General features: G+C 40.0%; 1 protein-coding gene across 2 annotated transcripts; it reads left to right on the top strand.

Annotated features, from left to right (window-relative positions):
• Positions 1 to 8,393: 8,393 nt before the first annotated feature.
• Positions 8,394 to 36,474, top strand: ATG4C (autophagy related 4C cysteine peptidase). Of its 2 annotated transcripts, none has more exons than XM_075759243.1 (11): positions 8,394 to 8,564; positions 11,539 to 11,669; positions 12,954 to 13,037; positions 13,694 to 13,927; positions 17,093 to 17,423; positions 19,340 to 19,410; positions 20,904 to 21,040; positions 24,717 to 24,795; positions 25,464 to 25,540; positions 29,834 to 29,953; positions 33,730 to 36,474. In XM_075759243.1, exons 2-11 carry the CDS (start codon positions 11,594 to 11,596, stop codon positions 33,898 to 33,900), a joined length of 1,380 nt encoding a protein of 459 aa, XP_075615358.1. In that variant the 5' UTR covers positions 8,394 to 8,564; positions 11,539 to 11,593; the 3' UTR covers positions 33,901 to 36,474. The 2 variants fall into 2 exon arrangements, with proteins under 2 accessions (XP_075615358.1, XP_075615359.1); XM_075759244.1 differs by having other exon boundaries at positions 8,394 to 8,733.
• The last annotated feature ends 15,845 nt before the right edge of the window (positions 36,475 to 52,319 follow it).

Genomic DNA, 52,319 nt, shown 5'->3' with positions numbered 1-52,319 from the left:
TGCAATAATGATGATCAGCTCGTGGTTAGGGAAGATGGCTCTTCAACCGGCTCACACCACCCAGCATCTCAGCCCGGTGTCAGACGAGACCCGCAGAGTTCAACTGGAAGGTGTGGGCAGCGGTGGCCTCAGCTCAAATCTGCTGCCAGGGTCTGGGTGTGCTAACCCTTGGGAGCACCTCGCTGAGGCTGCCGCGCAGCTCCCGGCTGTCGTGGTCTGCATGGCATGGCCAGGGGCCTTGGCCACCCCTTCCCCACCCAGCATGGCCCCGAGGATGCCGCTGATTGCCAAGCTCCCAATCGCGTATGTGCCCGCAGGGACGGGACTGGGCTCTTGGTCTATTGTACCCTGTACGCTACCAACTTTTCCTTCAGAAAGGCCAAGAATCCTAACTGTGATTTAGAAGATGGCTGGAATAGTGTAACAGCCATCTTTCCATCCAAAGAGGTTGTCACTACCAGTCCCTCCATAAATGTGTTGTATTTGAGGTGGTCATCCTAATGGGAAGAGGAGGTAGAGGGTGGGGAGTTTAAAAACTATTTTGGGACTTCAAAAAAAGATTGAGCCTGGGACGCATGCTAGCAGATAATTCAAAGTCAATGCTACATGACATATGCTGTGCATTAATCTAAACCAGAGAACTATTAATAGTAATCCGGGAAGTGTCCAAAAGTAGCGAGTGTTAATTCATCCGATTCCATCTGTTTGCATTGTGTGAATGTTTCCAGCACATTGCGACTGCAATCTGAGTATACCAATTTTTCCACTAGCAGAAGCCACTGATTTCCAGCTGCATATAATTATTCTGCTCTTCTGTTTGTATGTGTTTACACAGGGAACGTCAGGCCCCGAAATCTGCAAATATATACATATGTGAGTAATCTCACTGGAGTTAATCAGACTCTGTGCATATATAAAGTGAATCCCATGTGGATAAGACTCTGGCCCGCTACAGAAATGTGCTGTCATGCGTTACACAGTTGCACGCACGCACAGGCACACAGATGAAGATGCTGCAAAGCAAAGACCTATTGTATGCCACTGAGAGAGGGTTGCTCTTCTCCCAGGGGGAGGGGAGAAACTATCCCACAGACCTCTGCCACGACAAAGACTTTTGCTCTTGAATTACCACCCGCATGTAGACTCAGACACAGGGTAAGTCTATCACAGAGTGGAGAGGACAAGCCAATGAGCTATTTACCTTCACGCATCCACAGAAGCTGTGGCTGCCCCATTCCTGGAAGCGTTCAAGGCCAGGTTGGATGGGGCTTTCGTCAACCTGGTCTAGTAGTAGATGTCGCTGCCCCCGGCAGGGAGTTGGACTGGATGATCTTTAAAAGGTCCCTTCCAACCCAAACCATTCTATGTTTCTATGAATAAATTCTCATACGCAGTGTGTGTGCTTACAAGAACAGACCTAAGCATGAGTGACCACCAGAAACGTTTCCTCTTTCCCATCCCCCATGGAATTTCCTTTCCAAAACGGCATCAGTCTGAGATACAGGAGGGCTAATTTAGTCCTGCCTTAAGGGAGAAGGTCACTAACTCTTTTATACCGAAACTGGGAATACTGTGTTTCTGAAAAGGGAGATTCTTATCGTTGCCAGAAGGTGCAAAGAGCAGTCCAGCCCCAGCAGCCCTGACCATACAGCGCACACAGTACCCAAGGTCGACCAAGGGACTTCTTGGATTTTAGGTTTCATTTTCCCCTCCTGTCAGTTACTACCACAGACAGAACTTGCGAGACACGTAAAGTCGCCTCAGTATTACCCCCAAAATCTATGTATAGCTTATTTAATAGCCACCTACACCTGGCTGTAGCCTGTTTAAACAGTGCAGGCTGTTTAAAGACCAAGGGTACAGTTCAAAATGCAGTAATGACATAGGCGGCTTCAGGGGTCTGTGATGAGCCGGAATGGCTCAGCTTGAAACAGCCACCTGCCTCACCCTGCACAGGTGTCTGAGCTGTAGGTCAGCTGCTTCCTACGTCTCCAAAGCCTATAGCAGAAGGGCTTGAGGTAACTAGTGCTGAGATTTGATGTCACCTTTGCTCTTCACGGACTTTTTCTGCAACTTAGAGCTTGGCCAGATGAGCTCTGGCAGACTAGATTCCAGCCGTCCACCCACCTTGGTGCAGGAGGCGACCGACGGAAGGGCAGTCGGATGAGACATGCCTGCACCTCAACTGTGCCTGACAGATGTGTTCTGACATCTGAAACTGCCAGGAAGTGCCTGGATACCAGAGTTTGAAACTGCTGGCTGAGGTGGGGACACACATCCTGCTCTGCCACCCTTGCCAGAGAGGCCACAGCCTTGCTAGAAGAGCAGGACAACAACTGAGAGCAATCGCGCTTTAAACTACCACAATCGTCTCTCCTTGCCAGTGAAGGGCCCTAGCACTACTTGTAGATCATCACTGCAGTAGGCTACAGAGATAAAATGGAGCAGGGGACAGAAGCCCACCTCTTTATGAATGATTTGTTATTCATCTTGAAGCACATAAATGTACAGAAGTATCAACAGAAATGAAAAAACCCCTAACTCCACCCTACCCTACCTAATGTGGAATGTTACTATTAGAAAAAGTACACATATGTCCAATTCAAAGACACAAAATGGATATAAAATAGATCTCTATCAAATACAGTGTGTATTACGTGCTCCCAATGGGAGGGTATTGCTTTGCAGATCAATAGGCTTTCTCCATATAGTTGGTCTAAACGTGAACAAAAATCCCTCAACTCATTTAAGAGTAAACAACAACAAGCGAATTTCAGAAAAATAACAGAAAGATTCCTCATCACTTTTCATGTCGTAACAGCCCAGCAAAAGTCTGTAAAGTCAGTGCCAAAGACCTTAACTAGTAAGAGATCACTGAGGGTGGTAGAAATGTACACGTGACCTTGTAAAGAGATCCAAGAGCTTCTGCAGATTGGCTCTAAATTTTGCTGTGCATGCAGCATTAACCAAGTCAAGGAAAAAGTGAAGAAATGTGAGGAAAAAAAATAATGCAGTTTTACCATACATATCCAGTAACGCCAAACACTAAAATTCATTCTATCAACAAATCCTGCCTCTGTATCACCGGCAAGTCAGCGTGATTGATGTTGTAGGGTCACTGTATTATTTCAAGTACTAAAATGAGTGCTGCCACTGACAGGCACCGAGTCACATAACCTTTCTGCCTCTTGTTTTCTCATCTTAAAAGTGAAGAGAATTAATTGAAGGAAACGTTTTGTCTGAAGAAACAAACTCATGCTTTACAAAGAGGAGAATGTGACCAATTGGACACAAAGACTTGTTACATGGAATTTCAGTCTGCAAAAACAATTTCTCCAGGCATTTCTTTAGGAGCTAGCAGCTTCCTCTGATTCAAAAAGAACTGTTGTGTGGCAAATTTTACCTGCAGTAGAAAATGGAACTAATTTCTTTTAAATTAGGATGAAATTGTATTCACTGGTATCTCAGAATAAGGGTGAAGACAAATCAAGATGAACTTCAGTGGAGGGAGTGTGTACACTGCAATTAATACCTCCATACAGCCCAACTTAATTTAAATTAATGTTTGAATAGAGGCTACGTATTTCTGATAACCAATTTAAAACCTGGAACTTTATCAGCATTATGAGGATACTGAATAGTTACTCTGCCTTAACACATTTTAATTCATCATGTTTTAGAAAGCAAAGAAGGAACCTGGCTTCTACACCAGATTCCAACCATGGAATGCATCAACCTTTGATAGACACCTCCAAAAAGGAGTTAGCCCATTTATGCAGCCATCATCAATAAGCATCTGCTGCTCTGGGTACGTGGTCTCTCAGAAGCTGAACCTTTTAGTCTTCTCTGATAAACCATGCAACAAAAAGGTGAGGAATGAACAATTGAGTCTACATCTGCGAGCTGCATTTGGGCTAAGCACCTATCTAAAGCTCATGGCTCGGACACGGTGCTCTATTAACACACGTGTATCCGTGAAATAACATCTCTCACACTGGAAGGGTGTGAATGAAGAAGCATTTCAATCAATTCACTAGGGTACCTGTCCATAAACCACATGCATCCTTTAAAATACGTGACTAAAATGCTTTTTTATTGAGAATTAATTTTATTCAGTTATAATCAAATTTGCTAAATGCATCCTGTGAACACAGATGTAATTCACTGAGCCTGATAGTTATAAAATTAAGTCCTGCACAAGAAAAATCTTTTGGATTGTAGCCACAAAACATTTTGCAAAAAGTGAACTAATCCCATGTCTTGTTTGTTAGCAGTCTATTTACTCAGTTCATTGCTTCCTTGTTCTTCTTACGTCAACTTCCTCAAAGCAAACACACTGGAAACATTTTCCACTGAAAATGTGGGCAACATAATTCAATAAACAATGTAGTAAATAAGGGACTGCAAATTCAGAGAGCCATCTACTGGCAGCTAAGTGAAATGAATTACATTCACTAAGGGCCAAATCTTCCCTGCCTCTCTTTGCAAATAATTTCTTTAAATATTTAAGGAACTACACATGGGTAATGTAAACTGTATAAGCATAATTATCTTCTCAAGACATGTATGGCAAGAGTGAAGATGCTGGTGTTCTCAGAGGAAGAAGGAGCAGCCTCGTTTGCCCAGTGCTCAGATTCTGCTGGGCAAATGAGAAACTAGGAGAGTAAAGAAGGAGTAAGGACTCTCTGAGCACCTGCAGCCTTCACTACATCCCTCATATCCATGTTATTTCTGTTATAGATGGCTCAAGCCAGGCATAGCAAAAGCTCATGACAGCAGAGCTGGAAGCAGAGCCAAGGTGCCCTGAGTACAGCGTTTCAAAGACCAGTTTTAGAGGGAATTGTGTTCTTCATCCCAGACACCAGATCACAAGCAAGGAAGGGAGATATGTTGTAGTTCTGGATACCAAATCAGATCATATCAACCACTGCACAAAGCAAACCAGCTGTGCATAAAACATTCTGCTGAGAGCACAATCTCCCAGCCTGTGAGCCTGACCCACAGGAGGATCGTGCTTCCTCTCCCAGGAGAAGCAGGGCAGTCCCAGGCACTGGTGCTCTGTGAAGATGGGGGAAGCAGCAGTGGTGTCTGGTTCCTCCCTTTCTCCTAGACTCACCTCCACTATTTTAGGTGGAGCAGCTGGGTAGACCAGCAGACACCACGGCAGGAATGGCAGCCGGACTCACCTCTATAGCAGGAAAAGTTCCTTTTGAGGGAAAAATGGAAATCTGTATCCTCAACTGCACTAGCCTCTCTGCAGTCTTCTTCATATGGCAGTATTTGATGTCTGTTTCACTTTTGCTTTTATTCTTCGTCTCCTGGCATTATTACTTTCAGGCATTGCTTTACAGCGTGCATGCATTGACTATTAACCTTGAAGATCTGGACTTCTTTGTGAAACCCATGACGTTCTGGAGTAATGGGTTTGCTTCAGGGACAAAATAGTTGTCATAGCTTTTAGTTTTTAATCAATAATGTTTCTTATCTTTATAAAGCTCTGTATCATTTATCTAACCATTCTATTTCCAGTAGTGTTGCTAAGCGCAAGCAACAAGCAACCCTTCCACAAGCACGCCTGAGGTTTTCTGTTCCTAAATGGGTTGGAGCAACCTTGCTGTAATTTATTTTAACAAGTAGTTCTGTGAGCAGCAGAATTAACAGAGCCCCAGTTCCTGGATTCCCCCTTTTTTTCCAGGGTCTCTTTTTACCTAAGCAGCTATTTCCACAAAAAAATGGAGGTACTTAGTACATCTGAGGCTCTGCAAACCTGATTAAATTGCAGAGCGGTTTCAAAACTTTCCAGAGGGAAACAGATCGCAGATGGCTTACTTCCCTAGGAAATGAAACTAAAAATAAATGAGGAAAAATCCCCTTCTCTATAGCTCCTTGACCCAAGGTCTGCTCTGTTTAGACAACAGACAAACGGGTGTTTTGGAAAGCACATACTGTCGGCCAAATGTTTAATGGGCTTTTCTAAATATATTGCTGATTATTGATGAATGCTTAAGATGACTTCCCAGAGGCAATCTAGTAAGCTAGTGGCAGATACAGGAGTAGAAGCTTCACTCCCCTGCCCAGCAATTCAGTGTTATCTTACCATTCTGCAGTATTTGGTGGGTAAATGTTGTGTAACCATGGTATCTCTAAGATCCATAAAGCAGAGAGTATCTTCTCTAATTTTTAGTCTTCTTGACATTGCCTTTTGGCGTTACCCGCTTGCTTTACCTATTAAAGAAAGAAAAGACAAATTATATTTTCCACAATGATAGATTTTAAATATTTCCTTATTAGTACTATATTAATTTAGCACAAATAGAGCTCAAAGATGATTTGCATGGCCTTTACGCCATTAAAATGTCGGAAGTGTAAACTCTGTGACATTTTTTAGAAGTTTGTTGAATGCAATATGTTCCCTCCCACTCCCTCTGCAAATCTTTCCTACAGAAATAGGAATTAGTGAAGAAAACGTGAAGAAAACTCTCTCTTTACAGATAGTTATTTATGGTTGCCTAAGTAATTATTTTGCAATCAAAGCTTTGTTTTGCATGATCTGACTGATGCAAAAAGCTGAAAATAAGTATCTTCATTCTCATAACCTGATTGCCTGAGGGATTTACAATGTATATCCAGATGGCATATTGTATGGCCTATCAAATCAGGGCATGGTTATTAAATTTCAGAGCAGGAAGGTGCAGGCAACTAATTTTAGGCAAGGGAATAGTCGTTTCATTTGATCAACTGAATAATTCTTTGTTCAACATTTAGCCAAATCCAAGCCACGTTAGCTACTCAGTTCTCAATATTCGAGACCATACGCAAACAGACAAGCACATTCATCTTTGTCTTTGAGAATAAAAGCAAAGATGAAACTTTAAAGAACTATTATTCCTAAAGCAGGTCATAAAATTCTGAAGGCAGGAGGCCCATTTCCTTCTGCACTGACAGATTACCCACTGTTGTGGGGCCACAGTCTTTCATGAGTTTAGCACAAACAGTAGATGTTTTTTATTTTAAAGTCTTTATCTTTGCTTGGAATATAAAGACATATATGGTGTGTGTGCCACTTTCTGTGTATTACTTCTTCTTTCCTGGTTTGAAAAGGAACAGTAACTATATGTGACCATTCCTCAGGATTTTTAAAATATTATCATGTTATTCCTATTACTCTGCTATACAGAGATGCTTGCTGCCAGAGTTTGAAGGATTCCTAAAAGAGATCAGAACTGTGATCACTAATTTATAGGAACACAGAAATGAAATGCTGTTAGGAAGGGCAAGCAGTGAGCTGAAAGGCAGGGGAAGGATTAGAAAGGTGATCTCCTACATCCCCACTTCAAGCCAATAGCTAGACCTTTGAAACAAGGTGTCATCTGCTTTGCACATTAATACCTAGGATCCTCTTTACTGATCCACTCTACTACAGGAAATATATTATATCCATGAAATTACGTAACAAAAACAAATACATGAAACATCTATTGTTGGTATTTGGAGTGAAGCTTAATTTTAGATCATGTGCTATAATCATGTGCTGATTATAAAAAAATTAAACTCAGTCTGATCATCTTTGACCAGCAGAAGGCAGTAAAATCACAAAATGGAAAAAAACACCTAACCTTCTTCATGAACCCAAACTTGTGCTTGAGTCTGGAGTACACAGAGAACGCAAGGACATCAACTTTCTATAGGATGCTTAGCGGTAATGCCAGTTCCAAACATTCAACAAATTCAAGTCACATCCTTCCCAAATCCTGCACTTTTTTTTTTTTTTAAAAACCCTTGGCTCCTGATACAGTCAATGATTATTTTTAAGGCGCTTAAGACAAACAGATCAATGAATAATCTACTTTATAAAAAGACTAAAAAACTCAAAAAACCCTCCGCGTGCCTAGCCTAGGAGAGTGAGAGGAGCTGCAGTTACTCTGTTGTGTTTTTAGAAAAGAAATAAAGCAGCAAATTGAACTAGAGAACAGTGTTGGCATGTGAGCAAACACCTATCTGTTTAGGCTGGAGATTTAACTATTACCGGCCTCGGAGAATCTGGCGATTTTGGAACCATTTTGCTGTAGGGAAGTCAAAAGATACAAATTTAAAACAAAACAAACAAAAAGCCCCGAACACCTTGAAACGACAGCTGGAGACTCCGTGAGGGGCACAGCGGCGCAGCCGCCACTGATAGCGGGGCCGGGACCCGACGGCGGAGCTGCCCTTCCCGCGCAAAGCCTCCGGCCTCCCGCCCTCCGCCCGCCTTTCCGGGGGCTCGTCCCCAGCCGCAGCCCGTCCCACCCGGGGCAGCAGCCTCAGCCCGACCCTCGTCCTCCTGGGCCCGCCCCACCGCCTCCCGCTGCGGCCCTTCCTCCCTCCTCCACAGGCGGCGGCTGACAACCAACCGCCCTCCCGCCGGGACTACAGCTCCCAGCATGCCCCGCGCGGGCCTGCCACCGCACTCGGCTCGCTCCCGCAATAGCGCCCGCCGGGACCTGTAGTTCCGCGCAGTTCCCTCACGGCTGAAGCCCCGGGGAGGCCGCTCCCCGGTCGGCTGCGCCACGGAGCTCACCGGGCGGGTAAGCGGCGACCTCACCACCTTCCGGCTGCGAGCGGCGGGTTCGCAGCGGGTCGCCGTGCGAGCGGCTCCTTCGTCCTCTTCACGGCGGCCGTGGAAGGCCGCGACGGTGGCGCGAGCGGGGAAGCCTTAACCGCCCGCCGCCCCCCACCGGCGGCGGCTCCGTGAGGGTGAGCGGCTCGCGCCGGTCGCGGCCGGCGGAGGGACGCGGGGGGGAGGGAGAAGCGCTGGCCGGTAGCGCGGCCTATAGCGCCGGGCGAGCGGCCGGGACGGGGATGAAAGGTCTCAGTGGTGGCGGCGAAGAGGCGGCCGCTGCCGGGCGTAACCGCAGGCGGCGTTCCGGTCTCGGGGCTGCGCTCCCGGCCAGCCCGTTTGTGTGCGTCTTCTAGGGGCAAGAGCGGGCTCGGGGCCCCTTCCCGCCGGGGGTGGGGGTCTGTGTGCGTGTCGGCCGTTCTCGTACCGCCGGCGGGCGGCTGTGGTAACCGCGCTGCGGCCGGCCGCTCGGTTGCGGCTCGGGGAGCCACCGGGGCCGCGGGGCAGCTGTTGCCGTTTTCGCTTCCCGCCGGGAGGCGGTTCGGGATCCCCCCCGGCCGGGCCGTCAGCTGACAAAGCCCGCAGGAGTCGGTGTGAGGATACAAAGACCTGCCTCTCCCGGCGGTGGGGAGCCGGAGTAGTAACGAGCGAGTAGAGAAGCGGCTTCTCTGCGAACAGCTCTTGTTTGGCTTTAAATGCAGGATGGGTAAAGTGTTCGGTCTTTGCTACAGTCTTTTTTTTTTTTTTAAAAAAAAAAAGCTGGTTTTCTTCACCTGCTGTTTACAAAGTATTATTTCTAACCGTCTTAATACGTGTTTACAGCTAGAAAGGGGTAACTCCTTAAAAATTACCTCTTGGCATTATTCACTGTCACGGACCTCTGTGTGGGTTGTGCTGTCATTGCTGCTAGTTCAGTTTCTTTCCAGATAGAAAGAAGTGAAGGGTGTCTTCGTTTGTAAATCAGTTAATAAATATAGTCACATTTAGACTTCATTCGTCCTGTTTGGTGTGATTGCATCCACAGGTTAGGTTGCTTTTAAACAAAATCTTTTTAGGGAGAGGCAGGTTTTTCCATCACTATTAACAAACAGCCACCTTGCTGCAGTCATCCCCCCTCAGAGATTGGGAAATGGGGGCTCTGAGAAGACAGGACTTAATGAAAAATGAAGAGGTGTGTCCTGCGTAACATTGTCCTAGTAATGTACGTTCTAGATAACTTCTTAAATGATACATCTTTGGTATAAAACCATTAGCTTTAGGTTTCATAATGGGGGTTGCGTTGTGCCCGTTGGGCTTGAATCTGTATTCCCTGTGACCTTCTCCTGATGCTGTTCCATTAATTTCGGTGGAACTATATGCCTTCTTACATTGATGGGAAGAGCCTGCATTTTTCCAGTGGAATAAATGTGCCTGTTTTGCATTAGCCTTCTTTTTAGAAGTCCTTTTCACACCTTTAGCATAATGCTAGGGAAGAAATGTAACTGGATGAAAGAAAAATGCACTGTGATGACCATTGTTTTTTTAAAGGAAAATGAGTTTCTTTCTCATTTCAATAATTTTTCCTTCGGGCCCTTTCAAAGCAGTAGAGTTTGTTTCATTTCTAATTTTAGCTAGAGGGAGCTTTTATAGGTATTGGCTTTTAAGGCAATCAGTGGCCTCTGCATAAATGACTGTTGCTGATTGATCATGGGAGGACGGTCTGGACCAAACATACCTCCTGAAGAAGCTCATCTTACCAGCTTTGCCAGCTAGAGTCAGTGATACAGTCAGTCCTTCCTTTTTTTTTTTCCCCTTCCCCTAAAGAAAAAAGAGGGGGGGAAAGGCAGGAAATTAAAACCCAGTCTTAAACTGTCTCTCTTCTTTCCCCTACAAAACCCTAGCTTAACACAAGGCTAATCATAGTAGGGTTGTAACCATTTATTATTTTTACTAGCAAAAAAGTCAGTCTTCCCCCATGTTTGTGAGCTTGCATTGCCTCTTGTTCCGTCAAAAAATTGTTGACAGATTTTTATGAAATAATACCATGGAATAGCAGAAAAAACACACTAGGGATGGCTTGGGCAGTAGACTGCTGCTTTCCTTGCCCTACCTATGGATTCCAGAAACTGCATTTGTGTGCATAGCCTTAGGCTCTGAAGACATTGGAACCCCAACATCTTCATTCTTTTCAATTACACTATCAGTGGTTAGGTTTTACTTACTTCTCTCCACTGGGAGCATATGTTAACACAGTTTAGTCTTTGTCTTGCTCTTGATCCCAATGCATGGATTTTATGACAATATTCTAATAATCTTTTGATCTTAGCTCTCTAGCAAGTTAATTCTAGGCAAAATTGTGCCACTGCTACTACACACGTTACCAGTACTATGCGTTTTCTGCCTTGACACGTACAGCAAAACATCTTGTGCTCTGTCTTTCAATTCCTCCAATGCCTGTAAACTTTGGCTTAGAAAATTCACGATTAGAAATCTGAAACTATTGCTGTTTTTAAAACCAAGATGTGTTTATTGGTGCTCAGAACCCCTGACATAGGGGGGGAAAAGTGTTTATTGTATTCTATTCAGCAGAAAAGAATAGCATCTATTCTATTTAGTCAAATGCATTGTAGCTCTTCATTTCGTTGCCAATTAGAACAAGCGTACTTGTATGCCAGCACAGGTTGTGCTCTACATCAGTTTGTTGTGCAATAGAGAGCTGTTGGAGAACATTATATTTTATTTAGCTTTGTGTAGTGGTTTTATTGGTGTATATTTGGAATTAAATGTTTTTATTACTTATTCATGGAACATGTGATTGCTTCTCAGTCCTTGGTAGTGGAGGATTCTGCAAGTTTATTACTGTTTCTGGTCATGTTATGTGTAAGTACCTAAGTGGGCTGGTTGTGATGCTATACCCTGTGTTCTCAGTGCCCATGGATATGTTTATATTTTTGTTTTTACAGTAGCAGAATTGAACGTCTTACAAGACAGCAATGGCTTTTTCTCTAGAATTTGAATATGGAGGCCACAGGGACAGATGAAGTAGAAAAGATAAAATCAAAGTTTATGTCGGCATGGCACAACATGAAATACAGTAAGTGAAACAGTGTATGGTAAGATCGTGTCTCCATTGAAATCAGTAGAATGTTTATTGTTGACATGAATGGGATCATGATTCAGAAATTTAACTACTATTAATAATAAAAATGCAATGTGGCACTTGAAACCATTTTTACCCTGACAGTATAAACAGCCTGAGTAAACAAATTCCTTGCTTTTAATTTTCCAAATAAATTTGCACAATTTCTTTTTAAGTGACTTATTCTAAAACCAGTAAATACATAAATGACATTCAATTTGCATAGACTTTTAAACAGGGATAATACATAATCATCTGTGCAGATTTTTTTTATTTTTGTATGTGCTTTTCCAGAAAAATTTTATGGTGAGTGAAATAAAACTCCACTGAAGAATCTACTTCAAGCAGTTGAGTAACATACTTTTCCACAGTTGAATTTCAGAAATTTGTTTATAAGCAAACAAATTCCTAAATGTCTGTCCTTAATCTTTCTACTTTCCCTCTAGGACTGAGGTTGCTCAGATTTACCACCAGGTTTCTGAAAATTTTGTTAATTCTCATAACTGAGCCTTGGAGATGTGTGCAAGATGAAAAGATACTTTTCTATTTTCTTTAAGGCTACCACATGGCTGCAGGGCAATAGTAGTCATTACACCCTATATGTGATAGGAAAAGTTCAAGAAACTCTATGGACTTAGGATATAAAAGTCCATGGGATTTAGATTTAAGTGATTTAGACTTAAGCTACTGTCTGGGGACACTGTCAAAACCTAAAAACTGAATTCTGGCCCTTGAATTCGTACAGTATATTATACTACCCTTTTTTGTGTCTGGAATCTGCAATTTGATTTTGTGATGAAGTATGTTTAATTAATCCTACAGGAAAAGCAATACTCTTCATGCATTTTCACTGGTCATTGTGAAGCTTATTGTATGTTGTTATAGGAGCTGGAAACCTCACAGAATCAAACTATGCAGTAATGAATTTACAATAGAGACAAAGCAACTTAAGCTCAGCTTTAGCATTTCTGTATCCTAACAATTTCTGTGCAGTAATACCATTGTATTAGCATTCAAACATTCATATATGGGTAACATCGTTACTTTAAAACTAGAATTCTAATCTGTTTTGTAGAACTATTAAACTTTTTGTTCTTTATGAAAGCAAAACACAATTTCAGTACATTTTCTCTATATTCCCCTTTCATAGATTACCTTGGGCTTAACCAGATGCTATTAGAAATTCCTTTTTGGAATACTTCAGTCACACATTTGTTATCTTTTTTTCATCTATTTTAGGTTGGGTGTTGAAAACAAAAACTTACTTCAGTAGAAACTCTCCAGTCTTTCTGCTGGGAAAATGTTACCACTTCAAAACCGATGGTATGTTTAACTTAACTTATTCCAACCTTATTTGGCAGGAGCTCTGTGGATGTATTTTTAATCTTCTAGAAAGATCCTCATTAACACTTCCCAAATTCAAAATGTAAATATGAAAAGCTTAGAAAGTACTCATGTAAATCTCCAACACCACCACTAATGAAACCCATCCTAACCTGCTTTATTCAGATTTTACACTGAAGTCTTATTCTTTCTGTAAATACTAGTGCTATAATTCGCACTTCATTTCATTTACGTATCAATTTGAGATTTTCTTTCTAAAAACTCCTGAACAAAATACTAACAATACCTGTACAAAAAGCCACTACACCAACACCTTTGTTACCATTTTCCAGTACGTAGTTTTCTAAGAACATCTCTATTTGACCATTTACATTAGGTGAATTAAGCAGTTGCTTACTTGCAAGTCAGCAATTCCATTGGCACAGTAACGTTGGCTGATTGCTCTTTTTTTTTTTTTTTTCCCCAGCTGGCACATTTCTATTGTGTTTGCCTTCCAATTTTCCTTTCTTATGTTTGAAGCAATTGTGCCTTTTTGCAAGTTTGCCCTGTTTTTGTAATACAATAGTTGTATGGTTTTATTTTCCTTCTAATAACAGAAGTGCCTTACAACTTAAAATTTGTGCTTTGCCTTACAGAATCTAGTGAACTCTCTTCAGATGGGTCCAATTTTGATAAAATCAACATGGAGATTTCAGGAAATGTTGAGGAGTTTCGTAAAGATTTTATTTCTAGAATATGGCTGACTTACAGAGAGGAATTTCCTCAGATAAAGGGGTCTGCATTAACAACAGACTGTGGCTGGGGTTGCACACTGAGAACTGGTCAAATGCTGCTGGCTCAAGGTCTTATGCTTCATTTTCTCGGTAGAGGTAAGTTATGAGAGAAGATCTCTGTGTTCGGCATGATAAGCATGGGGGTTCTGTAGAGAACGTGATGTCCTTTATGTAGCCCAAATCTGAAGTGCAAGCTGGTTTTGGTTCTGGACTCCTCATTAATATTGCATTTGTTACATTGTGTCGGCACAGTGATCTAGCTGTCCTACCCTTCAGTTTCTGAAAAAGGGAATACCAAACTGTGTCAGAGGAAGATACCACATAAGCTCACTGTGAAGTAAAATACCACAAAAATTCGTGATCCTCTACCTGGCTATTGTTATTATCCATGCAAGTGTCCAATTCTCTTGACTCTTGCTCATGTCTTGAACTCGAGGTGTGGAAATTAGTTCCACTGCCCATAGCTGTGGGCTATGGCAAAAGTGATGTTCTTTTATCAGTTTTAAAGCTGTACATTATTCAATTCTTCTAGTATTACTATATTGAGTTAATAGAAGGATTCTAATCTAACTTCAATACATCATTCTTTGTGTTGAAATTTGCACTATTTCATTTCCTCCCTTCCTCCCATCTACTTACAGAGGAACTTCCTTTTTTTTCCTATCATTGTCTATCTCAAAATACTCTCTGTCACAGCTGTTTCAAAGACATAGCTTTAGGAGATCTGGAGTGCTTTCTGCTTCCAAAGGCTAAGTGTGTATGTCCTCCCTAATTCCTCCAAGCTGAGCCATGTCCTGCGTAGAAGTATTTTTGGTTCTCATCGTTAACCACCTTTTCTTTCCATCCTCTTCTCAATTCTTTTCATAATCTACCACGTTGCTCCTTTAAAACCAGTGGTCCCATCCTCTGTTACTATTGCTTGTCAAAATCATCCAAGACACAGGCCTGAAGCCACCCAGGCACGTTAGTTAGAGAGAATACAGTGCATTGTTTACTTGGCCGTTTGTTGGATCCCAGCAATACTTCAGTAGAAGATAGTTCTGAAAGCCTATTCTGATAATACTTTGTACTTATTGTGCAAATATAGCGTAAGCTGTGAACATAGTCCCAAACAAGCTGCATCACAAAGTTGCCTTTCTTGGCAGTGTCATGACCGAACTGTCAGATTGGCTCACTGAATGTTCCTTTTGCTGTAGATATTTAAGTCTTAAAACGTGTATTATCCCTTTCAGCTGACTGCAGATATCAAAATGTATGAAAGTACTTCTGCTGAGAACACAAATTGCTTAAATATACCTTTTGTTATAAATACATCTAAAGAAATAAAAAAATCTGATCAGAAGATTGCCTGTGAGTAGGAACATGTAATGGCTCATTCTGGAGTAACCCAAAACAAAAAAGCCCCAGGTTTCTATCTTTAAAATCCACGGTTACAAAGAATTCCTTGCACTGTCCCCCATGCATCCTAATTTGGAAAATGATTTGGTGATTCCAGAGTGCTAGTGTTTCTGTGGCAATCCAAATGCACAGAAAAATGGAATCTGTATGGTCTTTCTGGGCTACTTTTCTCATCATCTAGTCTTCTGACAGCTGGTGAATTATCTTTTGAAAAGCTTTTTATGAGGTCTGGGTAGCTTTTGAAACATATTAAAGTGTTTACATGAAGTTTTTCATCGCTGTTTACTCTTTTCCCAGAGATGTTTTCATTATAGTTTAATGGTATTGTTGCTGTTACAAAGCAAAACTTGATTGCAGTTCCTAGCTGGAATACTTACACTTCTACTGCTATGTGGAATGTTCCAGATAAGTGCTGAATGATGTTGTAAATGAGTCTTTATTTTAAATATTAAGGTACTGGTAAGTTTTACTTTGAAATGCCTGTGTTTAAGACAGTGACTTAAATTTGAAAACTCGCAGTATGGGAATAGCAAGGCCTGTGATGTTGTTACATTGAGCTTAGACGTGCATCTGCCTGGGTCTGCAGTGAAAAATTAACACAAGTTTCACTGAGGGGTGCCGCTTGTGGTAAGAGGCATTGATATAGGGTGGTTGTCACACTAGTAAGAGTGGGTGACATGGATTAAGTACATTACCAGCAATACTTGTGATGCTACTGGAGCCCCAAGCTTATTTTAATTCTAAAATCTTGGTTGCCTCTGTGCTTCCTCTTTGTTTCTCAAAGACTTTTACAGAGATACTTCAGTAAGAATTACGAGGAAGGCTGCAGTTCTTGCTCTCTGGCAGTGTTAGTTTGAAAAGGTTCCTCTGCTGCTGTAACAGCAGCTTTCTGAACCTCCATGAGTTTACCCAAATCTGGCTCATGGGCAAAAGCACCCTATCCGTAGGGTTTGTAGGGTGTGTTCCTTGCTTGCACCTGGCAGCTTCCCCATTGCCGCCTGGGATGTTCATTGTAGACCTTCAGGATACGTTCTGATGTAACACTACGTTCTCTGTGTTTCGGAGGTTTTCTCACATGCTCTGTGTTGCAAGTAGTTCTCTGAACTTGTGGGAGAGACTTTCAGTCATCTGACGAGGGAAGCGTTACTCTTCTCTAGATGTGCTGAACCACCATTATGCTGTTAGAGGAACGCTGTGTATAGGATGCGTTGTCAGAGAAACCTTAGCTAGAAATGCAGACTGTAGTGACTGTGCTGAATAATATTGAAACATGTTTGTCTTGTAATCTAGATAAAGAATTCACAAGTTTAGTGAATAAAGAAATCTTGTCTATTTTTCTGCTGATCTGCTTTGACATTTTGCCAGGAAGAATTGTTTACTTTTACATGAACAATTCTTCAGGTTTGCCTATTTTTTTTTTTTTTAATAACTGACAAACCAGAAGAATGAAAAACAGCTTTCGAAATTTCTTGTTTGACTTGGATAAAACTTTTTAGATGGCACTGAATAGCTAACTTTCACACTTTCAATATGTAAGATAGTTCTAACCTGTGCCTTGTCATCAGGTGTGTCTTGTATATCTTAACTGACTGGGATCATGGAGTCTGACCTACTCTCTGAGATAGGTGAAATGAAATACTACCAACAGTACACTTGTTAGCAATTTATGCTATCATTCAGCAGAAAACAAAAGCAAATCATACTCTATTTAAATTCTTTGTTTACATTTTAACACTGATATTTGCATCTCAGAACATTAAGTACATATTACCGGTTTGAGGAACATGGAGGACAAAGGGATGTGCTTTGCGAATTATACTAAAATACTAAGCCTAATATGTATCTCAAAATTTCTTACTGCAGCCTGGGTCTGGCCAGATGCGTTGGATATTGACAATTCAGATTCTGAATCATGGACAGCCCATACAGTGAAAAAGCTGACAGCATCATTCGAAGCATCACTTACAGCAGAAAGAGAACCCAAGATGCTGTCAAATCATCATCAGGGAACAATAAAGAGGAACTGTGATGACAATGAAATGAGAAATGAAGTTTATCATAGAAAAATAATTTCTTGGTTTGGTGACTCTCCACTGGCAGCTTTTGGCTTGCACCAGCTAATAGAGTATGGAAAGAAGTCTGGAAAAATTGCTGGAGATTGGTATGGGCCTGCAGTTGTTGCACACATTTTAAGGTAAAAATACCTTTATTCTTTGTTGTTACTGTGCCTTACGCATTACAGGAGAAGCATTTCAGAGTGTCATGAGATTACTTCAGCTTAATTGAGCATCTAAGTGTTCATTATTGGCTTTGTAAAATGTCCGTATTAGTAGCAATTCTAGAGATTTTTCAGAGGCAGGAGAGGAAATAGCAGTAGGTGCAGGAACTGCACTCTGAGCTTTGGTTCAATCTTACCTCAGAACAAAAATGACATTCCTATTTTCCTGTACTTTGGGCAGTAGAAGTCCCAAGTATCTCTCCCAAAACTAGGCTTTTAAGTAGAGCTGCATTTAATGAAATGTTCTAAAAACTAACCACTCTTTCAACCTTGGAACATGCATAACATTATAGATTTTTTTTTTTATACTGTAACCTGGGGGCTGTAATGTACTGATAGTGTAATGAAATGTCAGAGCTAAAATTGATGTTTTCAGCATTTCTTTGCACACATCAAATTCTTGTGAAACTGTAAATGTATGGGACTATTAATATTATAATTATATCACAGTAAAAGTAAAGGGTCTGTGACATTCAGTGTGGTTAAAAAAAAAAAGTCGAAAGTCAAATTTCTCCATACTATGTGCCTTTATATGCTATTTCTTCGAATATTACCAATTTTTTGTTTTGGGGTGTTTTTTTTTTTAAAGCTTTATATGCTTATATTCTTAGTGGATTCCAGTTTACCTACAAACTGAATCACTAACAAGTCATTTAAGCACCAGAAGCCAAAGTTCATACATTTATCTAAATGTATGTGTGAATAGAAGACTGATATTTAGTATAAAACTATATTAATCTTATGTGAACCTGTACTGAAATAATCAGATTTACATATGTGCATATGTGAGAGGTTAGCATGATCTATGTGTGTTCTTCAGTTTTTTTTAGAAACTGATAGAAACTGTCAGAATTCTTTTTGCTTGCTTTAAATTGCTGTAGCCAGTTTACCTAATGGAAGGGGGGGGGGGGGGGCAATTTGGCCCAGAATTCCATTGAACACAAACCCACCAGTGATTTCCAACACTGCAAAAGTTTCCTTTCCTAGGTCTCCTTTCTCTTACAGCAATACTAACAATGTATAGCGCTCTCATAACTTGAGAACGACTGTATTAAACGATTCCTCGAAATACAGTGTGAGATAAAGGGATAGTGACCATTTAATGCAAGTGTGTATTGAAGTCAAAGGCTAATCTTCTATTTTGAACAGTTTAGTTTCTTTACAAATATTGTCCTTGATTGATGATCATGCTTCAGACTATCGACATATATTTTCTTACTAGTTTTTAGGTCCATTACTCATACTCTTTTGAGGATAGCCTAATATTGTAATTATCTTTTTGGAAGGTTTTGGTGAAACCTTACACCTTTTATGTGCTAGCCTTTATTTCCATAGACGTGAGGTGCTAATTTGTGGCTAGTTGTATGAACTGAGGTCAACTAAAGAGATCTATCGAGTTGAAAATAATACTTTTTGTCAGCAAATTTAGCCTTTATTATCCCACTATATGTGACAGAAAATTGTTATAAACACAAATAAATTAAGTAGTGGATATGAATTTCATTGTAAGTTAATGTGTTTCTTTAGGTTTTTTTGTGGTTTTCATTGTTTTCTAAATAGCCAGACATTGTCATCTTTGTGGAAAAACATGTTGCCATATACACTGGATCTTGGTATGCAGTGTTTAAAAACAAACAAAGAACCCCTATCCTCCCAGCTGTATTTTTCAGGAATGGAAGGTGTCTTTAATTAAAAAACAAAACAAACCCCAAAAGCCCCAACAACAACCAATTTAAACCAACCTGTTTCTAAAAATCAAGTAATTTATGTTTATTTACTGTTAATTTCTTTAAAATCAGAGATGAGTTAAATAGTTTTGTGTTTGTACTTAGAAAAGCTGTTGAAGAAGCAAGAGACCCTGAGCTACAAGGAGTAACAGTCTATGTTGCTCAGGATTGTACAGGTAAATGTTGTGATTATGTAGATTTTTGCAAATACTTTAGATGCTTTTTATGCCTTTCAGTAAGCACTTAACAATAGAGCTCTAAAGGAAAAAAATTAACTCAAAAATGGATCCACAAAATTGAGATTATGTAGTCAAAAGGGTTCTTGATATATACAGATGTTTGTTTTCTTTGAGGATCAGCTATCACAACTCAAAAGCTTTGTACATTGCTTGTTTGGTACCTTATAGTGGAAGAAAGTAGAATTCCAAATCTAGCAAGACAACTTTTTCTTATAGTCTGCCTATTGTAACTTTTTATTTTGGATTTAAATCAGTTAATAATCTGTTTTGTACTCACTTCAGTGTTGTTTTAGCAATAAGCTAGTAAGAACTTCCATATCTAATTAAAAAAAAACCCCAAAAAACAACCAAACATCTGAAAAATACTTCAGTTAGAGTAGATTTGTTAGTTACATTTTGTCTTGTGTATCAGAGGATTCTCTGTTAGCCATTCTTCTAGAGGAAAAAAAAAACAGAACGCAGCACCAGTTTTTTAGAATCGTAAGAAGTCATTTTCACTTGGAGTTCACAGATGTGAGCAGGATAGTGAACCAGAGCCAGTGGTAACCTTTCTTCTCCTCCAACATGGCATTTTAAATAATCGATAACAGGCAGAGCAGCTTAGAGTTCTGGATGTTCAGGAGCAGAAAATGATGACAAGATAAACTAATCGTGTGGTGAAACTTTACACTAATGACTATAGTCTTTCAAATCTAAGCACAATGTATTACTTCAGTAGCCACGTTTAGCTGCCAGAAATTTTAGTTATGTCATAACTGATCTTGGGATAGGACAGACAAGACCAACATCCCTGAGTAATCAATCAAACTGGTTTTAAAGAGATACTGTTTAATCATACACTACAAACCAGTTTCACCAGACTTACAATGATAGTGGAAACTCTTAAAATTCTATTGATTTTTTGCTTCTTTGTTCTGGTGATGACTTTTTGCATCTCTCTTAGTTTGGAGGGAATAAGCAATAATACTACATTAAGTTTTTTCACTCATTTTCAGTGACTGTGTTGTGCTAACTTTAGAAAGTGAACTTGAGTATTAAAATCAATTATTGTCATCTTTTTTTCCTTTAACATGTAGATGTTTCTGTTAGTTGTAGGCTTTCAAGTTTTAAACTATTCCTTTTAATAGTAGTTTGTATCAAGTGAATAAATATTTATTGGTTTTCTCCTAACCCACCCCTTCCGCGTTTTCCTGACAATGTATTTTATCTCAGCAGCAGCCCATTTCCATTCTACAAAATATTGCTGAAAATAAGGAGGCATAACACTGTTTTTCATCAGTCACTCAAGAGTTATATTTCAGGAGGACAATAATATTTTGAAGGACTGTAGTTTTAATTTGTCACACTAAATGATGACATGTTGTAGGTGTGTCTGCAAAAGCTAGCAGTTGTATTTTAAATATGAATATTTCCCCTCTGTCTCCTTTCAGTCTACAGTTCAGATGTTATTGACAGACAGTGTTCTTTTATGGACTCTGGAAAAGCAGACACAAAAGCTGTAATTATATTAGTTCCTGTGAGACTCGGTGGAGAGAGAACAAACATGGACTACTTAGAGTTTGTAAAGGTATGAAATGAGAGTTCAATCATTTTTCAAATAGTAGCACTAGGTGATATGAAAAGTGACTTCATGATGGTAATCTTCTACCTATTAAATGTGTGGTGGTGATTTTACAGTTGAAGGTTGTAAAGTTTGACTTTACAGATTTTAAATTTCCCTATTACAAGATCAGACATAATTGTAGAGCACATGATGTCCCTTGGTAAAGCAGTGATAACTGTCCTACTCCTCAAGTAGCTACCTGAAAAGACATTAATGCAGTGGCTCAAATTAGAAATGGTAATTTAGTTACATATGCTATTAGAGCTGTGCTGTATTAAGTATCAGTCAGTATTTGAAAATATAAACATACCAAATTCTGTGTTCTGTTTCTTATTTTCTTAAATGTTGAATGGTTTAAGGTTGTTGCTTGTCTGTTCTTCCTATTTTCTTTTGTCTTTTTCTTCCCCTTAAGAGACAGTTTAGAATTTTTTTATATCTTTAGTCACTCCTTCAAGTGTGTTTTCACTATCTGGACATTAGGATGAATATTTCTAAGGACAGTGATGCAGGAGTAGCAAGCAGTTACCACAAATAAAAGTGAACTGGAAAAAAGTAAAACTCAAGGAAAAAGCAGAGGGGAGAAAAGTCTATGCAGTCTTCTTTTTTAAAATATTTTTTTAATTTTTTAAAATATATTTTTAATTTTTTTTTTTATTATTTCTTTTTCCCCCAGCAGAGGTTCTGCTTATGGTGCTAACCCCTGAAGATGTACTGTAATCCTACCTCTTCACCACAAGAATACTTCTCTTAGGGAAGAAATTGTTCTCTGAGCCCTGCTGATTTATCATTTTCCATGCTGCTGTTTATCTGTCTTTATATTCTTGTTTTAAAGTACCACAATTTAGTAGCATTTACAAAATCTGAGAACCTGTTACATCTTTTTTTTTTTCTTTTTTGTGACTGTCTTCTCTGTAAAATTTCAGGAAACATGTTTGGTTTTTAATGGCATGGGAAGACACAGTGATGAAGCCTTTTATTTAAATGTTGAACTAATAAATTGTTTTTCTTTCCTGATTCTTTTCCTTGTATTTTCAGACAGTTGGTTTTGGAAAGTTTTAGTTCTTCACTGATTAATTCTGACACAATGAAGATAAGCCTGTGGTTGCAGATATGATCTACAGCAACCTGACTTTACTGTCAATGTTAACTGCAAAAAAGCCTTTGAATCAGCCATGTCCAGGAAAACACACGGTGCCTTTGTTTGTAAGCTAACAAACAGTTGCTTCTGCAACTTTCATAAGGCTTTCTCAGCAAAAGAAAAGTGACTCCAGTTCTGTAATAATGGCTTTTATTATTGACAGATATCTATGGCTATTTTTATCCTGCAGAGGCTTTCTCAATTTACCTCTCAAAACCATTCTTTTGCCAGAGTAAAATATGTTTATGTGGCACCGGGTTTCATAGCAGAGTCATGTTATCTAAGCTTGCTTTATACAACTGGCTTTACCAGAGTGATTGCTGCTGCTCGCTTACCAAGCCTGGTACTGCCTTTTGCAGTCTGTTGTAATGGAGAGTGTGATTAGAGGGCTTTCAATTGCATATATTAGTCACTCCAATCTTTGTCTTGACTGTTCACAAGAAGTGACTACATTTCTTGGGGTCTGGATTTAAGTTAAAAATGCAGATTTTAGAATGTAGTACAAGGGGTAATTTTTACAAAGGATTTTATATTTATGGATGAAAATTGATAAATTTTTTATAATTCACTTTCACAAGGAAATTCCCATAGATTAAACAGTTATTCATTACTCTAAGTAGCTTTGTTCCCTTTCTGTTTCACCGCCAGAGGATGTGCCTTCCTTAGTTAGCTGGTTCAGCCTTTGCCTCTGATCTGCCTAAATGTTCTGTAATGCTCAACCATTGAGGAGCATTTTCTAAACAAGAAAGTATTTCAAAATATTTCATATTTAAAATAAGCAGCGCTTTCTTCTAACCTGTACAAACCATACTGAAGTTGACTTTCTTAGCATCTCAGGTGGAGGAGTACAGCAGGTTTTGTTACATTACATGATCGTTGTCTAAGCAGAGAAATTTTTTTTGCAAGAAGCTTTGGTCTTATAAGTACATGAAATATCAATCACTTTGAAATTTTCTCCTACTTATACAATGATAACATAATGGTTATACTTTTACTGGTTGAGTTCTTAGAGGAGAGGATATAGATATGAATGCCAGCTAATGGAGATTTCACTTTAATTCAACTGAGAGTCTTCTGGATTGCTGTCCCACTTTGGGCCAGCGTCCAAGGTGTTCGACCCAACGCTTGTCTAGTGCCACAAGAAAACCTCTGTGATTTATGGACATTTAAAGGCTGTTCAGTTTTCAGAGTATTTAATGGTCTTGGGCTTCAGTTGCATTAGAACAGTTGGGCTCAGCTTTCCGAAGTGCTCAATGTTGGCAAAATTCAGCTCCCGCTGGAGCTGGAGGGATAACTAATGGAGAACTGTGTTAAGCCAAGACTGAATACTCACAAAAATCAATGAGCCCGAGTAGCAATATGTTGAAGGGAGAAGGAGGAAAGTTCTCCGTGCCTTCTTCCCTTCCTTTGCTAGGTACCTCTTTTAATAGAGAAATGATCAAGGGGGATTTCTTTGGTGTCCATTGACTGTGACTGCATCCAGAGCTTGTAGATGATAGAGGAAATTCAGTTCAACTACTGCAATCTTCTTACCTTAGCAAAATTGTGTGTTTATGGGTGAATCCTTCTCCCCAGCACTAGAAGGTATATCCATAAAATCAACATTTTATTACGTACTGATAAGTCTGCTAGGTTTGTGTGCTAGCGCAGCCATGTGGATTACAGAACCCAACGCTTTTCAACCTGAATGAACAGAAGTAAACTGGCAGCACTGGTGTGACTGTAGCCCATGGCTGATATCACAACTCTTTCTGTCCTAAGTGGCTCCTTGCTTTGCCGTGGGTGGAGGAGTACATTTCTTTCCTTACACCTCCAGACTGAAATGATTCTTGTATTTCACCCCCATGTCCCTCTTTAAATCCTATTAGGTGTATTTGTAATGTCTCTTTCTCAAAGTTGATAGTTCTGATTCCTCTACCCTCACGGTCAACATCCAGTAAAATTTATGGGGCTTGTCTGTTGTGTGTCTGTCTCCCCTCCAGTATTTTGGGCTGCTGTTTTTAGAGCTGTATCTTGTAATTACTCTTGCTTCAACTGGCATTTCTCCCTATGATGTAAAAGTTCATATTCTGGACAGACTTCTACATTTGAATGCAAAAAGAAGAGAGCCCCCAGGGCCACAGAATGTAAATGTAGATGAACGCTGTAAATCTAAGTACTTTGATACCTTTTGACTAAATAACCTGTGCTCAACTAGTCTGACGTTATGTTTTGTCTCCTCCCCGAAAATTCCCTAATTCTCTCAATGTGTGGGTGTCTCAAGAAAAGGGAGGGCTTTCTCTGGAATGTCTGGTGGTACATTTTCTCTTTGGTCAGTTGTAAGCTTCTAAAAATTGAGTCAAGCCCCAGAAAACCATGGAGTCAGTCCTTTTTTTTTTTTTTTTTTTAAGGAAAAAAAAAAGCTATTTGCCTAAAAACAGTAAAGAAAGAGCAAAGATTTTAATTCAGTTTAATACTTACTCTGTTTAACACTGTCCTAATTATTTAATGTTCTTGTTTTAGGGAATTTTAAGCCTTGAATATTGTGTTGGTATTATTGGTGGCAAACCCAAGCAGTCATATTACTTTGCTGGATTTCAAGGTTAGTCTTTTAATATGTTATGTCTGTTCAGTATTTTTGTTAGGAAGAGTTAGGAAGTTAATATCAAACCAGTGGGAAATAGCATGATTAAAATAGCAAAATGAGTACCTTATTAATTCATCATGTCTACCAAAGTCCAGTCATTTGTCATTTACCCCATATAGTAATTGGATTCTGTAAAAATGTACATTTAATTTCCATTGTTGCATAAACAAGGCATAATTTATCTGTTTCACCAAACTTCAGGAGCATTTGCTGTTGCTATCTGGCAGTTCTTATTTACATATTTACTTTTTGCTTGTTTAAGTGGTGTTAGTTGATGCTTAAATGACAAGCAATATATTCTTCCTGTCAGGATGAAGTAGCACAATACATTTTTCATATGCAAACTCCAGAATATAATTGTGTGTTTGTAAAAGTAATTTTATCACCAAAAATTAAATGACAGTCTCATCACTTTATAAAAATTCTGCTTATACAAGCATATTTGATTATGCAAAAGTTAATCTGTCCTGCAAAAACCTATGCTTCAGTCAATGAATATCAGCCTGGCAAGCAGTTACTTGCTGGCTTTTTTTTTTTTAGCTGTTCTGCATAGAAATTGGATTGTAAGCAGTGTAATAATAAGGTGTTTTTTGAATTACTTGTCTTCTGTTTTGTCCTTGTAGATGACAGTTTGATTTACATGGATCCTCATTACTGCCAATCTTTTGTAGATGTCAGCATAAAGGATTTCCCTCTTGAGGTAGTATGGATATAGACCTGGCACTGTTTTCTTCCCATATGAATCAAACACTAATTATTTAGAGATGTTCTAGCTAGCTGCATCTTTATGGGTTTACAGTTACATGTTATTTATCAAAGTTCTGCCCTTCTTTATAGGCCTATAATCAACAAAAATGACCAGAGGTTAAAAACTCAATATGGGGTTTTAATTTTTACTTCATTAATCTTTGTATGTTTCTTTTTAATGATCAGAAAAACTCAAAAATAGATGATCACTTCATTTAAGTACTTTTCCATCAAAGACAATAGACAATATTTGGAGTACTTAAACCTGAATTATTTGGATTTGGTTTTGTTAGTTTGTCTTTTTGGTCAATTTTATTTTAAATTCAGGTTTCAATCAACATCATGGAGAGAATTACTGTAGTAATTCTCTAGTAGTATTCAATAGTAGGAGCCTGCTGCCAGGTTGGAACCAGAGTTCCTGTAGGTTTACCTGCTACTGCTTTATCCAGGAATTTGTGATATTTCTATACTGGAGTAGGTGCTTACTATTTTAAATGTAACTTTTGCTCCTAACAACTTTGCAGGTCCCTTTTTTAGCTTCATACAAGTGGAATTTTTTGATGCTTATCAGTGAGGTTTGTGGTTGACTAGATGGATTTTACTCAAGTCTTCTGAACTGTTTCTTTTAATGAGTTTTATTATTATTTTTAATCAAACTATTCTTATGGAATAGTTGTGTCCAAGAAACTGACAGGTCTGAAAGCATTTGTTCTTTCTTTCCCTGCCAAGCCCTTTCGAGGCCACGACTTTCTGGGTGCATCTAGATGTAGTGAATGCATCTTTTCAGGCTATGCCTAGGTCTTAAAAATCATGTTTGGTTTGTTTTGGTTTTTTTTTAACAATAGTGTTTTCCCTTTTCTTTAAACTCTTGCCAAATAACTTGCATGTAAAATAGAGCTAAAGGAGGTTATTAAAAAACGCAGTTTACAAGTACTATGGGAAGACATTATCAGTTGCAGAAGTAAGTGTTCAATAGCCACAGTACTCACAGTAGAAGTACTCTGTGCCATCCATACAAACTCTCCTTCTTGATCTTCTGTCCAACTTCCACATGAACTTCCAGTCCCCTCGGAACAACATTCAGTGTAGAAGGACTCTCAGGGTGCATCCACTGCTCAGGACAGCATCAACTACTCTAGAACAGAGTTGGTTATTAGTAGTGGTTCCTCATGCCACTGTGTTCTGTGAAGTTAAGTACTCCTAAACATGGAAACACAGCTTCAGAAACAACATACTGCGTTTCAGTAAGGAAGAGGAATATGTTTATCTTCACCGCCTCTAAAATACTAGCTACCTAATGTAGCATTGTTAAAGGTTTGCAGGGAAGTCCTGAAAACAGTGGAAGTGGGTCATACGCAACTCTCAAACTCACACCTGAGGAACTGAGTAGGTGAATCTTAAATTGACTGTTTACACTTAGAGTGTAAGTCAAATGGTGTGTAATGAAGTCACGTATCTTCATGGCTTCTGGTTTGTACGGCAGCTAAGAGTTAAACTGCAAACAGTGGAGTAAACCGCAACAGTCCTCGTTACAATGAAAAGAAAGATCTGTTAACATAGGTTGAAGTTGATCACAATACCTTAATCAAAATGCCATCAAATAGTATTTAGGAAAAGTACTTGGATATATCAAAGGACTTGCACAAGGCTAATGTCAAATCCTAGGGCGGACTTAAAGCAAACACTACATATTTTTCAGTATTTATGCTTAACAAGATGCTTTAATTAGTGTGATATATAAAAGTGTAAGATTCTCTAGAAAATTAGAAGGTTCAGTATTTAAAAAAGGAACATAGTAGCAAAATGTATGAGAAAATATCCTAGAAAGAAACTTTCTGTATTTTTAGAGATGCCTTTAGATTTACCTTGTTGAGATATTTGGAAGAAGAGCTGGTGAGTCCCAGCTCTACCTATTTGTATTGTGGCAGCAGCCAAAGATTACAACCAAGATCCTTGTTGCTTGATGCTAATAACTGTAGTAAAATACAGTGTCTTTTCTGAAGATTTTACAGTTTAATTGGGTAAGCCAGACAAAAGGTGGGAAGGGCACAAAGAAGCAGACCTGAAGGGACTTCCTTAAGGTCACACTGTAGCTCAGTGGCCAAGCTAAAAAAAAAAAAAAAACACCACGCATCTTTTTGGTTTCTGTTCCCATGACTAATCCTCCAGATTGTGCTGCAGACTGGCATTAATATGAATTTCCAAATAATAATAAGGGTTTGAAATGTATTTTGAAGGTATGCGAGCTGCCAGCTTGGCTTGATCGCATCCTAATGCTTTTCTGCAGACGGAAAATATATTGCAATTTAATGCTTAGTGCATTTAATAGTATTATATCTTTGTCCAGAAATGTCAAAAGTAAACAGAAATTGCTTTCTTAGTGTGGATAGTTGCTTGTTAGATTTATCTGTAGGGAGTATTTTCAAAATTGACAAATTGTCCAGAATAAGTTGGAAATCAATCCACTCTGTATTGGCTTCCAGAATCCATTTGTTTGGAGGAGTGAAGAAAAAAAAAAAAAAAAAAAGAAAAAGCCTACCCGCTTCTCTTTGTTGTAGAGTGATTTGTGTAGCATTACAACTACTGCCCTGAACAGTGCAGCACTACCGAGGTTACGGTGTTGTTGCTGAAATGCGCTACGTAAGCCACGGTTCGATTTAGGTATTTCATGACTCGGGAGTGAATGTTCAAAATACAATTTCTGCATATAAAATTTGAGCAGAATTAGGAAAAAAAACCAGTGACTAAAAACAATCTTGTAGAAATAGTACTTCTCATCTTTGCTTATATTTTTTTAGCAGAGGTTTAATAGAAATACCTCTCAGGTTTGTAATCAGGAGTAAAGAACAATACACTTCAATATGTAAAGCTATTACACTGACAGATACTCTCAGATTAGATAACTAATTGCTGTCGTTGACTTTCTAACTGGCTAAAAAATATATTAAAAAAAGATAAAATGGGTTTCTGGTATACAGACTGCATGATAGCTGTCAGGGGCTGCTGTTGCTGTAGTCAAATTGGATTGTAACAGTTGTTAGTTATCCTTTACAGAGGAAACACTGTGGTGGTGGTAAGGAATCTCCTGCATTGCTCCGTCCTGGTCCTGTGCTGACCAGTGCTGTGCCAGAAGAGCTGTGAGCTGCGCACAGCTTACATGGAAATGCGAAAGGAAATAGCATGGACTATTCGCTGGAGAATATTGATCACTGGGGGAAGTTAATGAAAAACAAAATCTGCATTTTAGTACAGCGGGATCTCCGTTGCACTGTGGTGCAGACATGGTGCATTAGCGTTTGTTACTGAGCAGCTGTAGCAGGATTGCTAGTGATTTAATAGAGGTAGGACAACAGGGTAGTCCTACATGTTAGAAGCAGAATGAAGAGGACTACCTTTGAGAGACAGTCTGTGGTGACCAAGTAATTTCACCTATTAGACAGTGAGCTTCACTAAAACTACGGTTCCTGTAATAAACAAACACAGAATCAGGGTAGATAGTATATACTTCTCTTTACTCTCCTAAACGGCGAATGAGGAGTGTGGGGAAGGGGGGATTTGTATTTGGTTTTTCTTACAGCATGGCTGCTGATAGTTCAGTTCACAGCACTGTCAGAGCATCATCTGTCATGGAAAGAGATTTCGCGTTAGGAAAAAAAAACATTTATCAAGCAGAGCATGTTGTTTGATGTTTTTCCTACTTGTGGATTATTGTAATACGGTTTTGCTTTTCTGGTTTTTGTGGTGTTTTTAACCCATTTCATTTACTAAAAGAAAATGCATGAGGTTGGTTTATTCCATTATGTCTCTTTTATAGAGGCTGGGGGAGGGAAAGGGGCAATGGGCGGTGGTAGTAAAGCAGTAATTGTAAGACAGTGCAAAAGCTGTTACAAATTCAATTTGCAGAAGAGCATTCACCTCCTCTGCCTTGGGAATATTCATAAAGTACCGCTCGGAGCAGCAGATCTTTGATAGATTTCAAACTAACCTGGTGTTGTGTGCAAGTTTGGTGAATACAGCATAAATACCAGGAGGTTTTACATATGTCGGGGAGAATGGAATTACTCAAATGTTGGGGAGGGGCATGTAGGAGAAATTACTTCAAAATTGTGTGCGGGGTTTTAATTCAAGTGATACAGGGGATCGTATGTTAAAGCTGTTGGGGGGGGGGGGGGAAGTAAATGCATCGGTCTGTACCATTCTCAACCTTAACCATGCATTTCATGTTTTTTAATCTTGAAACTTGCAGTCATTCCACTGTCCTTCTCCCAAAAAGATGTCATTCAAAAAAATGGATCCGAGCTGCACAATAGGATTTTATTGTAGAACTGTGCAGGACTTTGAGAAGGCTTCTGAAGAAATAACAAAGGTAGGTGTCGAAGTTACCAAATTGATTCCTCAGCCAGAACAGCACATGTGTACTGTGTATGGATAAGGCAGAGAATCAGCTTCGCTCTTCTAAACAGGCATCATTCTTTTCTTGGCATTTCTTGCTGCTTTTACAATCACGAGAAATCTGGGTGGTTTTTCATTTCATCGGGTTTTACCAATCCGTAAAACCTGGGCTGCATCCCGACGGACGTGCGGCCGGGCTGGCACAGGCAGGCCCACGAGGTGGCACTCTTGAAATGGGAATATTGCTACGGCCAGCCCTGGAGCCGCGGGATTGCCCCTGCCCACCCCAGGAGGAATTCTGAAAAGGCAATCAATCCCTCGGGAGGGATTTTTTTTTTTTTTTTTTTTTAAAATGGAAGCATTTGATCAAGATAAAATTGTAAGTTATTTCTTGTTAGCATAAGTGGTTTTTTGATGGCATTTAAATGTAAAGCAGTGTGTTTATGGTTTGGTAACAATGTTTTGAAGTCTATGGAGCAGGTATCACCCAGCAAATCCGTCTGATCATGTCCTTCTGCTTGAAAAACATTGGTATAGGTTCATTTAGGTCCAAATGTAATTGACTTTTTTCCCTTGATTATTACAGCATGTGAGTGCATGAAATACAGCATTATTAATATGTTGGATTAGCTGTGGTACCAAATAACTGTTTTGTGATTTTTAAAAAATAGTCTGTCAAAGGATGCAGTGGCCACAGAAGATGGTCATAGTATTAATATTCTAACCACAGTAGTTATCACAACAGCACAAAAAATTAATGTTTGTACAGCATTTTGAATGTCCTGTTAAGTGGTATTAGTATTACAGTCCAAAAAAGCATTTTTACACGTAATACTATGTGCAATCTCTAGTAAATATTGATTGATGCTGAAGTTGTTTCTTTGATCCTTACACAGAGGTAGAAAATAGATTTAAAGTAGAAGCTCCTAAGCAGTGGATATATGGAAAGTTTAAATAGTGAAGTTTCTATTCTTCTATGTTTTCCTGTTCTGTCATGTATAAGAATGAATGTACTAACATGGTAAAAAAAAAAAAAAACTCATTACAAAATTGGTTGCATTGGAAGTTTTCTTTCTCTTTTTTCTTTTTTTCTTTTCAAATTTGGGATTAAGTACATTTCTTTTTCTGAATATATGTTGCAAAAATACTCATGGCTGATCTAAGTCTTGGAGCTATTATGCTTGTATTTTAGACAGAAGTTCTTTAATATCAGTTACATTATTTCAGGCACGGTAAGTTTGAAAATAGAGGAAAGTTCGGATTCAGATACAATGTGAGACACATTCTATGATCTTTCAATCCTTCCTTCACATCCTTTGGGGTTTTTTTCCCTGCTTTTCCATTATTCTTCCCTTTGTTTGTAATTTGAGTGCGATAACTCTTGAACTATAAAGCACAGTGCACTCCCAGTGGACCCTGCATACGCTAGACTAAAAAATTCAGGTTCTCACTGGTTTTGGGGGCAATAAGAGTTGGGAGAAAAGATTTAGCTTCTGTTACTTGAGGATAAACCTTATGAGCTATATATTCAGTGACAGAGAAATTAAGCATTGAAATCAAGGGCCCAAATGGAGTGACTGGTGAAACTCCATCCAAATCACATTCAAGTTACCCTTTGCTTCTGTACTTGCTAGTTAGGCAGCTACTCTTAAGTAGTTTAATAACACCTGGAATTAAATAGCTGATAGATTAAGGAGACCTGGAAACACACCAGACTTGAGAAGGATGGATTTACTGACTGGCTGTAGTCTTCCTTCTGTCTTGTGCTTCCAGCACAAATACAGAGCAGGCACAGCAGTTCTGTCTGGCTTCTCAACCCCACATTGCTGCTACTTGACATTGTTACTTAACTTGTGCCAGGCTTGGCTTTCTGCTAATGCAGTGAATTGTTTCCTTATCAAAACCCAGGGCAGCAAACAAATAATCCACTTCGGCTACAGCTGCATTTGCCTGTTTGTAGCCCAGGTTCTTAGCAGAAATGGAAAGTTCTCTGAAGAACTGGACCGATTCAGTGTTGAACTTGGATGCAGTTCAGCACAAAGATTTAATTTGCAGTGACAACAGCGGCAATCTAACACAAAAGTATGTTTATCAGTAAACTTCTGTGTAGGAATCATCACAGTGGTATCCAAAGAACTTGCAAGTTCTTTAGAGTTTCAAATTATCAGTGATCACTGAGTGAGATGTAGCTTGATAATAATTGCAATAATCTTAACCAAGTTCCACTCAACTCCTATTAAGGCATTTGCCTGTCCATCCAGTTTATGTTCTGTATTTAGTATTTCATCACCTCCCTTAGTACAGAGAGAGGTGGTACACCTACCTGTAGAGAAGGAAGTTTCACAAACCACAGCAGTGGAACTGCAGGTGCATTTTTTTGCAGGAACCATCTTTAAAGGTACGATGATAGTTCAGTCACCATGCGTTCCCTGAGGTACAGTATTGGGATGAGTTTTCTGTTGCAACCTTTCAGTTAGGAGGAGGCCAAAGTCCACCCGTCCACTTCCCAGACCAGCCAACAGCCTTCATGTGACCATTGGTTTCTGTTCCTGCTAAGCCAGCTTGTATTCAACCCCTAGAGATGAAAGGGTTTCCATCCAATTATTTAGTCTTTTCAAGAAACAAAGCATTTCTACATCTTACAAATTTTTTTCTTTCTAATGCTCATTTGTTAGTCTTCTTTTGTTCATTACTCTGTCTCTCCTATATCTCCTTGTTCTTCTACCCATGTTTCACATTACAATAGCCAAATGCAATTAAAATAGATGAAAGTGCACAATTTCAGACCACAGTAAAAATCAAAGATTTTACCAGGAGTGTGATTTTTATTTTTTTTAACATGCCCCTGGTTTTTGTTTTTTTTTTTAAATAGTTATTACTATTTAAAGATACGTTTAGGGGGGTTTTTTTACTGGTTTAGATTAATTGTTCTCATGAAATTATGCTTAGTGATTTTTAGTTCCACACAGTATATGTACCTCGAGGCTACCGTAGTGCTGTGTGTCACTGCATCACTGCACTGTTTTTTTCAAAGCAGGTGAGAAATTTAAAAATAAATAAATAAATCAGTGAACAATTAAGCATCCAAAACAGCCTGAAAAGCTGAAATGTCTTTCAGTATTTGGAGAATTTTCACCTGCTATTAAAGGTATTTTGCTGTATTTTTCAGTATTTATCATTCCCCACCATCCGCTTTCTACGTGCTCAATTTTCTTATTTATAACTGTAGATTTTTGGCACCTTGGTTACCGCAGCCTGTTACTGTCATCTATCTGGTTTTAGCCATGTGCTTGTGATTGGCTTATTTGCATAGGTGTATGTGTTTAAACATTTAATAGAAACATTGATTATTGTACATGCTGATTCTACAATATATATCTCTCCCCGAGATGCTTCGTTGCTACAGAATTCATACCTGTGCTTGAGGAGAATGTTATAACCGTTAACTATTTTGTAGAGGTTTTTTTTATCTTCCTGCACTGAAGCAATCGGCACGCAGAGGTGATCTGTATGGAACAAGATGCAGGGTTAGGTGTAAATGTAAAATGAGCAGCTACCCGAAGAAGAAATGGCAGTAAATATTTGTTTAATGGGAGGACAGGATGTTTAGATTGTGTGACGCTTTTAATATGATGATAATAAAAATAACAAGTGCGTTTTTTTTTTACTTTGCAGTCATCAGATAAATATCACTACTTACTGTATTTCTTCACTTCCAATTAACATTTTATCTGGTGTTTTACATTGTAGATGCTGAAATCTTCATCTAAGGAGAAATATCCCTTGTTTACTTTTGTAAAGGGTCATTCTAGAGACTATGACTTTGCTTCCACTCCACTCCATGAAGAAAATGACCTTTTCTCTGAGGATGAAAAGAAAAGATTAAAAAGATTTAGTACAGAGGAGTTTGTCTTGCTTTAAGGACATTTTACACAAGATTATTGGCAGCTGTCCAGGAGAACACTTGTCTTTTAAAAAAAAAACAAACAAAAAAAGTATGTGTCCTCCTCCCCCAAAAAAGGCAAGCTTGTGCTGAAATTGGTCTATTTTCATAAAGATAATGTTTTATATGTTAACAGTCTTTAAAATGTCATTTATAAATGTACTAATTATTTTTGTTCATTACTAGTTGGATGAGTTTAACGTTACGTTGTGCTAGTGAAGATAGAAGGCATTGTTTAGAGCCAGGTATGCTGAAATGTGCCTACGTCCTGGGCTTGCCCTCTTAAAAAGCTTGGCCAGTCCCTGAAGCCTACCGAACTTGTGACCCGAATGTCACGTCAGTCCAGGACAAAACCTGAGCGGCGGCTGCCAGATACGGGTGGGTTTTGTGTCACGGATGCATATCCATAGGTTTTGAGACCATGTTATGTCTGTTTGTAAGCAAAATTTGAGTTCTGTATTCGTGTGGTAAGGGTAGAGCCCTAATCTGTCTTGCTACGTAAGCCCAAATAATAGTTAATGCTGTAATCGTGACACGCGTCCTGAGCAGCACAGTGTAGGAAAGGTAAGTTTGATATATCAGTAGTAATTGTCAGTTGCAATACTGATATAATTATATAGGCTGAATTGTGAGTTAAGATACTATTTAGCAGTATGATTTTATAATGGTTTCTCATTAAGCTTGCTTTGGAGCCTTAATACCAGGAGTGAAGATAAAGTATTACCTTTCCCCACAATTTTTAAAGGTTATACTATTAATATTAACAGCAACCAATCAAAGCAGCTAAAGACAATTATTAGAAGAGAGCGGTGTTTGTTTCCTGTTTCAACTACTATAATGTTGAAGCTCCTCTCCTGTTAGTGCAGCTTTTAAATCAAAGCAAATGAGGGAGTAGATGTTAAAAATTCTGGGCTGTGATTTTTTTTTTTAATTTTTTTGATACATGTTATTACTGTACAAATGATTACTTGATGGTGTGTGTTCTCAGATTGCAAACAAATGTACATAAATAGTTTCATGTTTTAACAAAGTAAATGCAATATTTAATATACGTATTAACACTGCTTGGAAAATAAAAAAGGTGTGAAAACATTAAATACATGTGCCTTTTATATTAGTATTAGATCCTCTAAGAGTGACTATAATCCTGCATCTAAAACAATATTGTAAGGTGTGAATACTCTGTTTATTTGCAATAAAGGCAAATTTTATTGTCGTGTTGTAAACCAAATGTTAACCTATTCTAAGTGCCGTTCAGGCACAGAAGGCACAAATGTTGCCGATCCGAATAATAAGCGTCACGTGTATTCATTAAAGCACCTTTTTTCCTTTTATGAGAAAGAAGTGACTAATAGATAGATTTCAGGCAGAACTAGATCAAGTTTGTATGTGTGTCAGGGCTGGCGTGTGCATTTGCACATGTTAATTGGGTTAATATTCCAAAAAGCCAAAACCCCGCACATCATTTGTCTAAATTAGTAACCTCTGCGCTGTTGAATCCTACTAATAATTGGCATAATATTGCTTTTAGATGCTGCATGTATGTGAAGATGTTTGGCTTGATCTTGCTTAATATTTTTCATTAATAGCCCAGAAGAGGGAGTAAACAACGTATTTATGGAATTTAGATGTCAAAATGAGGAGAATTGTGAATGTCAGTGAGAGTTAGAAAACAGAAAATTCCTGTTTAGTGAAGCGCAAGTTAATGTAGTTTTAGCAAAAATAATGCAAAACCCTTGAGTGGTTCCTTTGGGTAACAGTGGACAGGAAATGAGACAAAGTTGTAATTTGCTGTCACATTTTAAAAAAAAAAAAAAAGCAATCCTATGCTGCATCAGTAAAAGCTTCTGTCACAGAGTAGGGGGATATAATTGGTGTAATCTGGTTTCACCAACGCTCTCCTTCCTGCTTACCTTTCCTCGAGGAAGGTGTTTACTAATTGAAGTGCAGAGAAGATCAGGTAAAATTATCAGGGGTGTGCATGGGTTGGTTTAAGGAACACTTAACTTGTAGCTATGTGGTTTTGTTACTCTGCAGCTGAAGAGCAAGGTCAGGGACGGAGAGAAGCACCAGAGTTTACTTCTATGTGGTGTGTGGGCTCTGCTAAGGGGGAGAGGAGTTGGGGGGAATGGTAGAGCACAGACGGACATCTGTGGGGGAAGGGGAGGATGCTCAAGGAAAAGCTTCCTGCAGGAATTCGAGGCTGTGTAATAATCTACCCCAGCAGCGCTGAAAGCCTTACTGTGCGAGGCTGTTAAAAACCAGACTGGCCCAAAGCCTGACAAATGCTCGGTAAAGAACAATCTGCATTCAGCGGATTAGTTGAATCAATAACGTCTTTTCCATTTACAGCTTCTGTTGTTGTAGTAATAATAATAAAATGTAATAAGCTTCAGAGGCTTTAACGCACAGGAGTCTGCAGTATTGGTAATGAAGTTGAAAGTGGTGCTGAGTTATGTGAAACTAACACAAATATGTAGCTGTACAGTGGACTTTTTTCCCTGATTAGGTGGTATTTTTATTTTTTTTTAAATTAAAGTTACTGTACAACACCGAGAGATGTCTCAAGTGATATATTCAAAGACTCACATCTCTTTTGAAAGACTTTATCCACCCTACCCCACTGCAGACCTCAGCCGTCGTAATGTTACTGGGAACCAGCCTGGCAATATGGAAGCCATCAATGCTGCTCACCCAGTACACTTCCATTTTAAAGCAGGCAGGGTGAAAACAGACGAATGTTCTGGAAATGCACGTCATAAAACCAGTAATGACGCTGCTTGGGGATTGCATTTTGTCATCAGACTAAACTTAAACTGCTCAGGCCTGGTAATTGTGCAAGCTTTCCATGTACCTCGTGGTCTGCTGTGCGCTCATCATGGGCTGCTCCGTCCCGCTGCGGTGCAGTAGCTTTAGCTGAGATGGGAACTAGGGGATGAATCTTCCTTCTCTGGCCAAAGTTCAGGTACTTTAGAAAATCTGCAGAAATGAGCTGCTGGTCAAAAGACCTTTGGTTTGGTATTCTTGTAATAGAAATGCTCCAATGGAAATTTAAGAGCTGTAGTATGTAAGCGTTAAAAGGGAAAATGTAGTTCTGCCATACCAACAGCAAACTTCTCTGGAAGGTCAAAATAACTTCATTGGCCTCAGTCTTTTTGCAACTTGTTAATAAAGGAACATAATGGTTGAAACACCTTTGCTGAATTTATTTAAATAGTAGATTTTTTTTCCTCCTTCTTGACTAAGGGCAAGAAAGACTTCTGTGCTAGAACAGCAGCTGTGTTTTGGTCCTTTAATCTGTTAGCAAACCCTTTATTTTTCCACAGTGGTATCTTATGTGAAGCCTGCTACAAATAGTTGTTAAATACTAATGGTTATTTTCAGATTGTTTTTTCATGTTTCTTGTAGAAGGTTTATGCATAGAGAAGCCCATATGTTGCCCTGGTGCACGCGTGTACAGTGGTGACACAAGTTAAATTACCAAGTTACTAGAAATTAATGTTTTTTGGTAACTACAGGGGACTTTAATTGGAAGCTATGTTAATCGCATAGTAATTCTCTTTACCTCGTCTGCATTATCTCCTGAAAACTGTGCAATTAGTTTGTGTCATCACTGTTGCTGCTGCTGCCTTCAAACACAAACCAAATGAGCATTAGTTACTCACACACCCAGCAGTAGCCTGTTTTTTTAAAGGACTTCCACAAATCACTGGCTGATTACTCGCTGGCCTGATGGAACCAGACTGCATGTACCACAGAAGGTGGCAACAGCAGCTCTTTTCAAAGTCTGAGCTTTTAATCGTCTAATAACCTTTTTTTCTTTTCTGCCATTTCCTTTTTCCTTAGAAGAAACACTTCTTTGTGTGTTTATAATATCTAACATTAGCTTGACAGAACCTCAGGCCTCTAAATGATTAGCTGGGGCTCTGCCTTCGCCTTCTAGCAAAGATTGGCCTCATTTTTTCAAACTAATGTGAGACCTCGGCGGCGTCTTTCACTTGCTTCTACCTGGCCCAAACCCCATCCCTTTCAGAACCCGTGGCGAAGGCGTTGATGCCTCCCCAGCGGCGCTGGGGCTGGGAGCTCGGGGAACCCTCATGGTGCCAGGTAAAGGACTCTCCCTGTGACCTGGCTATGCAGTTCCTCCATGGGAAAACCCCACCACCGGCATCTCAAGCCAAACTCATGACCTTTAAAAATGACTTTGGCCAGCCCCCACCTTCCCTGCAGGCGCTCAGGAAAGGCAGTGGCGGATTTCTGACAACTTTGAGACTTTAGGCTGGAGACAGGTGGAGAAACCCTGTGCACTGGTTTAACTCCGTGGGGAACGAGCCAGCAGACCCTCAGGAGTGGCTCTCTGGAAAGATGAGGCTGGAAGGCTGGTTTTGCCCCATAAGGACTCAACTGGCAATTTCTAAAGTGGCCATTTAGGAGAGGGAGTTATTTACTAATATTAGTAGAAACAACTGACCTCAGAGAGAAATGGGGTCTGGAGAACGGTAGACCACCTTCCAGAAGGCCTAGAAATAGAATGATACTCAAGACCATGACTCAGTGCCCATCTGTGGCTATCAGCAGAGTTGCTCGTTTGGACTGCCTGTCTTTAAAGACTAGTTTTCCCTCTTGGCAGAGCGGCAAACTGAAAGCACTCTCATTTGCTACTGAAGGTCTCCAAGCAGCTCTGCTCCTGTGGAAACAGCTAGGTGGGAGTCCCCCAAGCACTTGGCAGTTGTATTTTTCCCACAGTATTAATGAGGCACCCCTAAATGACAAGAACATGAGTAGGTAACTCAGAACTACATGAAGGCAGCTGCGGTGGCAGCTGGTGTTGAGGTGATGCCACGCGTCCCCTCACCTGATTGTCAAAGGCAAAGCCGGCTTCGTATTCTGAACAAAACCCGCGCTTCCCTGGTTCCCGTGCAAGGCAAGACCATGTGAGCCTGGATGGGTTTGTGGTGAGCTCGCTGGCTCCCAGAGGAGTCTACACAACCTTGCACTTTTAAAACGATGTGGTAAATACACCGGATTGACACATAGCACGGTGACGTGCTCCTTAGTTAAAGCAGTAACAGCAAACAAGTGGTTGCTCTATGTACATTAGCTGGCACTTAAACATCAGGTTCCTTTATCTGCAATTGGTATGAAAATGCAGTTGAAAAGGGGGAGTGGGGATGTGGAAGAAGGCATCTCCCTCCTCCCCTGAGCTCTGCCTGGCTGTGCGGTGGCCACAGGCAGCGTCTGCCACTGCCTGGCTCTGCTGGAGAGGCAACGACAGGCCCCAAGCTTGGGCTTTGCCCTTGCCCTTGGCTTACAAATTTTTTAGTCTAAGGAAAGTCTTTTGTGTCTTTTTTTTTTTTTTTTAATTTAACTTACCCCTCCAAACCCAGAAGCGTTGGTAGTGAGAAGTTCAGTTATGCACAGCGCAGCCAGCAGGACACAACAGGGCATTTGGGGAGGCAGAGAAGGGATCTGCTTGCCATTAATTACAGTAAGAAAATGGGCTCACCCTGGAGACCTGATTTATTTCCAGAGTTATTGACAATCTCTTAACTGGAATGATGGAATGAAAAGCAACCATCAGTGAGTTATGAAAGGTCAATAATGCCACAAATGAACACAAACAGCATATTTGAAATCCAGCCCGCCCCGCGTTCTGTTTATGCACCAATTTCATCCAAGGTGATACGGGTTTTCGGGGAGGCTGGGGCACCAGCTCTTCCTGCGCCACCAGGAGCCTCCGAGAGGGCAGAATTTGCCAGGTTACTTCACGGCCCTTTACCACCGTGCAGTTGATTACCATGGGAGTACGGATGCATTTCTTCTTCCCAGCACGTGGAGCACATTGCCCTAGCCCTGCGCAGGAGGCTGTGGAGCACAGTCAGGTATAGCACAGGACAGTATTTCAGCCTAACGCTCCTTATGGGATCCCTACGGCTGGAGCCTCTGTTAGCCTATAGCTGCTTCTGGCAGCACAAAGGCGTTCCAGCCTCCATCTTGGCTAGGCCATGCCAACATTATGTGAAGGGTCTTAAAATGCTGGCAATTTATTTGCACTGACAAAAACATGTAAAGAGGCGTTCGAGGGAGTCAGGATTGAGCCCTGATTAATCATCGTCTGACCCTATGACTGGGTATCTTCATGAGATGGTTTCTGTTGCCTAATTGGATGAACTGAGCTTTATAAACAGTTCCCTTCCCTGTTTGTAAGCAGTTCACGGGCAGCTGTAATTGTTTGAATCCACGGTGTGAATAGTAAAAAGAGCTTTACTTAATGACTGCAGAAGCCCTTCTTGTGTGAGAGCTCTCTGGTATTTATTCACACCAGAATTCACGACGCTTTTGTTTTCTATGAACGCTCCTGCAAATAAAAACTTGCTCACTCTAATGTTTATGAATAAATGTGGTCGTAAATGCCATCAAAGCAAATCAGCAGGGTTTTATTTATGCAAGAAGATGCGCAAATAAATGTTTGCTGTTTTCGCTTAGCTCTAGTGGGTGTTCAGGCATGTGTTAAAACCAAGGCTCTCTGCTCAGCACTCACACGTTATTATTTTCCATCTCCTTCTTTCCTACGATCTGATCCTGCCAGTGAATCCCTGTGCCCCAAGGGACCATTATGAAAGTCAATATTTTAGGTATTTATCCACATCCAGCACGGTGGTGGGATCTCTTGTAGGATGCCCAGGACTGGGGCCCTGTACTTAGGTGGACGAGAGACAAGGAGGATTGTAATTGCAGCCTCGTGATGTTTTCTGCGTGGCACACAACACACCCACGACTGCTTCACTGATGTGCTGACTCGTGGAGCAAGGTGGCGTGGGTTTTGTCTTACACAGAAGTGCAGGAGGTTATTGCCACCCTGGCTCAATCAGTGCCCTAATCAAATATAGGAGAGGATTTTCTTCTGAAAATGTAAATGTCAAGCCTTGTTAAAGAAAATTAAAATGGACTGAAATTAATGTGGTAGGAACTGTGAAGGTGCTTATGCTAGAGTATCTGTATTTATTAAAAAGGAAACTAAAAAAGAAACTATTTTCTGATCAAAGTTCAATCCTTAAACTGGGCCATTTGCAAGTTACTTACAAGTTAGGGTGTCCCTGCCTACGGCAGGGGGTTGGAACTGGGTGATCTTTGAGGTCCCTTCCAACCCAAACCATTCTATGATTCTACGATTCTATGATACAGAATATAAGGATGTTATGCAAGTTTAGAAATTTCCCTTCAAAATGCAGAGTTAGGGACTGGTTCCAGGAGTGAATTCTATGTCCCAGCCTCTAAAAACGACAAAGGAATATAATCCGAGACTCACCTCTTTCCAGGAGTTACCTGTAAATCCCCCTTCTCTTATCAAGGTCATTTGGAATTTTGTGCTGGCCACGCTTTCCATGGATTGGACTTGAAGTCAGGTTGTTCCATTGCCTTGTTCCCTTGAGTTCAGCAAAGCACAATACTACAGAATTTTAAAGATCTACATTCAGCAATATGATAATTCCCACTTACAAATAACACCATGTAAAGGCATCTGACTACTACAAGCCACAGAGAGCCTGAATCAGAACTATAAATCAGAACTTGCAAAACTTGCAACAGTCAAAACCAAAGTCCTAGATGTGAATGCATTAGGATGGGGAGTTCAAACAGATAACTGAATTTTTTTAAAGGCTTATAGAGAAGAGCTTCAGCTGATCAATGCGAGATGCTCCAGCTCCGAACCGTGATCTCACCCTGACCAAAGTCAAACCTTCAGTTCCAACGTGTCTGTGCCTCCCCTGGAGCAGGTGAGGAGACGTGCTGGTTTGTGGCAGTACGGAAACACAAAATACAGTGTTTGTTAAATACAACAAGCTCATGTCTTTGCAAATATATGAAGTTCTTTGGCCTTCATAGTTCGACCAGTGGTTTGTTGTTTTCATGCTAATACAAATTCTTGTATTAATAGGAGCATGGCCTTGGGTTTCTCCATCCGTATGGGAAAAAGTTACTTGTCTGATGGTAAACAAAGAACAGAAGAATTGATTCACTGTCTTCACTTTAAAAAAGATGGTATGAAGCAATAGTGAAGCAATTTTAATTGTGACTGTGTAACACTTGCGATCAGTAAGATCATTTGTGTTCTGTTTTTAGGAATCGGGGTACTAAAGAGTACATACAGCATTAGAAATGCAAAACATGACCGCATGTTCTCAGGATTTTGTCAGTGTTACATGAAAGAGCACTTGTGCTGGGATGCTCAACTCTGAGGGTATTCTCTGTTCAGTGTGTATTTACAGAGATGTATGAATATTTGATTAATGAGTCATGGTCTCTGGAGAAATTTAATAACTGTACTGCTGTACAAAGCCAGCTCCTTAACTGTTAACACAGCTGCCAATAGTGTCACTGACACTGAAGCCCTTTCTGCATCTAATATATTCTGTGGAGTAAATTCCTTCGTTACAAGAGAATCCATGGGACACATTATTCAGTTATCTGTTTTGAACTGTTGCAGGCTCAATTTACAGACCCTGATTTGTAAAGATTTTTCCAATGGAAACAAGCAGTGACACATGAGCCATAAAGCAGCAGTTTCAGGAGGCTTTGTTGTCACAAAAGTTAGTTTGAAGGTCCGTTCTCAAGAAGAGTTGCTTTAACAATTCTTGCGTGATTGATAATAAATGAGGTGTTACTATTGTCCAAATTGCTATGTTCATCAAATATTTTTAGAATATACTGTAACAGCACATTCAATATGCAGGTGAAATAAAAACCGTCAAAGTTATTGTTTGTGCGTGTGCATTGCCTTACATTTGCATAATCCAGTTTACAAAATGTAAAATGAACAATGAAAATACTAATGTATAGCAGACTGATCCGGCAAATTCTTACCGCCTTAAAAACTGTGTTCAGCAGGACTACTCGAGCGAGGACAGGCTGTTCAGGGATATATAATTTGCAGGATGGGGCAGGAGTTTTCTCCCCACCCCCTGACACCAGACCAGAAGCGTTCTTCATTTTTGCTGAGCAGTTTCCCAAGAATAATTCATTGCTAATTTTATCATTTCTCCATTTTTATTTCTAATACCTGTGAAGAGATCAATTTTCACTTATGAAGTTAGGTGTATATTTTAGCGGTGTTACTCCAGTTCAACTGCTTTAAATAATAGGGGGAAAAATGTCAAAAAAAGATAAATTTAGTGCAGAGGCTTTCACTAGAAGCTTTAACTGCAGGTTAGAATTATACATGCTATGCAGAATTTCCTGCAACACTTCTCCTTTGGGCCACAATGCATTACAGCAGACGTATAATGAAGCTGCTATAAAATCCGTGGTAATTAAGGGGGATTTGACAGTAATTGCAACAGTGAATCAACTTAATTATTACCTGCTTCAAAGAGAGCTAACCTGATGTTATAATCTAACCTTTCCTACTTCTAAAATGAGAGATTAAACAAGTATATGTAGCATTTAAGAATTAAATCTGTTGAGATAGAATTATATTAATATACTTTTCATATACATTTTTATATATGTGTGTGTGTATAGCTACAAAGCAGCTAAGCGAACAGCACCATAAGCTGACAAACCGCAGATACGCTGACTGTACGCATTCATAAAATAAACAGAACGTAGTCTGCATCTGAGGCGAGCCAGCTTCTCTGGTATTCGCTGAAAGCATGGGGACCTATAGAAAGACCGTTGCTATAAAACGCTACGACACACACAAGCCTAGTTCCTTGAACAGCCTTGTAAAGGGGACGTGATGAATGTCTTGTCTTTCTGTGCTTAATTTTAAGCAAACTATTCTGAAACACATCGAAGGTAGGCTGTAAAGCTGCAAAAGTGAGAAGCTGCTGGAGGGCTTCACAGCCCCGCCTCACGCCGCCCTGGCGTGGCTGCCATCGCAACCCCGTAACAATGGGTCTGCAGCGTTGGAGGTTCCAGCGCTACACAGCACGGAGGAGGTTCTCCTTTGTCCAAAACTGGTTTGCTGTTTTTCAGCAGCACGTGACTCATCTTTGAACTAAAAAGAAGCTTCTTACAGTGTCTTCTGCTTTGAAACTGGGACCTGGGCTAGAGAGCTCCATGGATTAGAGAGCAGCAATGTCCAAACCTCCAGGTGCTTTCTTACCCTGCCTCCAGAGTGTCACCACAAACACCAGGGAGAAGCAGCCTAACATCCCATTGGTCTGATCATTCCAGCACAGTCAATCCTCCTCTTTCACCAGGTACACCAAACCCCATGCCACTCACTCGGGCTCTACTGGCTGAGCCCACAAATAGAAGCATCCCTTTTGCCTGTATTTTTGGAGCTTCTGAGATGTGTTACCTGAGAGCAGAGGGTTGTCAGAGGGTCACTGAGCCAAACCCTTCTCGAAACTCTTCCCCGATCTTGTACCTGGCTGGTACACGCAGCATCAGGTCTGCAGCAGGTGCATTTCAGCAGCGGTATTCTGGAAGATAAAAGGTTCAGTAATAAAGCACCAGCTTTGAAAAAAAGAAGCGGGCATTATCAGCGTTGTCATCATGAAAACTTGCCATAGCAACTTTCATGTGAAGTTCATCTGCAAAATTGAGAAAATTAGCTTCAACTCTGCTCTGAGGAGGGGTTTGACCCTCCAAGAGAGGCACTGAGGGACTGACTCATGCATGCCCTTAAAATAAATTTGCCAGTGCTTACTACTTCTTGTTACGTTGTGAAACAATAAATTAGAAAGACTTCTTGTTTGTTTTTTCATGTTCTGGCCCATAACATGCTACTAATAATAACTAAATTTTATTACTATGGGCCTCAGTTTTCAGGGAGTTATCAAGCTGACAATGTTGAATAGACAAATAGGTTAAAGATGTCACCTGCCATGGATATGTAATTTAGCTATAAGGCAAAAACAAATGAAGCCAAAACCATGTCATCTTTAGGACACATTCTCTTAGAAGATTACAGCTGTTGAATCTGCCTTAATGTAAACTTAAAAGTCCATCAGGCTTTGAACAGCATTGTACAGTAAAAATGGTAGAAAAAGACAATTCAGCTTGGCAGTAATAAAAAATTCTCATTCTATTGCTGGCCTTGTGATTGTAAATTAAGAATAAACATCTAACTTTCAGGGGAAAGCAGGCTGTGATTTCTCTTTAAGTATAGACAACATCATCTCTCCATCAGTAATTACACCAGTAAACTGTGGAAGCCTCAAGGTACCTGGCAACTCATCCCGGGACACGTGCCCTAAGTGCATCACACTTGTGTCTGGTACCGAGGCTTTTACTTAAGATGCCACTTCCTGAAGCCATCGAGAGATCCTCTCCTACATCCATCGTTCAGGAAAGGGTAAGGCACTTCAGGCTCAGCTTCTTTGATATGATACACAAGCCAAACACTTCGGACCTGCCCTCCATCATACGTGCATTTCTCTTATTCTTAGTGAGCTGGCCCTTTGCGAAGTCAGGAACAATATACTTCTGGGAGGAGAATGCCCATGAACCTGCTGCTTATGATCATTAACTGCCTGCATAGACAATGGGCATTTAAGTATCCAGCTAAAGAATCGGACCTTCCTCTCAGAGCAATCCCTGAACAAGGGGATCCTGCTGAGAACAGCCTGCCGTGGGCACCCAGGAAGCTTCTTCCTGGGAATTGACACCAGCGTTGCTCCGGCCTCTGTCAAGTGGCTGTGGAGAAAAACCACGATACCTCCTGCAGTGAGGTCCCACCTTGAGACAAGACTGAGGTACCCGAGAGACAAACTCCTCCTCTCCGGACAGCTGCAACCTGAAGCTCTGTAACTCTCCCAACACTCACTCCCATTTGATACGTGCCCACTGTCGGGGAGACTACAGTAAATCCAGGGCTGTGCGCGCACCCGGCGTGGTGTGACGTTCTCACAGCCCTGTGCGTCTGCATCCCCCCGCCTGGAAGGTGCTTGAGCACGATGCGAGCCAAGCATATGTTACGAGGGCTTTCTGGTAGCAATGGTGGCTCTCCGCTCATATGTAAGTAGAGGAAATGGCAGACTTTAAATAACAAATTTTCACTGATGCCTTTTGCTATTTTTACAACGCATTTTAAAATAAATGAGAGATTAACAGAGAAAAAAGTACTTAAGGTGCATGCTCAGTAACTATTTTTTCATAACGTTTTAATGGATTCAGGGTTGAGCTCCACTAAAATCTGGATTTATTAGAAACGCTCCATGCATTTCAATGGAGTTTTTCTCATGAATCTAGATATTTTACATTATTTCAATAGAGCTGACCCTCTGATTCATTAGAAATGCTCCAATATAACCAATGGAGCATTTCTAATGATTCTGGTTTTACAGCAAATCCAAGGGTCAGCTGTACTGAAAACAATAGTGCTAACCTCTAGGTTTATTAGAAAAATGCTCTGTGTCTCAATGGAGCATTTCTAATAAATCAGATAAATAGGGATCTCCCACAAAAATGTTCTCTTGGTGAAACAGACAAATGGATTCGTTGTTACTGAGATCTTCCAAAAACGAAGATTGTTTAATTGAGTTTTTTTGTTGCTCATTCTAGTGTAATCCCCTTCTATCTAGAGTTTAGGTCTTTACCATTAAAAACTTAGTAAATACTCCTCATAATGCCATCAGAGTGAGAAACAAGCACTGCTGTCTCAAACTGCCAAGCATTTTTCACTTCACTGAAGACAACACTACGGCATGGCCGACTTGCATGATGAAGGAGCTGTGGCTGCCGGGCGGGGGCTCAGGGGTTTGGTGCTGTGCCGCTGGCTGGGATGCGTCTGCTCACGCTCTGTGTCTGCTATGGAAATGGGGAGAAAGGGTGAGTGTTAAACCAGCTCAGCAGTGGGTATCATCACCCTTGATCCACTACGGGTGCGCAGGACATTTAACCGCAGCAGATGGCACCGAGATTTTTTTAGACATTTAAGCTAGCTTTTTTTTTTTTTGGCAAAATTCTTCCAATTTCACCAGAAAAAATTGTCATGAAATACATGGGCCATCGTGCCGTGCCACAAAAAAGATAAAAAAGTAACTAACTCACACAAACCATCTCGACAGGTCTCTCTCCACTCACCAGAGCGTTATGTCATGCAGAAGTTACAGCTTCTGGGCTGGAGCTGCGGAGACCCATCACCATCTCTCTTTGGATCATCCTCCACTGGAACCGCTCTCCTCCTTACGTTTGTGTCGGCACACAAGTGAGTGTTGTACGCACATATGCACAGGCTCTTTGGAGGGTGTCGGGAGTGTTGCCGCATCAGGAGAGCCAGTCTGGGCACAGGCAGGCTGGTGGCACATCATAGGTGCCACAGTGAGAGCCTGGTCGTGAGAACTCCTCTGCAGCAGCGCTCCTTCTCGGCAGGAGGAGATTCTGCATCGCGGTGCTGGCAGGAACTGGAATCACAGACGTGCACTGATGAACTCATGTGTTGATCCAGTCCAGGAGGAGTAAATGCCTATGCTGTGAAATGCAAAAAAAAGCCTTGGTAAGCTGAGACAAAGCTTTCTGTTTAAGAGGAAAGGCCAATGAGATAATTTCGATGACTCAAGATTTGGTTAGAATGTTCCATATTTATTGAGTGTATTCTGTACTATCCAGATATTTCCCCGTGGTTCAGATACCATACATAAACCACAGTTACAGCATTTGGATTCCTTGTTCTCTCTGTGTGAATTGCAAATCCTCGGCTAAAAGCCAGTTAGTCTCAGTTTGAACAGTATTCCAGTCCTCTTCCCTGCACTCCCCAACAACTTCAAGAAATCTGCTGACCAGTTTCTCTGAAAACCTGAAAATAAAACATGCTGCAGTGGTGACAAATCCACAAACCCAGAAACTCCATTTTAAAAATGACTGGTGTGCCTGAGCAGGTCTTTTTTTCTCTTGGGGTTTTTTTTTCCCCTCTTATCAAGTTAGATGATTTTACCTAGCAGCGAAAACTGAGAAATTCACACGGAGTCAAACAAAAGGAATTTTACCTACGGGATGCTGGCTGGCTGCCCATCTGCCTGGTGCATGAATGTAGGATTGTTTCCTTGCCTGAGTGTGGGAAGATGCTGAACCTGACCACTCAAGTTACCGAGAGTCCTTCAGAAGGATTAGGTGTGTGTGACCACCACAGATTTCCCAGCTCCGTGGTTTCACCCATACCCAAGTCTATGCCGCCAGCACGGTTGTCCTCTAAATGATAAGCAAGTTCTTTAGCAAAAAACTGCAGGTCAGGGTGGGAGCCTGCTTGGTCAGGGGGATTATAGCAAAACCAGCAATGGGATTTCAAGGCTTTTCCTACCCCAGGGGCACTGGCAATATCACCACCAGGCAACCTCCCCCCTACCCGCTCAAATGAGACACAGCAGTTTATCACGTCAAGCCTTGCTGCTGAGTGCTGTGTCTAGGGCCTCTGGCTGTCAGAGGCAGGATTTCATCTTGGGGTCCCTAAGGCCATATAGAAAGCCTAAAATGTTCATTTATGTTTCTTATTGTCTGGCCAAATCTCTGTGTGCTTAAAAAATATCCGGGAGTTTAAAGGCTAATCCCTGATTATTGTGGTTTAGAAATTTACTCGGTATTTCAAAAAGTTAAATACATTTATTATTATAAACAGCAATGCCTTTGTCAACGCTTAGTTATTCTACATAAACTGTTTATATATTAACGTTTCCTTCTGTGATGTTACTTCCCGAGATCAATCTTTCTCATTACATTTTCGCAGAGCAGCTCCATTAAATTTCTCTATATAGGTCTAATTCATAACGGTATCTCTGAAGATGTACGTGTAGTGCACAAGTACTTACGCATATGGGAATTTGTACCTCGCTTTATCAGAATTTCCGTATGTTTGTGCGCATATATGCCGTAGACAGTATTCCTACAATAATCCGTGTGGGCATACCTGTTTATAAGGTGTGTGGATTTATGTGCTTTATATATACGCAATGTATCTGTGTAGCCATAACTTAATCTGCTGTTCAGAATTTATTTCAGCTTTCCACATGAGCTCTTTTAAACAATGTTAATTGTTTCAGAACCAAAATCATTGATGATAACTCTTTCAGGAATTGTCATGTTGTCTATAAATATTTAGCGACTGGATTGTATTTGCCAATGTATTCCTGTATTACAGATGAAAAGGTAGCATCTGCTGAAATTAAAAGTGGCCACATTTTCGCTGTAGCTTAATTAAATGCCAAAATTTATCTACATTAACAACAAAGTGGTGAAATTTATTGATCAATTCACATGATATAAGTTGACAAATGGCCCGAGCAATTTCCATAATTTTCTACACGTGTTAAAATTTGTAATGAAAAAAGAATACTATATTAACATTAAATGTGAAATGAAAGGGGGATTTTGTAATGGGAGCGGGTGCCCTGGGGCAGTAAGCTGTGTTTTCCGTGCCCTGTCCAGGCGGAGGCTGTTTGAGCTGTGTACAGATGGGCCTTTGACAGTCCTACAGCTGTTCTCCTAATTGTCCATTAAGTGTTCTATTGATTCTCTGATTCAAAGTACATGTCTTTCAGCTCAAGCTATCGTGTGAAGTGGCAGACACATTCCTCCTAGAATGACAGAGCTGCTTGAAACCTAAAAATGTGGGCTGCCAGTTTCAATTGAGGAGCCCGCTTTCAAAGGAGAAGGCTTGGTTAAAGGAGCTTTGTAATAGCTGGTTAGATTTTAGTTTCTAAACTTTCAGCATCAATCAATTAAAGCAGCAGCAGCATGAGAAGTTTTAATTCCTTGTTAAGCATTAGGGATTGCACCTGGCCGATAAAGCGCTGCCTGAGGATACCGGGTCGCGATAATAAGGATTAGATCTTGTTTAGCTGTATGCAGAGTTCTTTCTCAGACCCCTGACATATGTAATGATATTCTCATTTGACTTGCAAGTTCACTTCCAGCATTTTTTTAAAGGAAGATCATCTGCAATTCCAGATTATGCCAGTCAGAAGCCTGTTTAAAATCATCTTCCTTTAATCTGAACAGTGAAAGATAAGATGCATATCTGTTGCAAGGCCCATAAATCTTCAAAGAAACAAATAGCCATAGATAAAACTGTAAAAGTTATTTAGTTCTCTTCCGAAAGAGGTTTATTAATCTAAAATTTCCAGTCCATTGTGTCATGATTTGGTTATCGCACTGTATCTCATTTCTGGCAATTGTATAAGCCTTGTGTATCAAGCAAAGAGATGAGAACCTCATAGCCTCAACTTGATCAGTTGTATTCAGATATATCACTAGAGCTTGGAATAAAAAAAAAAAAATTGAAACATAAAAAATAGCCAGCTGAGCAGAGACTTGGACTTTGCACGAATTTTTATTCAGAATGTTTCCTCTTATTTTACTGAGACATGTATGAAGTGATTTTATTATTACATTTTAACTGAATTTTAAATTCTTGTCTTTTTAAAGCGTAATTCCTGGTAGAAAGAACACAAACAAACTGTTTATAGACTTACTACTTGGGAACCATCCACAATAGCTCTGCACAAAATGAGCTTCTCCCATATACCATCAGTTCTATTTGCCTTCATATTTTTCTTTTTAAAAATCCCCATCATTTAAATGAGACATGAAACTGTTTCCGATAAAGCTTAAAATAAGGAGAATTATTTCTCTTCAAGAAGATTTTTATCCTTTATAGTTAATGAAAAACCACTCTCCTGTGAACGTTTAAGATCTGCTTATTCTTTAATCATCCCTCCTTATATCACTGCCCATGTTGGTTTTTGCGCTGCAGCCACCTTTGTATGGTTGTATTTCTGATAACCTTTACCTCTGGGTCCCTATTGGTGATGGTTCGCCACCATGGAGGCTAACAGATGACTTGGACCCATCAATCAAATTAGTTACAGCCTTTTAATTTAAACAAGAAGCTTGCTGATTTGAACAGAATTAGATTTTATTTTTTTTTTACCTTAACCTATTTGTCTTTGGGACATCAAATTTACAAGCATCAGCAATGTTTAATCCTGAGAAGTAAATGCACTAACTAGATGGGGATTCCAAGAATACAAACAAAATTTCTACTCGTGCATCAAAGGTAAGCAAAGAAAAGGGAAAAAAAAAAAGGAAAGGAAAAAAAGAAAAGAGATAGTATGTAAAGAGAGGCATTTGACATTTTATAACCTATTTCTTTCCCTATTCCATAAAAAAGAATATGTGTCAAATTAAAGAAGTAGTGTAGGAAGCTGTAGAATATGTTACAAGGCGCCTTTTCTCATTTTAGGAATGTAAGTTTTGGGCTCGAGGCATGGGGCCAAACACTAAACGCCCCTTGCACCAAGGGGACAGTAAACCACCCATTTGTTTTCACCATCAAGAGAGGAAACTAAAGAGTCTCTTTAATGTAATAAACCATAGATTGTTACCTGCAAAACATTTTGTAAATCTACTTTGATTCCAGCGCTTTCAATTACACCGTTAGCCAGTTTTTTAAAAAGATTTTTAGAAGCTTTCAACTGTAGACTTTTGTCTAGTTGAATGAACTTCAGCTACACTAAATTTTAAGTAAATTTGTGATGACTGAGCAATATACATTGGCTGAGCTAGAATCCAATAACCCACAGGACAAATTAATTTTCAGCAAAAAGGGCAGAAACCTCAAGTGCCATGAGTATATGGAATCTCAGTCTATCTCTCTGGAGCCATTTTTGCAAATCACTACAGCTATTCATAATCTAAATCAGTCTCCTTTAGCAGCAGAAAGATCTTTTTTCATGACAAAACAGAAGATGACATTCATTAGTGCCTAACTTGCATAAGCTACCTTAAATTTATTGGTGCTCTTATACTTATCTGGGTAAGAATTCCTTTGTCTACAGCTACAGGAAAATTCCGGACGTACTACTTAAAAATATAAATTGTCACTTTTATCAGAACTTTTGGCAGTTTACTTTATTTTAGAAGTAAAACTGGTGGTTAAGGTTTTAAGACTTCCAATGGGCGTTGTTTCAGTCATGGTTAATATGCACCCAGGATAGCAATACCAATATAACGGAGCAGTTGTACAAAAATCTAGAGAACTGCTGCTGCCTAGAGCACCGGCTCCTAACTTTTCCTTGCATTTAAGTACAACTTATGGCATTACAGAAGAATCCTATGATCTATGTGTGGAGTGAGGGTGGAAAGCCAAGCCCTTGGCTGGTGCAGTTGATGGATCACTACAGAATTGTATGGACAGTGCCCCCCTCTTCTCCTCTGATGGACCACTTCTTACGTGGAAGGTCTACTAGGCCATACCAATCCAACTGCAAATATCACACATCCTACAGAAACTGCGGAGTCTGATTATGGTAAAAATGCACATTCAAGTCAGTATATAGGAAATAAAATATAAACGGATTTGCTTTAATGCGATGCAAGTGAATACTGGTCTTCATCCACCTGTTTTATAAACTCCATTTCCTATCTTGAGTACAGATTGTTAATTCTTAAATGC

The sequence above is a fragment of the Balearica regulorum genome, chromosome 8 (genome assembly GCF_011004875.1).
Source record: "Balearica regulorum gibbericeps isolate bBalReg1 chromosome 8, bBalReg1.pri, whole genome shotgun sequence".
NCBI lineage: Eukaryota > Metazoa > Chordata > Aves > Gruiformes > Gruidae > Balearica > Balearica regulorum.
Note: the sequence above shows the minus strand (reverse complement) of the source record. Positions and strands in the feature narration are given on the sequence as shown.

Coding starts and splice junctions, on each gene's coding strand:
- ATG4C (XM_075759243.1), top strand. CDS start 11,594: ATGGAGGCCACAGGGACAGATGAAGTAGAAAAGATAAAATCAAAGTTT. Junction 13,038..13,693: donor TTACCACTTCAAAACCGATG/GTATGTTTAACT, acceptor TTTGCCTTACAG/AATCTAGTGAACTCTCTTCA. Junction 24,796..25,463: donor TTACTTTGCTGGATTTCAAG/GTTAGTCTTTTA, acceptor TTGTCCTTGTAG/ATGACAGTTTGATTTACATG.